The 72,089-nt window shown below is 50.3% G+C and overlaps 2 protein-coding genes across 2 annotated transcripts in view; one reads left to right on the top strand and one right to left on the bottom strand.

Annotated features, from left to right (window-relative positions):
• The window catches only part of LOC140389264 (extracellular calcium-sensing receptor-like), a 16,411-nt gene extending 16,170 nt beyond the window's left edge, over positions 1-241 (top strand). Inside the window, exon 5 of the mRNA XM_072473447.1 lies at positions 1-241. This exon is cut by the window's left edge and continues 670 nt beyond it. Within this exon, the coding sequence (XP_072329548.1) occupies positions 1-241 (241 nt within the window).
• Positions 242-9,860: 9,619 nt separating this feature from the next.
• LOC140389562 (extracellular calcium-sensing receptor-like) lies at positions 9,861-36,590 on the bottom strand. The gene is made up of 6 exons (XM_072473791.1): positions 36,373-36,590; positions 35,121-35,412; positions 22,071-22,904; positions 18,417-18,644; positions 14,573-14,696; positions 9,861-10,916 (listed from the first exon to the last, which is right to left on the bottom strand). The coding sequence occupies exons 1-6, from the start codon at positions 36,579-36,581 to the stop codon at positions 10,006-10,008; spliced, it is 2,598 nt and encodes an 865-aa protein (XP_072329892.1). The 5' UTR covers positions 36,582-36,590; the 3' UTR covers positions 9,861-10,005.
• Positions 36,591-72,089: the final 35,499 nt, after the last annotated feature.

Here is a 72,089-nt window from a genome sequence, read left to right on the forward strand (position 1 = left end):
CAACGAAGCAAAGTTTATCACCTTCAGCATGCTGATTTTCTGTGCCGTTTGGATAACTTTCATTCCAGTTTACATCAACTCTGGAAAGCACACAGTAGCTGTGGAGATATTTGCAATATTGTCTTCCAGTTTTGGTTTGCTGAGCTGTATATTTGCTCCAAAGGTTTATATCATTCTATTGAAACCGGAACTGAACACCAAGAAAAATCTAATGGGCAGGCCACCCGCTAACGCACTGTGAATGCTGGAAGGTTAATAATCTTTGGCCAGTCCAAAAACAAAGCATGCAAAGGTCATGGCTTTTATTGCAATGTTAAAGTTGGTATTTGTCACTTTTGTATGTTATAATCTTTATACCGTGGAGAAGATTCCTTGGAAAATGTATGAGTGAAAATAAACAATACTGTACATGTGTGAGTGCTTGCTGAGCCACCCCTTTATCAATTCTATTTAAACTGTGTCCTGAACAATAGTCATCCTTCAACTAACATCACAAAAACAGTTTATCTAATCGTTATCATGTTGCTGTTAGTGGGAGCTTGAAGTGTGAAACGTGGCAGATGTGTTTCCAACATTACAACAGTGTCCGAATTTTAAAAGATTTAGAGTGGGATTCTCCGAGCCCGCGCCCGGCGGGTCGGGGGCCGCGGTCGGGGGCCGCTGAAAGAAGCCCCCGCGGTGATTCTCTGCGGTGACCAGCCGAACTCCCGCCGAGTCCAACGGCATGGTTCCAACCTGGTACCACCCAGCGGGAGGTCGGACCTGCGGCCGCAGTGGACGACCTGGTGTGGGGGGGGGCGGGGGGATCTGACACTGGAGGGGACGGCCTCCATGGGGTCCAGGTCCGCGATCGGGGGCTTCCGATCAGCGGGCGGCCGTGATCTGGAGAGGACCTACCTCTTACTGCGCGGCCCGCTGAAAGGTCCCTGACATGTTGCTCTGCCTGAAGAGCGGTGAATTGCTGGGCCAGGAGGCCCACTGACGCCAGCGTACACCACTCCGGTGTTTACGCTGGCATCAACACTTCGACCGGAATTCCCCGGCCGTTGGATTTTCTGGCGGATCCTCTTAGCCCAGGCTGGGCCGGAGAATCGCCGGGACGGGCGCGAATCGCGGCAAGCTGCCCCAATGCTGGTCCGCCAATTCTCCTGCGGCACCAGTTGGGTGCCGCTCTATGCAGCCTCCCCGGCGATTCTTTGCCCGGAATAGGCTGAGTGGCCACGCAGAAAAAGCCGAATCCCGTCGGCGCCGTTCACACCTGCTCTTACCCGGCGGGACCTCGGCCGGCATGCATCCGGGGGCGGCCTGGTGGGGGGGGGGGGGGGGGGGGGGGGGGGTCAGACCCTGGAGGGGCCTCCGCTGTGGCCTGGTCCGCGATTGGGGCCTACCGATCGGTGGGCTGGCCTCTCGGGCTGGGGGCCTCTTTTGTTCCGCACCGGCTATGTTGCGTCGGGGCCAGCGCGGAGAAGGGAGCCACTGCGCATGCGCAGACCCACGGCGCCCATCTGACGTTGGGGATCGACAGCTGGAGTGGCGTGGGTCACTCCAGTGCCGTGCTGGCACCCTGTCGGGGTGAGAATCGCTGCTCCTGAGGCCATGTTAACGCCGTCAAGAAACGCGACGGCGTTTCGATGGTATCAACACTTAGTCTCAGGCTCAGAGACTCCTGGCCTCTGTTCCTACCGGCAGCGCACACTCGCCCGCGTGTTTCTCAGCGACGTAGGGTGCCTTCAATGCGAATTTGATCTACAGGCGGCAGCAATCCCACTGCCAACGAACAGCGCTCCGCTGAGAAACACGCGACTATGGAACCGGAGAATCCCGCCCATAATTTGTGGAACGAGCTTTGGGACTTCCTCAAATTGTGAAAACTGCAATGCTTTTATATTCAGAAATAACTCTTAATCTTTGTTCAATAGCTCTGCACAATAATTCAATTCTACTGAATTAAAATTAAAAAAATAAAATATGTGGGCACTTCTACGATGTAAGTGAACAATTGACAGTATAATCCATTGTAGTACCTCAATGGGCACAATGCCATCAAATATGTTTTTAGCCTACAAAGCAGTTGAAATGAATCAAAGAGATGGTGTGACAATTCAAGAGATTTTGTCGAGGGCGTGTAATGTCCCGAATTGAAAGTAATTCTTTAATATTAACAGAATAGTTAAAATATTGTTTACCGGGCAGCACAGTGGCACAGTGGTTAGCACTGCAGCCTCACTGCGCCGAGGTCCCAGGTTCGAATCCCGGCTCTGGGTCACTGTCTATGTGGAGTTTGCACATTCTCCCCGTGTTTGCGTGGGTCTCGCCCCCACAACCCAAAGATGTGCAGGGTATGTGGATTGGCCGCGCTAAATTGCCCCTTAATTGGAAAAAACGAATTAGGTACTCTAAATTTGTATTAAAAAAACTATTGTTTACCAGAGAAGTTAATCCTCTCATATCACATAGAAACACATGCACAAAAGATTTTAAATGTGCACTGAAACCGGTTAAACGTTAATTTAAAAAAGAAAAGCCGGAAAAAATTACTCTCATCGTGCTCTCAATTCTGAGTCAGAAACACACAAGGGGCGGGATTTTCCCAACCACTCGCCGTGTGATTTTCGACGGCGTAGACGGCCCACCCACAGGATCTACTGGTTCCCACCACTGTCAATGGGATTTTACCCCCCTGTGGTGAACCACTGTAATAGGAGATGTAAGGTAGGACCTGCACTACAGATTCGCCGGTAGCTCCTGCCCAGGGAGAACTGTATAAATATGCATGACCTCCAGTGCCCTGCCATTTCGCCAGCTGCAGCGGGAGGCCACACATCTGACTGTAATAAAGCCACAGTTTTACCCAACTTTAGTCTTTGTGCAATTGATCGTGCATCAATTTATTACAGTCAGATTTTCCACAGAATGGATATCCGAATTAAGCCCGATCGCCTGCAGTTGGATCCGCACTCGCCCGACGCCAGGAAAGACTTTACTCACTGCCTCGCTCCAGCGTGTTCCCGTTGATCCAAGACGCCACGAATTACACAAAAGCAATGGAACTCCTCAAATAACACTACGCGCAGAAGACGAACACACTCTTCGCCAGGCATGTACTTGCCACCCACTCGCAACTACCTGGTGAGTCCATCGAAGACTTCTGGCGGGCCCTAATTCCACTCATCCGGGACTGTGACTGTCAGGCCGTCATGGTCGCCGAACACTCGAATCTCCTCATGCGTGATGCCTTCGTGATGGGGATTGTGTCGGACCGCATCTGAGAACGATTGCTGGAAGGGGCCACGCTCGAACTGGTGGAGACGAAAACCTTGGCGCTCTCCATGTCGGTCGCATCCCGTAATGTACAATCTTACCCCACCCGCCGCGCTGCCCACCCTTCTACTTCTTCCGACCCCTCCTGGACCCCGCCGACGACCTCCTCAGCCGGGGACCTGCCTTCGCAATACACCTGCGCGCATGCCAATCCGCGCACCCCGGGGGTCCCCGCTGCTACATCTGCGGTCAGCAGTAGCACACCCGCCAACACTGCCCGGCCTGCACTACCGTTTGTAAAGCCTGCAGTAAAAAGGACCACTTCGCGGCTGTGTGCCAGGCCCGCGCAGTCGCTGCGATCACGCCCGCTATCGCCCCCTCCCCCATGGCAGGCGCACAATGGGAGCCGCCATCTTCTCCTCCCGGGTCCATGTGCGACCAATGGGCACCGCCATCTTGTCCCGACACCGCAATGTGTGCACCCTGGGCGCCGCCACCTTGTCCCCCACAGGGTCTCCGGACATCCCGACATCGGAACCGCACACGCTCGCCACCCGAAGCATCCAATGGCTGCCCGCAGCTCGCTTCGATGACGCTGGACCAATCTCGCCCGCACAACCTGGCCACCGCGTCGACAACGGTTAAAATCAACGGCCACGCGACCTTGTGTCTGCTGGACTCCGGGAGCACCGAAAGCTTCGTTCACCCAGATACGGTCAGGCGCTGCTCCCTTGCGGTCCACTCTGCCAATCAAAGGATATCCCTAGCCTCCAGATCCCACTCCGTTCCGATCCGAGGCTTTTGTACAGTCACCCTCATGGTCCAGGGCGTCGAATTTAGTAACTTCCGCCTCTATGTTCTTCCTAATCTCTGCGCTGCACTCCTGTTTGGCCTGGACTTCCAGTGCAACCTCCAGAGCCTCACCCTCAAATTCGGCGGGCCCTTACCCCCCCTTTACCGTTTGCGGCTCGCGACCCTCAAGGTCGATCCCCCCTCCCTTTTTGCCAATCTAACTGTGGATTGCAAGCCCGTTGCCACTAGGAGCAGACGGTACAGCACCCAGGACAAGACCTTCATCAGGTCCGAAGTCCAGCGGCTGCTTAAGGAAGGTATGATCGAGGCCAGCAACAGCCCCTGGAGAGCCCAAGTGGTAGTGGTTAAAACTGGGGAGAAACACAGGATGGTCGTGGACTACAGCCAGACCCTCAATCGGTACACGCAGCTCGACGCGTACCCCCTCCCACGCATATCTGATATGGTCAATCAGATTTGGCAGTACCGGGTCTTCTCAACAATTGACCTGAAATCCGCCTACCACCAGCTCCCCATCCGGAAGTCGGACCGGCCATACACTGCCTTCGAGGCAGACGATCGCCTCTACCACTTCCTTAGGGTCCCTTTCGGTGTCACAAATGGGGTCTCGGTCTTCCAAAGAGAGATGGACCGAATGGTCGATCAGTATGGTTTGCAGGCCACCTTTCTGTACTTAGATAATGTCACCATCTGCGGCCATGACCAGCAGGACCACGATGCCAACCTCGATAAATTCCTCCGCACTGCTACTCTTCTCAATCTGACCAACAACAAAGAGAAGTGTGTGTTCAGCACGACCCGGTTAGCCATTCTCGGCTATGTAGTCCAAAACGGACTTCTCGGGCCCGACCCCAAGCGCATGCGTCCCCTCATGGAACTCCCCCTCCCCCACTGCCCCAAGGCCCTCAAACGCTGCCTGGGGTTCGTTTCCTACTACGCTCAGTGGGTCCCAAACTATGCGGACAAGGCCCGCCCACTCATTCAGTCCACCCAATTCCCCCTCGCGGCCGAGGCACAACAGGCTTTCGCCTGCTTCAGAGCAGACATCGCCATGGCCGGGATGCTCGCCACCTATAATTACGAGATCTTGTATCGCCCCGGTAAACTCAATGAGCCCCCAGACGCCCTCTCCCGAGGTACATGTGCCAGCGCACAAGTGGACCAACTCCGGGCCCTACACGACAGCCTTTGTCACCCGGGGGTCACTCGATTGTACCATCTGGTCAAAGCTCGCAATCTGCCCTACTCTGTCGAGGAAGTAAGGACAGTCACCAGGGACTGCCAGGTCTGTGCGGAGTGCAAGCCGCACTTCTACCGGCCGGACCGTGCGCGCCTGGTGAAGGCTTCCCGCCCCTTTGAACGCCTCAGTGTGGATTTCAAAGGGCCCCTTCCCTCCACCGACCGTAACACACACATTCTCAGTGTGGTCGATGAGTACTCCAGTTTCCCCTTCGCCATCCCATGCCCTGATATGACGTCTGCCACCGTCATCAAGGCCCTCAGCACCATCTTTGCTCTCTTCGGTTTCCCCGCCTATATCCACAGTGACAGGGATCCTCATTCATGAGCAATGAGCTGCGTCAGTTCCTGCTCAGCAGGGGTATCGCCTCCAGCAGGACGACCAGCTACAACCCTTGGGGAAACGGGCAAGTAGAACGGGAGAATGGGACAGTTTGGAGGGCCGTCCAGCTGGCTGTATGGTCCAGGGACCTCCCAGCCTCTCGCTGGCAGGAGGTCCTCCCTGACGCTCTGCACTCCACCCGGTCACTGTTGTGCACCGCCACTAATAACACACCCCATGAATGTGTTTTTACCTTCCCCAGGGAGTCCACATCCGGGGTGTCGCTCCCGACTTGGCTCGCTGCTCCAGGACCGGTCCTTCTCCGTAGGCACGTCCGACTCCACAAAGCGGACCCCTTGGTGGACAGGGTTCACCTGCTCCACGCCAACCCTCAATATGCCTACGTTCAGTTCCCTGACGGCCACCAAGATACTGTCTCACTCAGGGACCTGGCACCGCCAGGTTCCACCCCAACACCCCCCCTCATCAATGCACCCCCCTCACCTCACACCGCGCCGCCAATATTGACCCTACCAGACCACCCCCACTCCCCTTTTCTGCACAAGAGGACGAAGAGGACTTCGGCACGCTCCCTGAGTTCCCCGATGACTGGCCAGCATCAGCACCGCCACCACCGCCAGCACCGACTTTGCCGCCACCGTTACGCCGATCCCAACGAAGCACCAAAGCACTGGACCGGCTGAACCTTTGGTGGACTCCGGACCGTCAACATGGACTTTTCTTTCCCTACCACTGTACATAATTGCACTAATTGTATCTAGATTCACGTCACCCCCGCCGGACTCATTTTTAACAGGGGGTGAATGTGGTGAACCACTGTAATAGATGTAAGGTAGGACCTGCACTACAGGTTCGCCGGTAGCTCCTGCCGGCTGGCTCCGCCCATGGAGAACTGTATAAATATGTATGACCTCCAGTGCCCAGCCATTTCGCCAGCTGCAGCTGGAGGCCACACATCTGACTGTAATAAAGCCACAGTTGTACCCAACTTTAGTCTTTGTGCAATTGATCATGCATCATCCACCACCCCCCCCCCCCCCACACCCACCCCTGCAACATGTTTTGCGGCACTGGAGTCAGCCCGCCATTGGCCGGCACTGGGACCTTTACATCCCGCCACTTTCAACGGAGTTTCCCAGTTGTTCACACCCTCCGCCGTCGGGGAACCTGTGGCAGCGACTCGCCATCGACGGGACCGATAATCCCGGCAGCGAGAATGGCCGGAAAATCCTGCACAAAGGCTAGTCTGACACCAAGGTACTGAAAAAGTGTTATTTTATTGACCACGCCATTGATTATAAGAGACTGTGGCCACAAACTGTGACTCTCACATAGAGTGTTTTTGGTGCTACAAGTGTTGTTTTGGCTCCAATGTGGTACCCCTGGTGCGTGTTCAATTTTCTTGTGCTAGTCGCACCTGGGAATATTTGATGAGGGCATTAGCAGGAAGCATGTACCAGAGGTATGGAGAGTGGGCAGCTCACAGTGACAATCTGCTTATGATACCTGTGTGACATCAATGTTGCGTTGTGGAGTTCAGTGCTTCAGGTAACAAGAGCTGAATATGTGTTCAGCAACCCGACCACCCCCTCGGCCACTGCTACTGCAAGGGAATCATCAACTTCTATCAGGTTGCTGGTTGACTTCTATTGATGGTTGCTGCGATTGGGGGCGTGTTTAGTGGCTCCTACAAACATCCACAGGCTGCGGTGTGGAACGTGCAGTCGGACTGCATCCTGATTTCAAAGATGTTACATAACCCATATGCTCCCAGATATGGATGGGGTTTTATGCATTCCCCATGTGGGGATGACAGGGAAAATATACAGAGATCATATTGGGTCGGAGAAGCTGCTGGAAGAGGGAGAAGGATAGAAGGGAGGAGGATTCTCAACAGAGGACGCATCGGCTCAGATTGTCCAGGTACCTGAACGTCAGTGAGGAAGAGTGTATCAGATGACGCTACTTCACTAAGGGCTACAAAAGGGGCTGTTTAGCACAGGGCTAAATCACTGGCTTTGAAAGCAGACCAAGGCAGGCCAGCAGCACGGTTCAATTCCCATAACAGCCTCCCCGAACAGGCGCTGGAATGTGGCGTCTAGGGGCTTTTCACAGTAACTTCATTTGAAGCCTACTTGTGACAATAAGCGATTTTCATTTTTCATTTACATTTTACGTGGGCCGTACACTCCTGCCTGACTGCCCACAACAGCCGTTTTAATTATTTAACCATCCTTAAAGTTACAAAGACAATGCACACAGTGGTCAGGACAAACCTTAATCCATCTCATTGCTTGCTCCAAAAACAATTCAATTCAAATTCAATTTGAAGGTCATGGTCCCCACAAGAGAAATTTACAAGATCCAAGCTGACAATAAAGATATTGCACCTCATCTTGGGCTTGATCTGAGCTTGATCTTAGCAGGGACATCATATTATGAGAGTGAATGGTAATGATCCTTATTGACCCTTGAATACCTAATTAAATATGACAAGTGGGCTGCCAATTGTGGCACCCACCCTCCCACCCCCCATATTATGGGGGTGAGCTCGGGGTGGATAGGAAGATGGTGGTGGGGGCACCTGCCCTATTTTACATGCCGTGCTCCAGAAACACGTGCCAGCATGCAAAACGTAGCCCTTGGTGAAGTAGAATCATCTGATACACTCTTCCTCATTGACGTTCAGGTACTTGGACAATCTGAGCCGATACGTCCTCTGTTGAGACCCTCCTCCCTTTTATCCTTCTTCCTCTTCCAGCAGCTTCTCCGACCCTATATTATCCTTGTATATTTTCCCTGTCATCCCCACATGGGTAATGCATAAAACCCCATCCATATCTGGGAGCATGTGATTTATGTAAAATTCTTGAGATCGGGGTGCAGTCCGACTGTAGATGTTAGTGGGATTCACTAAACACGCCCCCAATCGCAGCAACCATCAGTAGAAATCACTCAGCACCCTGAAAGAAGTCAATGATTCCCTTTCAGTAGCAGTGGCGGAGGGGGTGGTCTGTTACCTGAAGCACTGAACTCCACAACGCAACATTGATGTCACTTCAGTATCATCAGCAGATTGGCACTGTGAGCTGCCCACTCTCCATACCTCTGGTACATGCTTCCTGCTAATGTCCGGTGGAAAATTCTGGTCCCTCGCCGGCACAGAGGTTTCCCGGTGACGAGTGGCAGTCTCAACAGGAAATCCTGTCGACAGTGGCGGGACCGGTAGATCCCTCTGGCGGGACGCCTACGACGCCGAAAAACACACGCTGAGCGGGTGGGAAAATCCCGCCCGCGGGTGTATGTTTCTGACTCAGAGTTGAGAGCATGACGAGAATAATTTTTTCCGGCTTTTCTTTTTTAAATTAAATTTAACTGGTTTCTGTGCACATTTAAAATCTTTTGTGCGTGTGTTTCGATGTGATTTGAGAGGATTAACTTCTCTGGTAAACAATATTTTAACTGTTCTGTTAATATTAAAGAATTACTTTAAATTCGGGACATTACGCGCCCTCGACAGAATCTCTTGATTTGTTACACCTTCTCTTCGATTCTTCTCAACTGCTTTGTAGGCTAAATGCATTGTTGTTGGCATTTTGCCCATTGAGGGACTGCATTGGATTATTCCTTCATTTGTACACTTATTTCATAGAAGTTTTTATTTTCAAAATTTAAATTCAGTGGAATTGCATTATTGTGTAGAGCTATTGAACAAAAATTAAGAGTTATTTCTGAATTTCAAAACATTGCAGTTTTCACAACTTCAGGGTATCTCAAAGCACGTTCCACAAATTATGGGCGAGATTCTCTGGGCCCACAGCGTTTTTCAGAGGCGCGCTGTTCCTTGGCAGTGGAATTCACGCTGCCTGCCGATGGGATTTTCCATTAAAGCCACCCCACGTCGCTGAGAAGCCCGTGGGCAAGGGTACGCTACCGGTGGTGACACAGAATCCCAACGGGCGTAGAATTCCGGACTGTCTTTTAAAATTCGGACACTGTTGTAATGTCGGAAACACAGCTGCCAATTTTCACACTTCAAGCTCCCACTAGCAGCAACATGATAATGATTAGATAAACTGTTTTAGTGATGTTAGTTGAAGGGTGACTATTGTTCAGGACACAATAGAATTAAAATTTAAATAGAATTGATAAAAAGGATGTCTTAACAAGCACTCACATGTGCATATTATTGTTTATTTGCACTCATACATTTTCTAAGGAATCTTTTCTGTGGTATAACAATTACAATATACAAAAGCGACAAATACTAACTTTAGCATTGCAATAAAAGCCATCTACCATGCATGCTTTGTTTTTAGACTGGCCAAAGATAATTAACCTTCCAGCATTCACAATGTGTTAGCGGGTGGCCTGCCCATTAAATGTTTCTTGGTGTTCAGTTCCGGTTTCAATAGAATGATATAAACCTTTGGAGCAAATATACAGCTCAGCAAACCAAAACTGGAAGACAATATTGCAAATATCTCCACAGCTACTGTGTGCTTTCCAGAGTTGATGTAAACTGGAATGAAAGTTATCCAGACGGCACAGAAAATCAGCATGCTGAAGGTGATAAACTTTGCTTCGTTGAAGCTATCTGGCAACGCACGCGCTAGAAATGCAAGAACAAAGCACATGACAGATAGGAAGCCTATGTAGCCCAACACGGAATAAAAGGCTGTTGCTGACCCCACATCACATTCTAATATAATGGTTGCACTTTGATGTTGAAAATTTTTGGCAGGATATGGGGGTGATAAGGTCAACCAAAGAATACATATCACAACTTGAATTGAGGGCAGGGAAAATATGAAAAGTCTTTGCTGTAGTGGGCCAAACCATTTTCCCACATCATTGTTTGGAAGCCTTGCATTGAATGCCATTAACACCATGATTGTTTTCCCAAGGATACAAGAAATGCAAAGGACAAATATAATAGCGAATGCTGTATGTCGCAACATGCAGGACCAGATTGTTGGTTGACCGATGAAGAGAAGAGAGCAGAGAAAGCAGAGTACCAATGAAAATAAAAGAAGGAAGCTTAATTCAGAATTGTTTGCTTTGACAATAGGAGTATTCTTGTAATGGTAGAAAACAGCAATAACAGCCATTGATATACAAGCACCGGATATGGACAATGCTGTTAATATGATCCCCATGGTGTCTCCAAATGACAAAAATTCAATTTCCTTAAGGATGCATTTGTCTCTTTCTAGGTTTGGCCAGTAATCTAAGTGGCACGCCAGGCAGTCCACTGAATCTGCAGGAAACAACACAGAATATCATTCCAACAAATTTCCAAGACAAATCTATCTGTAATTATCAAACTGGATCATAAATAGGAGACACACAACCTGCCCAAAAGCACTTATTTCCTTTCACACCTTTTGGGAATGCTTTCTAAGAACATTTGCCGTTGTAAAATTCAGCTCTGTGTTTCCCATTCAACAATCAGGGTGTGAAGTATAGAATCTTATGACACAGAAAGAGGCCATTCAGTCCACCATACCTATATTGAGTAGGATTTGAAACCAATTTCCTCAATTTTTATCTGTCTGTTTAACACCACAGTGCTCACTTGAAAGTTTATGGACAACCCACAAATTGTCAGTTTCGAGTTGGTTTGTTCCTCCATTGATCAATTGTGCTCAAAAATAATCGGATGGGATTGCTGAACCTATTTGTGGGTTTGGGATACTCGGCTTGTACCCATATGTCATCAACGCAAAGTACAGGCTTGTCTGCTAAAATATTTTAGTTACACGGAGAAATTAGCGAAACTTGGATTGTCCTCCTTTAGGAGGAGATTCAATGGAGGTGTTCAAAATCAAGAAAAGTTTTGGTAGAGTTATGAAGGAGAACCTGTTCCCACGGGGAGTAAGAACTACTCAAGATATGCAAGTTTAAGGGATTGACAATAAGCAGATGCAAAATGAATTTTTTAAATATGGCAGTATATTATGATTTGGAATGTACTGTTTGAAATGATGAGCGATTTAGATTCAAAAGTAACTTCCAAAGGGAATTGGGTAAATACTTGACGGGGGAAAATTACAGCACTTTGGCAATAGTGCAGGAATGTGTAACCAGTTAGATAACTCTTCAAACTTCTAGCAGAGGCACAATATGTTTAATGCCCTCATTGTTTGCTGGAAACTTCCATGATCTGGAAATATCTATAAACTGTAGTATTCAAAAGATTATTTTTATCTACATTCTGCAGTATAAAATGCAAATATTTCCTGCTGGAGTTAAGTGTATTGGAGTTTTTTGCTGAAGTTCTCTGCCCCAGGAAGTTGTGGATGTTGTTGATGAGTATATTGAAGGCTGAGAGTAAGGGATTTTTTGACACTATGGAATAGAGGGATATGGAAATTGGATGGCGAAGTGAAGCTAATATTTAATCTTGTCAAAAAGAAAAAAGATGCATACGTGAGGTACAGATGAAGCACTTGAGGAATAGAAGGAAGGTAGAAAAGAGCTCAAGCAGGGAGTTAGGAGGGCAAAGAGGGGTCACGAAATGTCCTTGGCAGCCAGGATTAAGGAGAATCCTCAGGCATTTTATTTGTATATTAGAAACAGAAGGGTAGCTAGAGAAAGAGTTGGTCCACTCAAGGACAAAGGAAGGAAATTATGTGAAGAACCAGAGAAGTAGGTGAGTATCTTGATGAGTATTTTGCATCAGTATTCACAAAGGAGAGGGACACGTTGATTGTTGGTGTCTGAGAGGGATGTGTAAACACTTTAGAGCAGGTCATTATTACGAGGAAGGCAGTGTTAGGTATGTTAAAAACCATTAAAATAGACAAATCCCCATGGCCAGATGGCATCTATCCCAGATTATTGAGGGAGACCAGATTAAATCGCTGGGCCTCTAACCAAAATCGTTGTGCCCTCGTTGACCACAGATGAGATCCCAGAGGATTGGGGGATAGCCAATGTTGTACCGTTATTTAAGAAGGGTTGCAAGGATAATCCGGGTAATTATAGGCTAGTGAGCTTGACGTCAGTGATGGTGAAATTGTTGGAAAAGATTCTCAGAGCTAGGATCAATGCACATTTGGAAGTGAATGGTCTTATTTGCGACAGACAACATGGTTTTGCACGAGAGAGGTCATGCCTCACTAATTTAATTGAATTTTTTGAGGCGGTGCCAAAAATGATTGACGAGGGAAGGGCTGTGGATCTTGTCTACATCGACTTTAGTAATGGATTTTATAAGGTCCCTCATGGCAGGCTGGTGCAAAAGATTAAATCACATGTGGTCAGGGGGGAACTAGCTGGATGGATTCAGATTTGGCTTGGCCATAGAAGACAGAGGGTAGCAGTGGAAGGGTGTTTTTCCGAATGGAGGTCTGAAACTAGTGGTGTCCTGGATCAGTACTGGGACCTCTGCTCTTTGTAATATATATAAATGACTTTGAAGTAAATGTAGAGGGTCTGATTAGCAAGTTTGAGGATGATACTAAGATTGCAGGAGTTGCGGACAGCGATGAAGATTGTCAGAGAATACAACAGGATACAGATGGGCTGCAAATTTGGGCAGATAAATGGCAGATGGAATTTAACCTAGACAAATGTGGGGTGATGCATTTTGGTAGATCCAATTCAGGTGGGAGCTATAAAATAAATGGCAGAACCATCAGGAGCATAGACACACAGAGATATCTGGGCATGCAGGTCCACAGATCCTTAAAAGTGGCAGCACAGGTGGAAATGGTGGTAAAGAAAGCATATGGCATGCTTGCCTTCATAAGTCGGGGTATTGCGTATAAAAGCTCAACAATTATATTGCAGTTACATGGAATGTTGGTGAGGCCACATTTGGAATACTGTGTCCAGTTCTGGTCACCACACTACCAGAAGGACGTGGAAGCTTTGGAGAGAGTTCAGAAAAGGTTTACCAGGATGTTGCCTTGTATGGAGGATATTAACTATGAGGAGAGATTGAATAAACTGGGATTGTTCTCCCGAGAGAGACTGAGGCTGAGGGGCGACCTGGTAGAAGTTTATAAAATTATTAGTGGCATAGATAGAGTGAACAGTTGGAGGCTTTTGACCAGGGCAGAAGTGAAAATCACAAGGTGGCACAACTTCAAGGTGAGGGGGGAAAGGTTCAGTGGAGTTGTGCGGAGAAAGGTTTTTACACAGAGGGTGGCCTGGAATGCACTGCCAAGTGAGGTGGTTGAGGCAGATACGTTAGCGACCTTTAAGACTTATCTGGATAGGCCATGAACAGACGGGGTCTAGAAGGACACAGGTGGTTGGTCTAGATGGGACTCGTGATCAGCGCAGGCCTGGAGGGCCGAAGGGCCCGTTCCTGTGCTGTATTGTTCTTGGTTCTTGAAGATCAACCATGATCTTATTGAATGGTGGCGTAGGCTCAAGGGGTCGTATGGCCAACACCTGCTCCTGTTTCTTTTTCTTATGTTCTTATGGAGCATTGCACATGGCAATTAAGGAGGCATGGGAAAGAAATTTAGGTGGTATGGAAAACAGATTGCCAATGCGCACTAGACCATTTTCTATATTTTCCCAAGATCAATTTAATCCTCATACTTATTTGTAAAGGTTTGAAATTTAGTGCCATGTGATGTATTATGATGCTGCTAAAGAGCAGCCTTTTCAGTCTACAAGGTCACCGATCTAAATAGATACATCACAAAACCAATTAACATATAGCTTGTCCATAGTTTGTGGACAGACAGATCAGGATAGATAGATAACTAGAGATAGATCGATGAATAGGTATAGATGGGTGGATAGACAAGTGGATAGACAGATGGAAAAAAAGGTGGACAGGCAGACAGATAGATAGGTAGACACATAAATAGATAGATAGATGAAAGATAGAGAGACAGATAGATAGGCAGATAGATAGATAGATAGAATAGATAGATAGATAGATATACGCACCAGTTTGATTACTAATTTCACCTTCAGCACAAGGTAAACAATCATAACAACAAATTGGCTCCCCTGTTCTGGCTCCTTTTCTTGTTCCAGGCAGACAAGATTCACTACACTTTGCCTCAATGACCTGGATGGGAAATGAACAATTAATTTCCATTTTATTACAAGTCTATTTTGTGCAGGATTACAGATATTGTTTATTTGACCTTGAGAAAATTATGAAATTTGTTTCATTATCTGCCACATGTAAAAAATTAATCTGATGACTGGTACATTGATACAGAATAGCTTTTACTGTTCAATGATGCAGATTTCAGTCATTTTAACATTACAAATGAATCACAGTATTTGTAGTGATATCATTGTGTTGTAATTCACCGACTGACAGCAAAAACAACACATCTACCTGATCTCCTGCACAAGACAACGGATTTCACTTGGACTGAGCAACATGAGCAAGAGTGGAAGAAGTTCAAGACTTCACTGACCACCACGACAGGTCTCACATTTTTGACCCATCAATAGATTAAAGTGTCATCAGACGTGTCCAAAGATGGTCTGGGAGCAGTTCTTCTGCAACTTGAGCATGATGATTGGTAACCAGTCGTGTATGCATCACGATCCATGATGACAAAAGAGCAGAGTTGTGCTTAAATCGAAAAAGAATGCCTGGATTTAGGCGTAGGCTTGGAGACATTCCACGACTACGTCTGTGGGCTTCCAACTTTCACAATTGAGACAGATCATCGTCCCTTGGTTAACATCATCAAAAGGAAATCTCAACGCTATGACTTCAATCTCATCTACATGCCAGGCAAATATTTGTTCTTAGCAGATGCGTTATCAAGAACACCGATGTAAAGTATTGGTGGTGAGATTACTGAGGATGTAGATCTGCACGTCAATTTTATTTCCACACTCCTACCAGTATCAGATGCGAAATTACGTGAGATCCAAGAAGAGACCAGGAAGGATCAAATTCTTCAAGAGGTTATGAGGAACATCAAATCACATTGGCCCTGAGGTCAATGTATGGAGTTCAAGAATATAAGATCTGAACTCAGTATCATTAATGGAGTAGTACTTTGTTTGAACAGAATAATCATACCTCAATCACTTTGCAAGGATGTACGAAAGAGGATACACAAAGGATATCTTGGGATTGAAAAATGTAGACGGAGAGCTCGTGGCTCTGTTTACTGGCCAGTTATGAATCAGGATATTGAAAGGATGGTCAGCTGTCGTGACACATGCCTGACACATTGTTGCAAGCAAACAAGAGAACCTGTGCAAATGCCTGATTTACCTACGGCACCATGGCAACAATGATAAAATCATAGAATTTACAGTGCAGAAGGAGGCCATTTGGCCCATCAATTCTGAACTGGTCCTTGGGAAGAGCACCCGACTTAAGCCCATGCCTCCACCCTGTCCCTGTAACCCAATAACACCACCTAAACCTTTGGACACTAAGGGGCAATTTAGCATGGCCAATCCACCTAACCTGCACGTCTTTGGACAGTGGGAAGAAACAGGAACACCCGGAGGAAACCCATGCAGACATGGGGAGGAAGTGCAAACTCCACACCGACAATCATTCGAGGCCGGAATTGATTCTGTGACCCTCGCGCTCTGAGGCAACAGTGCTAACCACTGCACCACCATGTTGCCCTTGAAAGTAGCTATTGATCTCTTTCACCTACAAGGGAAAGATTATTTAATGATCATAGACTAATTTTCAAAATATCCCAAAGTGGCTCTCCTGTCAAGCATAACGGCAAGCAGTGTAATACAGCATACAAAGTAAATTTTTGCTTGACACGGAATTCCGCAAGTCGTCGTCAGTGACAACGGTCCTTGTTTTAACTGTAAAGAGTGGCAACACTTCGCAGTCACGTATGATTTCAATCAGGTCACGTTGAGTCCGTTGTATCCTCAAACCAATAGAAAAGCCGAAAAAGGTGGACATATTGTTCAGCAATTGTTGATGAAAGCAATGGACAGCAAATCTTATCCATATCTCCCACTATTGAGTTACAGAGCGTCACCATTGTCACATGGTAGATCGCCAGCAGAGTTACTCATGAATAGAAAGTTGCGTACCACACTTCCAAACTTGGCAAAGGAGGAGAATGCAGTGATACTGCAGTAAATGCAAAACATTAAAGAGAAACAAAAGCAGTTATATGATAATGTCAAAAGCTTTACCACCTTTGAGTAATGATTTAAAAAAAAAATTTCGAGTACCAATTCATTTTGTCCAATTAAGGGGCAATTTAGTGTGATCAATCCACCTAGCCTGCACATCTTTGGGTTGTGGGGGTGAAACCCACGCAAGCTCGGGGAGAATGTGCAAACTCCACACGGACAGTGACCCACAGCCGGGATCGAACCTGGGACTTCATTGCCGTGAGGCAGCTGTGCTGACCACTGTGCCACCGTGCTGCCCTCCTCTGAGTAGTGATGACAATGTGAGAGTAGAAGATTAGGCAATTGGTCGAAAAAAACCATTTTACTTGAAGAAGTGGCACCTCGGTCCTACAATGTACAGACAGAGGATGGGTTGGTTTTAAGAAGAAATCGTTGCGCGCTCTTGAAAACCAGAGAAGACTTTGACAACAACGTGATGGGAGACGAATCTACATCTGAATCAACGCAATCTGCAGTGTCAGATCGTTCAGCAGTTCCTGAGCATGAGAATGTCAGGGAGAACATTGAATCTAGAAGTTCTGAGCAGAATGGTCAAACTTTGAGAAGATCAACCAGAATCAGAAGAAAACCTGATCGACTCAATTTGACCACTAGGAGACTCACTTGTATATAAGTGAATGTTAAAGTCAGCTGACCTCAGACTGGCTAGAGGAAGTTGAAGAGAGAGGTCGCTTCACATGATTTTACTGTTTTTCATCTGTTGTCTTGTACGTAGTTTACCCACAGTTAAAGCTAATAACTTGTTCATAACTTTAGCTAATAATAATAATCTTTATTAGTGCTACACGTCGGCTTACGTTAACACTGCAATGAAGTTACTGTGAGAATCCCCTAGTCGCCACACTCCGGCACCTGTTCGGGTATACTGAGGGAGAATTCAGAATGTCCAAATTACTAACAGCATGTCTTTCAGGATTTGTGGGAGGAAACCATAGCACCCGGAGGAAACCCACGGAGACAGAGGGAGAATGTGCAGACTCCGCACAGACACCGACCCAAACGGGAATCAAACCTGGAACAATGGCGCTGTGAAGCAACAGTGCTAACCACTATGCTACCGAGCTACATGTGTTCTTGTAATAAATCAGGCCATCTGACGAGAACATTACAGTATTAGAAACACCAGAACTGATTAATTAAAATCTCTCCTGCCATCATCACTCTATCTGCATGAATCTTTTGTTAGATTAATTATGTTTCTGGTTCTCATTGGGGTAGATCTCAACATTGTGCGATTCAAAATGGAGGTAGTGAGTTGGCAGACCACATATTGCTCGTTCCAACAAAATAGGGAGAGTTGTTAAATGGGCTGTCAACTCACTTTCACCTGATTCACAATATTGAACAAAGGCAAGATCCAAATCCACTCTGTACTACCTCCAAATCTTTTTCTTTTGTCTTTATATCTGCTTGTTCTCATCTTTTCTAAACTGGGCACCTCTCATAAGATGAGATTCCACAATCACTATCTCTCACTCTATGTGAACATCTTTTGCTTGTCTATCTCTTGATCTTTATCATTGTTGTAGTGACGAACACTAGTTTGTTGCTGAACATAATCCTTACATCTATGGTGGCTTTTGCCACCCAAAGCTTTGGATGCATTGAATAAAGTATTTCCAGAATTGTGCCTTACCATTTTTTGTCCTCCACTCCACACTATACCTTCCTTCTCTATAACAAGTTGGTTGTCTGTACCGACAGATGCATCATACTGGCCAACTTTAATGTACTTCATATTCCCATTTGGGACCCGCTGCCAGTTCAGGAGATCATAGGTTGCTCGAGGATCACCATTGACATCGAATCTTACTTCATCTCCAAATGCAGTTGTAAATTTCACCTTCTTTAAGTAATGCAGGACCTTTATAAAGAAGTCACAGAATATTATTTCATATTTTGAAACCTGCAATGTTTAAAACCAATGTTGTGTAATTTAAATTCTCTATGAAGCTGAGGTTATGCTGTTACTTACACTTGAGTTTGGAGTGGCTTTATGTGTCTTTTAGATATTAGCCTCTTTGTTACAAGTTCATTGGTTCAAGTCCCACTCCAGAACTTGACCATATATCCGCAACTGACACTTCAGTGAAGTGTTGAGGGAGTGCGGCACCCTTGGTGGTGTCACCTTTCAGATGAGCATCTGACCTCCCAAGTGGAAGTAAATGACCAGATGACACGATTTGAATAAGAACAGGTGAATTCTCCTGATACCGTGGAATATTTATTCCTCAACCAAAAGCTGAAAGAGATGCTCAGGTCATTTATTCCATTACTCTTTCTGGGAGGTTGCTGTGCATGATGGCTCCTGTGTTCCCTACATTACAAAAGCAACTTTATTCAATAGTGCTTCATTGGCAAGTGTTCCATTGATGCAAGTTCTTTCTTTCTTTTGTTATGGGCCAGGGTTTAGAGAACCCCAAAGTGCATCATGGAATTCACCTGACCCACAACTTTTAATAGATTGTGGTTGGAGAGCACACGGCCACTCTACAGGTGTGCTACAGCAGAAATGGAAAAGTATTTTTTAAAGCAAAACAATGTTTATTCTATGAACTCAAGTTAACCTTTTTAAAACATACAGTGAACATCTTAGCAACCATCAATTCAAATACAACCCCCAAAGAATACAACACTAAGTAATCCTTAATAACTTCCCAAACTACACCCAGAAGACAAAAGAAACACCTTTTAACAGAAGCACATTAGGTTTACATTCACTACTGAGAACATTTATAATTCTGAATTCACCAAATGATCAAGAGATAGTCTTTTCATGGCAGAGAGATCAGCAGTACACCTGCTCTGTCTGGCTTCAGCTCCAACACTGAAAACGAAACTAAAACACACCCTGCAGCAAACAGCCTAAAACAAAAGTAAAAAGCTGACAGACAGCCCAGCTCCACCAACTCTCTGACATCACTGCAGTAGTAAACACCCATTTCTTAAAGGTACTCTCACTACAGATATTTATATACACACCCATTTATAAGCACCCATTTCTTCAAGGTACTCTCTACTTTGAAATTCAAAGATGGCAGCATAATTCTGAAGTCCGGCCTGTTTTTTATTCTGGACTAAAGCTTGTGCTACCGTGCTGCCCGTCCTCAAGGTACTATATTTGGACATACTTAAGGTACTATATTTGTGCATACATTTTAAACTTTTAAGGAAAGTATGCAGAGAAAGAAAATATGCTAATTTCAGAGAAACTGAAATATTTGATGGTAATTAGCTTCTAATTGGTAAAGAAGGCGGCACGGTAGTACAGTGGTTAGTGCTGTTGCTTCACAGCGCCATGGTCCCAGGTTCGATTCCTGCTTGGGTCACTGTGTGTGGAGAGTCTGCACGTTTTCCCTGTATTTAGGGCAGTACGGTAGCATTGTAGATAGCACAATTGCTTCACAGCTCCAGGGTCCCAGGTTCGATTCCAGCTTGGGTCACTGTCTGTGCGGAGTCTGCACATCCTTCCCGTGTGTGCGTGGGTTTCCTCCGTGTGCTCCGGTTTCCTCCCACAGTCCAAAGATGTGCAGGTTAGGTGGATTGGCCATGATAAATTGCCCTTAGTGTCCAAAATTGCCCTTAGTGTTGGGTGGGGTTACTGAGTTATGGGGATAGGGTGGAGGTGTTGACCTTGGGTAGGGTTCTCTTTCCAACAGCCGGTGCAGACTCGATAGGCCGAATGGCCTCCTTCTGCACTGTAAATTCTATGATTCTATGTATCTGCATGGGTTTCCTCCGGGTGCTCCGGTTTCCTCCCACAAGTCCCGAAAGACGCGCTTGTTAGGTAAATTGGACATTCTGAATTCTCTCTCCGTGTACCTGTTCAGGCGCCGGAGTGTGGCGACTAGGGGCTTTTCACAGTAACTTCAGTGCAGTGTTAATGTAAGCCTAAACTTGTGACACTAATAAAGATTATTATTATTGTTCCCGTTTCTATAGTGCCTACCACAAGGTCAGGTGACTCAACAGGCTTTGTAATCAATACGTACTTTTGAAGCATAATTAGATTTGTAATGTAATAAACAAGGTGGCCAATTTGAGCACAGTGGACTCCCGCTATTAACGAGGGAAATGACCAGATGATTTTCTTTAGATAATACACTAATGTAAAAGCAATATGTGGATCTGGGAAATCTGAAACACAAGACATAGGATAGACGGTAATGTCACTGGACTTGTGCTCCAGGTTAATACCCGATGGGTATGTGTTCAATTCCCATCATGGAAACTGTGAAATGTAAATTCAATTGAAACATTTTAATGATGGCTATGAAACTATCATTTTTTAAAAACTTATCTGGTTCACCTCTGTCTCTTTACGGAAGAAAATTTACTATTCTGCCCTGTATGTGTCTCCCTACTTAAAGCAATGTGATTGACTCTTAACTGCCCTCTGAAATGGTCCAGTAAACCAGCTCAGTTTAAGGGGAATTATGAATGGGCAACAAATGCTGGCTATACAAGTGAATCCCATAAGCTGTGAGAGAATGAAAAAAAAACCTTGAAAAACTCAGAAGGTCAGGCAGCACCTGTGGAGAGAGACAGAGTAAACATTTCTGGTCGATGACCCTCCCGATGAAAGGTCATAAGATGCTGGCCAACCTGCTGAGTTTTTGTTCTTTTGTTTTAGATGTTTGTCAAGGATTATATGTTGCCCAGGATATCGAGAATAATAATGACATGGGATCTTTATCTCAATTGCTTTTCTGTAAAGCAAAACTTGAATTGCATTTAGTAGTGACACTCGCCAATTGCACGCCTGATTATATATTCATTGCGATCAATAAAAGGTCATCACCAAAAATCCAGGGTGGAATTGGGAAGAAACCTCTTCACCCAAAGAGTGGTAAACTGGACAGGCATATGCAGGTGACAGGAATGGATGGTTACACTGATAGATTTAGATGAGGAAGATGGTGTGGAGCAAATACACCAACATAGACTTGTTGGGCCGAATGGCCTGTTTCTGTGATCTATATCCTATGTAATTTTCTGTGTAATCTGACAGGGCATTGTAGGTACATTGAATGGAATTTCGATTTCATATGGGCCGGAATACTCCGCCCATTAGGATATTCTATTCTCACTGGCAGTGCACCTCCCTGCCTGGTGGCGTGGGATGGCCTTCAATGGGAAATCCCATGGAGAAGCGGCAGGAAAAGAGAATCCCGCTGCCAGCGAACAACGTGCTGCCAAGAAACACACGGCTGGGAAATTGGAGAATCCCTCCCATGATTTGTACAGGGGTTGAATTTATACTGTAATTTTTAATAAAAATACAACTTACCTGCCAAGGTTTGAGTTTTGAAATGTCTGGGCATGTTTCATTGACAAATGGCCCTTGGCCGTTTTGACACTGTAACATATTATGAATGGAATGAGCCACAGCATAAACAGCTCGATAAGTATTATACGAAACTCTCAATTGTGTTTCATCAGTGAATGCATTTTGGGCAACTTTTAAATCTTCTTGCCCAGTGCACACATGCTTTAACGGCCCAAGCCTGGCATTCTCTGTGTCGTTGTGTGATGTCCATGTGCAGTGAAACACAGCTTCCCAAAGCTGCTTAATATATTCATTCCCTGGATAGTTAGATGGATGGAGCCTGACCAGGAACTGTTTAATTCCTGGAATATCGGCCCTACGAATTGCCAAGCCCAATGTCCCACCCATAATCTCAGAATTGGCTGCCGTTGAGAGCAGTGCTGCTGTGCTCCAGGCTTCACTCGCTAACCATTGCAGTCCAGTGACATTCTGGCGCACAAGTTCTTCCACCAAGAAGTTCAGCTCTATCTCTGGAGCAAAGACAAGAATAACTTTGACTTTTGTTTTTTTAATCAGCTCCACTTGATGCAAGATTTTCCCCTTGTCATTAAATTTGGGAAGATATTCAGCGAAAGCCACACAGGCTCCAATTTTAGTTACTTCTTCCACGAAGGCTGAAATTCCCAAGTGGCCATAATCATCGTCAGATCCAAACGCCGCCAGCCAGGTCCAACCAAAATGTTTCACCAGCTGCACAAACGCTGCGACCTGAAAATAATCGCTGGGTATAGTTCGGAAAAAGGTTGGAAATTCCTTTTTATTGCTCAGGCATATGCAGGATGAAAAGTAACTAATCTGTGAAAACATCAAAAAGAGATTTCTTTTTTAGTTCAATACCTTCATCATTCAGGAAGACCAGCCTTCAAAATGTCCCTTCAAGAAGAAGCAGATTTTCAGTTTGCTGCCACAATGTGAAACTGGCATTACGGATTGGCCGAGTGTTAAAGCATCCCACCCGGTTCAATCTCCATTGAATTCAATTGAAAGTCAAATTGAGCAGGGCTCTGTCATGAGTTCCACAACATCAGTTTCATGCCCAGGTGGGAAGCTGCAAGTCTGACCTTGGTATCCCTTACAGATTAGCTCATGTACACATTCAGAATAGTTATGAGCCGCAGATTTGGCCGAAGTTGCTAACTAAGAATAATGTCACAGAATCACAGAATTGTTACGGGGCAGCATGGTGGCGCAGTGGTTAGTACTACTGCCTTATGGCGCCGAGCTCCCAGGTTCGATGCCGGCCCTGGGCCATTGTCCGTGTAGAATTTCCACATTCTCCCCGTGTTTGCGTGGGTTTCACTCCCACAACCCAAAGATGGGAACCGATGCAGGAAGTCGGAAGGTAATAAAACAGGGACAGAAACAAAAGGCAGTAAGGGGGAAAGTGTAATGCAGAGAAGCCATAGTCAAAAATCAAAAAGGGCGACAGTACAAGATACAGTGACTGAGGGGAGCTCAATGAATGGCCCAATAATACTAAAAGGAATAAAACAGGAAGTAAAAACATGAATGGAAAGCGACGCGGCAGGTTGTTACATGAAGATATGGGTTCAACGACAAGGAAAATTACGAGAAAAGTTAAAAGGAAAAATAACTTAGGAGAGGTTACTGATCAAGGTGTCAAGATTCAAAAAAGAGAGGGCAGCACGGTGGCGCATTGGGTTAGCACTGCGGCCTCACGGCACCGAGGTCCCAGGTTCGATCCTGGCTCTGTGTCACTGTCCGTGTGGAGTTTGCACATTCTCCCCGTGTTTGCATGGGTTTCGCCCCCACAACCCAAAAATGTGCAAGCTAAAATTGCCCCTTAATTGGAAAAAATGAATTGGTATTCTAAATTTTTAAAAAAAGATTCAAAACAGAGGTATAAAAGCCAACATAAGTGTACTTTACCTGAATGCTCGTAGTATTCGGAATAAGGTAAATGAGTTGATGGTGCAAATCATCGTGAATGACTATGTCCATTACTGAAACATGGTTAAAGGATGGTCATGACTGGGAGTTAAATATCCAAGGGTATTAAACTATTCATAAGGACAGAGTGGATGGTAAGGGAGGTGGTGTAGCTCTGTTATTTAAGGATGACATCTAGGCAACAGTAAGGGATGACATCGGTGCTATGGAGGATAAGGTTGAATCCATTTGGGTGGAAATCAGGAATAGTAACGCAAAAAGGTCACTGATAGGTGTAGTCTATAGGCCACCAAATAGTAACATTGTGGTGGGGCAGGCAATAAACAAAGAAATAGCTGATGCATGTAGAAGTGGTACAGCAGCTATCATGGGGGATTTTAATCTACATGTCGATTGGTTTAACCAGGTCGGTCAAGGCAGCCTTGAGGAGGAGTTTATAGAATGTATCCGCAATAGGTTCCTAGAACAGTATGCAATGGAACCTACGAGGGAACAAGCGGTCCTAGATCTAGTCCTGTGTAATGAGACAGGATTGATTCATGATCTCATAGTTACGGATCCTCTCGGAAGGAGCGATCACAATATGGTGGAATTAAAATACAGATGGAGGGCGAGAAGGTAAAATCAAACACTAGTGTTTTGTGCTTAAACAAAGGAGATTACAATGGGATGAGAGAAGAGCTAGCTAAGGTAGACTGGGAGCAAAGACTTTATGGTGAAACACTTGAGGACCAGTGGAGAACCTTCCAAGTGATTTTTCACAGTGCTCAGCAAAGGTTTATACCAACAAAAAGGAAGGACAGTAAAAAGAGGGGAAATCGACCGTGGATATCTAAGGAAATAAGGGAGAGTATCAAATTGAAGGAAAAAACATACAAAGTAGCAAAGATCAGTGGGAGACTAGAGGACTGGGAAATCTTTAGGGGGCAACAGAAAGCTACTAAAAAAGCTATAAAGAAGAGTAAGATAGATTATGAGAGTAAACTTGCTCAGAATATAAAAACAGATAGTAAAAGTTTCTACAAATATATGAAACAAAAAAGAGTGGCTAAGGTAAATATTGGTCCTTTAGAGGATGAGAAGGGAGATTTAATAATGGGAGATGAGGAAATGGCTGAGGAACTGAACAGGTTTTTTGGGTCGGTCTTCACAGTGGAAGACACAAATAACATGCCAGTGACTGATGGAAATGAGGCTATGACAGGTGAGGACCTTGAGATGATTGTTATCACTAAGGAGGTAGTGATGGGCAAGCTAATGGGGCTAAAGGTAGACAAGTCTCCTGGCTCTGATGGAATGCATCCTAGAGTGCTAAAAGAGATGGTTAGGGAAATTGCAAATGCACTAGTGATAATTTACCAAAATTCACTAGACTCTGGGGTGGTCCTGGCGGATTGGAAATTAGCAAATGTGACACCACTGTTTAAAAAAGGAGGTAGGCAGAAAGCGGGTAATTATAGGCCAGTGAGCTGAACTTCGGTAGTAGGGAATATGCTGGAATCTATCATCAAGGAAGAAATAGCAAGGCATTTGGATGGAAATTATCCCATTGGGCAGACGCAGCATGGGTTCATAAAGGGCAGGTCGTGCCTAATTAATTTAGTGGAATTGTTTGAGGACATTACCAGTGCAGTAGATAACGGGGAGCCAATCGATGTGGTACATCTGGATTTCCAGAAAGCTTTTGACAAGGTGCCACACAAAAGGTGAGGCCACACCTGGAGTATTGTGTTCAGTTTTGGTCTCCTTACTTGAGAAAGGACGTGCTGGCACTGGAGGGTGTGCAGAGTAAATTCACTAGGTTAATCCCAGAGCTGAAGAGGTTGGATTATGAGGAGAGGATGAGTAGGCTGGGACTGTACTCGTTGGGATTTAGAAGGATGTGAGGGGATCTTATAGAAACATATAAAATTATGAAAGGAATAGATAGGATAGATGCGGGCAGGTTGTTTCCACTGGCGGGTGAAAGCAGAACTAGGGGGCATAGCCTCAAAATAAGGGGAAGTAGATTTAGGATTGAGTTTAGGAGGAACTTCTTTACCCAAAGGGTTGTGAATCTATGGAATTCCTTGCCCTGTGAAGCAGTTGAGGCTCCTTCATTAAATGTTTTTACGATAAAGATAGATAGTTTTTTGAAGAATAAAGGGATTAAGGGTTATGGTGTTCGGGCCGGAAAGTGGAGCTGATTCCACAAAAGATCGACCATGATCTCTTTGAATGGCGGAGCAGGCTCGAGGGGCCAAATGGCCTCATCCTGCTCCTAGTTCTTATGTTCTTATGTGCAAGGGAGGTGGATTGGGCATACTAAATTGCCGCTTAATTAGAAAAATTTAATTGGGTACTCAAAAGTAATTTTTAAAAAATCACAGAATTGTTACAGCCCATCGTGTCTGCACCGGCTCTCCAGATGAGCATCAGAACGTAAAGCCGTTCCCCTGCCTTTTCCTTGTATCCATACACAATGTTTCTATTCAAATAACCATCTATGCCTCAACTGAACCTGCCTCCGCCACTTTACCAGGCAGTGTATTCCAGACCGGAACCACCCTTACGTGAAAATACTTGTTCTCACATTGGGGCTGGATTCTTCGGTTGCTGACGGCGAAATTGCGTTCGCCGACGGGCCGGACAATCCAAATTCCTGACAGAATCGGATTCCTAAATATGAAGATCCCAAGTTTGATGCAGACTAATGTTCTCTATTTTGATTTAACACTGTACGTTAGCGCAAACGTTAAAGAGCACCAAACCAGTCTGACCCTTTTTGTCCGGTCCCAGGTAACGAGTGAGGTCAGCAATAAGTGCCAGTTTGGACTATGGGTTGAATCACACCAAGAATGTGAGGTGATGCATCACACCGCGTCAAAACAATTTCACATTGAACCCTGACAATCTGCAAGGAGGGAAGATATGTGCTCCGTTTCTCGGTATTGCTTTGGATACAAACTCCACTGGTATTGTTTCACATGTCACTGAATCCACGTATACAAAGGCACAAATGTATTAAGCAGGATTGGGACTTATACAGTCATAGAGTCATAGATGTCTACAGCATGGGAACAGGCACTTTGGCCTAGCTTGCCCATTCCACCCAGTTTCTATCGCTAAGCTAGTCCCACATTTGGCCCATATCCCTCTATACCCACCCTGCCCATGTAACTGTGTAAATGCTTTTTAAAGTCAAAATTGTACCCGCCTCTACCACTGCCCATTCCAGATGCTCACCACCCTCTGTGTGAAGAAATGTCCTTTCTGGTCTCTATTGTATCTCTCCCATTAAACTTTATTCCTTCTAGTTCTAGACTCCTCTACCTTTGGGAAAAGGTGTCGATTATCTACCTAGTCTATGCTCCTCATTATTTCATAGACCTCAATAAAGTTAACCCCTAAGCCTCCTACGCTCCTGGGAAAAAAGTTCCAGTCTATCCAGCCTCTCCTTACAACTCAGACCATCAAGTCCTGGTAGCATCCTCGTCTTCATCCATCTTCTGCACTCTTTCTAGTTTAACGATATCCTCCCTATAATAGGGTGACCAGAACTGAACACAGTATTCCATGTGTGGTCTTACCAATGTCTTGCACAACTTCAACAAGATGTCCTAACTCCTGGATTCAATATTCTTTTTTTAAAAAAAAATATTTTTATTCTCCTCCTTTTTCACATTTTCTCCCGCATTTACACCCTTCAACAATAAACAATAATCAGCAAGATATGTCAATCCCCATAACAATAACAACGATCCCATCCGCCCACCAACCACCAAACATCAGCCCGCATTTTTACATAAACAAATGACAAAAAGGAATCAGGGATTACCCATAGTCACCCTTAGTCTACACAACCCCCCCCCCCAACCCTCCCACCCCCCCCCCCCCAACTAATGTTTGATGTTATCCAGTTCTTGAAAGTGCATAATAAATAGTGCCCATGACTTGTAGAACCCCTCCGAGCTTCCCCTCAGTTCGAACTTAACCTTCTCAAGGGTCAAGTATTTCAACAGGTCCCCCCGCCACGCCAGGGCACAGGGTGGAGAGGCTGCTCTCCATCCCAGCAGGATCTGCCTTCGGGCGATCAACGAGGCGAAGGCTATGATATCTGCCTCCCCTCCCGTTTCCAACCCTGGCTGGTCCGACACCCCGAATATGGCCTCCCGGGGACCTGGGTCCAGTTTCACACGCACCATCTTGGAAATGACCCTAAACACCTCCTTCCAGTACTCTCCTAGCTTTGGACAGGACCAAAACATATGAACGTGATTCGCGGCCCCCCCCTCCCCCCGCAACGCTCACTCACATCCGCTACCCCTTCAAAAAATTGGCTCATTCTCGCCCTCGTGAGGTGCGCTCTATATACCACCTTCAGCTATATCAGCCCCAACCTTGCACATGAGGTGGAGGCATTCACTCTCAAGAGCATCTCACACCAGACCCCCTCCTCTATAACCTCTCACAGCTCTTTCTCCCACTTTGCTTTGATCCCTTCCAGTGGTGCCTTATCCTCTTCCAAAATAGCTCCGTACACCGCTGACACTGGCCCCTTCTCCAGTCCCCTTGTCGTCAACACCTCCTCCAGCAATGTGGAGGCCAGTTCCTCTGGGAAGCTCTGTATCTCCTTCCTGGCAAAATCCTGAACCTGCATGTACCTAAACATTTCTCCCTTCTCTAGCCCATACTTCGCTTCCAGCTCCCTCAATCCTGCAAACCGACCCCGAAGAAACAAATCTTTTAGCGTCTTAACCCCCCTCTCTTCCCATTTCCGAAAACTTCCATCCCACCTCCCTGGCTCAAATCTGTGGTTCCCCCGAATTGGCATTTCCCTTGACCCGACCCCCAACCTGAAGTGTTGTCAAAACTGCCGCCAGATTTTCAATGAAGCTATTATTACCGGACTCCCTGAGTATTTCCCCGGAGCTATCGGGAGCGGCGCTGTTGCTAGTGCCTTCAGCCCCGATCCCTACACAAACTCTCCTCCATTCTGACCCACTGAGAATCAACCCCTCCGACCCAGCTCCGTACCTTCTCCACATTCGCCGCCCAGTAGTAGTACAACAGGTTCGGGAGACCCAAACCCCCTGCCTGCCTTCCCCTCTGTAGCAGCACCTTTCTCACTCTGGCCACCTTCCTTCCCCATATGAATGAGGTAATCCTTCCCGCAATCTCCCTGAAAAAAGACTTTGGCAGGAAAATCGTTAGGCATTGAAAAATAAACAGGAATCGGGTCAACACATTCATTTTAACCGCCTGTACCCGACCCGCCAGTGACAGAGGAAGGCCATCCCACCTTGCCAGATCGGCTTTCACTCTCCCCACCAAACTAGTGATGTCGTACCTGCGAAGTCTCCCCCACTCCTGGGCAACCTGCACCCCCAGGTACCTAAAATGAGTCCCTGCCCTACGGAATGGCAGCCCCCCCACCCCTGCCCCCACCCCCGGCCGAGACACCACAAAATACTCACTCTTGTCCAGGTTCAGCTTGTACTCCGAGAAAGACTCAAATACCCGCAGTAGCCCCAATATTCCTCCTATCGACGCACTCGGTTCCAACACATACAGCAGCAAGTCGTCGGCATATAAGGACACCCTATGCTCTATCTCCCCCGCATTATTCCTTTCCATGCTCCCGAACTTCTCAATGCGATGGCCATTGGCTCAATCGCAAGTGCAAACAGCAGGGGGGACATAGGAGATCCCTGTCTCGTCCCACGGTGGAGAGAAAAGTATCTCGAACTGATATTATTTGTGTGGACACTCGCCTTCAGCTCCTTATATAATAGCTTTACCCAGTTCCCAAATCTTGGTCCAATCCCAAACCGCTTCAGCACTGCCATCAGGTACCCCCATTCTACTCGATCAAACGCCTTCTCGGCGTCCAATGCCACAACTACCTCTGTTTCCTTCCCATATCGACGTTCAAAACCCTCCTAATGTTTGAAAACAGCTTCCTCCCTTTCACGAACCCCGTCTGATCCTCCCCTATCACCTTCGGGAGACACTCCTCCAGCCTACCCGCCAGTACCTTCGCCAACACTTTTGCGTCCACATTCAGAAGTGATATGGACCGATACGACCCACACTCCGTCGGATCCTTATCTTATTTTAGCAACAGTGAAATCGATGCCTGCCCCAAGGTTTGCGGCAACGCCCCCTTCCCTATCGCCTCCTCAAACTTCCCCACCATCAGGGGTGCCACCCTATCCTTGAATTTTTTATAACATTCCACCGGAAACCCATCCGGCCCTGCCACCTTCCCCGACTGCATTCTCCCAATCGCATCCTTTATCTCCTGCTCCACTATTGCTCCTTCTAATGTAGCCCTGTCCCCCTCCCCTAGCCTCGGGTACTGCAACCCATCTCAAAATTCCTGCACCTCACGGTCTTCCCCGGGTGGCTCTGACTTGCACAACCTCTCATAAAACTCCTCAGAAACCTTGTTAATCAGCACTGGAGCCACCACCAACTTCCCTGCCCCATCCTTCACCTGAAGAATTTTCCTTGCCGCTGCCTCCCTCCGGAGCTGACGTGCTAACATATGCCCCGCCTTATCTCCATGTTCATAAACTGCACCCCTTGCTCGTCTCAGTTGGCGCACCGCCTTCCTGGTGGACAGTCGGTCGAAGCTCGCCTGTAGTTCCTTCCACTTTTTCAGCTTCGCCGGGTCCCCATCCTCTGCATACCTCCTATCTACCTACAACATCTCATCTATTACCCTCTGCCGCTCCAAACTCTCCCCCTTGTCCACCCTGGCAATAAACAGAATTACCTCACCCCTCACCCCTGCCTTTAGAGCCTCCCAGCCGACTGCGTTCGACACCTCATCCGTACAATTGAAACCTACAGATTCCTTAATTACCTTTTCAATTTTCTCACAGAACACTTGGTTCCCCAAAAGCCCCACATCCAGTTTCCACCCTGGTCTCTGCGCTACCCCCTTCTCCAGCACCATATCCACCCAATGTGGAGCGTGATCTGACACTGCAATTGCAGAGTATTCCGACCCCTTGACTCCAGCCAGCAAAGCCTTCCCCACCACAAAAAAGTCAATCCGTGAGTTCACCTTATGGACCGCTGAGAAAAACGAGTACTCCCGTTCCCTTATGTGCAGGAACCTCCAAGGGTCCACCCCTCCCATTTCCACCATTAGCCCAGCCAGCGTCTTCGCCCCCCCCTGATGGGACCAGCAAGCACGGCCGTGATCTGTCCAACCTTGGCTCCTGCACCAAGTTCCAGTCCCCCACCACAATCAGCTCATACGTGTTCAAGTCGGGAATGGCCCCAAACACCTTCCTCGCAAATCCCACATCGTCCCAATTGGGACCGTATACACTTAACAGCGCCACTAATCTCCCCTCCAGCGCCCCTGCCACAGTCACATATCTACCCCCCTGATCTGCCACCACCTTCTCCATCTGGAAGCGTACCCTTTTGCTGACCAACACCGCTACTCCTCGAGCCCTTCCATCAAATCCGGAGTGAAACACTTGGCTAACCCAGCCCTTTTTAAGTCTCACCTGGTCCTTCACCCTCAAGTGAGTCTCCTGCAGCATTTTTACATCGGCTTTCAAACTTTTAAGATGTGCAAGCACCCTTGACCTCTTGACCGGACCTCCTAGACCTATCACGTTCCACGTGACTATTCTTACTGGGGGTCTCTCACCTTTCTTATCCATCATCACCATACCACCGGGCCCTGCCCCATAAGCCTGACCCGCCCCTGTCCATTGTTAACATCGAACCCCTTCCCCCCTCCCAAGAACCCCCCCTACAAAAACACCCCCCAACATCCATCACTTCCCCCACCTCTCGCTTGCCTCGTAGGCCCAGTGAAGCCTGCTATCCAGGCTCCAACGTCCGCAGCCCTCCTCTCACCTCACCCCCGTTCACTAACTGACTTTAGTTAGCTAGCGCGGGTGGCTCCCCCGCCAAGACCTCTCGCCTCCTTCCGCCCAGTCCCAGAGAAAGAAACACCAAAACAAACCCAACAATCCAACCCCTACAATTCACTAACATGACATTTAACCGTCGCAACACAGAACACCATTAATTTGAACTCTATAGCAATGCAAAGAGAGGTAAATTGCAATACAAATCAGTAAAAAGAAAGTTGTAGCATCTATACATTTTCCAGCTGCTCAAACACAGTCCACAGTCTCTCTTCCAGTTCCGCTCTTCACGTCTGTCCCAAGCCTTCTACCCTCACGAACGCCTCAGCCGCCTCCGCTGTCTCAAAATAAAAGTCTTTGGCGTTATATGTTACTCTCAACTTCGCCGGGTATATCATACCAAATCGCACCCCCTTCTTGTACAAAACTGCCTTCACTCGCCCAAACGCCGCTCGTCTTTTTGCCAACTCCACCGTCAAGTCCTGGTAGATCCGAACCGCAGTACCATCCCACAGCACCTCACGCTCCTGCTTCGCCCAGCTTAATATCTTCTCCTTCATGCAAAACTTATGGAAGCAGATAATCACTGCCCTTGGCTCGTTCACTTTGGGCTTCGGCCTTAATGACCGATGAGCTCGGTCTAGCTCGTACAGGGTGGGGCTCTCACCCTCTCCCATCAGCTCCGCCAACTTCTTAGCGAAGTATTGCGTTGGCCTTGGGCCCTCTATCCCTTCGGGCAAGCTCACAATTCTCAAATTGTGCCGCCTTGAGTGGTTTTCCAAGTCTTCCAGCTTTCCTCGGAGTCCTCTGTTAACCTCCACCACCGTCCATGACTCGTCCCCCATCAAGGTGACCTGGTCGCTGTGTCGTGACACGGCCTCCTCCACCTCCTTCATCTTCTCGCCCTGCTCACTCACCTCGGCCGATGCCTTTGCCACCTCCACCCTCACCGGGCCGATTGCCTCCTCCACCAATGACTTCAACACGACTGCCGTCTCCTCCCTCAAGGCCTCCATGTGCCTCACAAACTGTTTTTCCAGCTCCACCGCCATCACCTCGGTCATCTTCTCCACCGTACGTAGTGCGGCCCCGCCTTGCAGTTCGGCTTCCTCCAACCAGTCAACACTTTTGCTCGTCTTCTCCTTCAGCGGCGAACCCGCGTTTCCTCCTTTCTTCGACGCTGCTCTTCGCATCTTTTAGCGGATTATTGTTTTTTATCTTCTTTCTTTTCGCCTCTCTCCCCCTTCACCCTCCTGCCCTTCATCAATCTGACTTATTCTTTTTGGAAAAAAAAAAGGGGGAGAGAAAATAAAACTTTTCCCAAACTTCCTTAAACCTTCTTTCTTTCTCCTCTGCATTCACCCAGAGCTCCCCTGGGACCAGGCTTCAGCCTTCTTTCTTCCTCCGAGGTGGGAGCCATCCGACGTGGAGCACCCTCCCTACATGGTGCCCTGACCTTGGGCCTGCCGCCTCGACCTCCTCGTAGCTCCGCCCCCGCTGCTCTGACCTCGACGCCGCGCCGGGCCCAGCGCCTCAGCCCCCGCCGCCCGACACCCGCGCGGGATTCTTCGCCGGGTTTTAAACCGGCTGTATTCAATATTCTGACCAATACAACCGAGCATGCTGAATGCCTTCTTCACCACGCTGTCCATCTGCGACTCTATCTTCAAGGGGCTATGAACCTGTATCCCTAGATCTCTTTGTTCTTTAACTCTCCCCAACTCCTTACCATTAACTGAGTAGGTCCTGCCCTGATTTGATCTACCAAAATGCATCACCTCACATTTTCGAAATTAAACTCCATCTGCCATTCATCGGCCCACTGGCCCAATTGGTCAAGATCCTGTTGCAATCTGAGATAACCTTCTTCACTATCCACTATGCCAGCAATCTTGGTGTCATCTGCAAACTTACTAACCATGCCTCCTACATTCTCACCCAAATCATTTACATATATTTACATATATAGCAAATAACAGTGAACCCAGCAGCGATCCCTGAGGCACACCGCTGGTCACTGGACTCCAGTTTGAAAAACAACCCTCCACAAAAACACTTTTGCTTCGGTTGCCAAGCCAATTTTGTATCCAATTGGCTACGTCAGCCTGGATTCTGTGAGATTTAACCTTTTGCAACAGGTTCATCTCTCTTTTTTAAGAATTCCTTTGAGTGCTGATACCAAGCAACAATATTGTGAGAGGAATTTAGAATGGAGAATTGGTTTAGATTGAATGCTACCAGCATCTCGTTTCATAACTTCTATTGCTTTCTCCCTTTGTCTCAAATTCTCCTAAACACCCTTCTGAAAATACAATTCCAAATCAGAAAGGTTCCCTCCAACATCTCAGCTTGTGTGAGCTTTGATATGGTTTAGGTGCAGGCTATGAGACTCTGAAGAGCGCCAAAGCTGAATATATTCCGAGCATCAGCTCATACACCCTTCTGACAGGGCTCAGTGAAGCAACTCTGGCCAATATTTATTTTCCTAACGCAGCGCCAGTATGATGATTGCTGCACCCATAGAACTGCCCAAGCCTAGGTTAAGTAACTCAGAACTTTGGGCAGCACGGTAGCATAGTGGTTTACACAGTTGCTTCACAGCTCCGGGGTCCCAGGCTCGATTCCCGGCCTGGATCACTGTCTGTGCGGAGTCTGCATGTCCTCCCCGTGTGTGCGTGGGTTTCCTCCGGGTGCTCCGGTTTCCTCCCACAGTCCAAAGATGTGCAGTTTAGTTGGATTGGCCATTCTAGATTGCCCTGAGTGTCCAAAAAGGTTAGGTTGGGTTACGGGTTACGGGGATAAAGGGGATACGGTGGAGGAGTGGACCTTGGGTGGGGGGCTCTTTCCAAGAGCCGGTGCAGACTCGATGGGCTGAATGGCCTCCTTCTGCACTGTAAATTCTATGATTCTATGAACAAAGTGCTCAAAACTGGATGTTGATATGACTCAGAGTGACTGAGGAACATTGGATTCAGGAGGAGGCCATTCAAAGTTTTTGGGCCGAGCTGCTCTGCATTCAATTTATCTGTACCTCAAGTGCATTTTGCTGTCTTTGCTCCATAGCTTTAACAAACAACTACCAATCTCAGTCTTCAAGCATCAGTGGTCCTCGCCTGCATAGACTTTTGGTTGGCGATGAGTTTTAAATTTCAGCTACACTTGACCTCCATGCTCCCGACAAAGTTGCTAACACTGACATGTTAAATGTTTTATTGCTTACCATTGGTATTCCAAAAAGCCCCGCTGTCCTGGCAATTGTTATGGATTGTGTTGAGCCAGCATCGGCAATAAGTGCATGAACCGGAGAGCCTCCATTACATCTCGAGAGTGTAACATTTTCTTCTTGGCCATTAAGAATTGTCAGGGCTGCTCTTAGAGCCAATGCTGGAGTGGCACAGGAATCATAAATCTTGTAGCCCAGCGTGATATTGGGAAGAAGCGACGGGTCATTATTAATTTCTTCAATGGCAAAGATCATCAGTTGAACCCAGCGGAAAGCTCTCAGGTTAAATCTGTTGGAAACAAAGACATTTTGACTCTGAAAAGTCACGTAATCGTAAGAATTTATATAGCTGGGTCTGTCACACCATGACACCAGAAAGACATACTGAGTACGTGCATTTATATAATCACATTTCCAACTCTCAAGAAATAATGGCATAAGGTTTTGGAGTGATTAGAGTCTATTTGTGGAATGATACATAAATAGTGCAGCTCATTATTTTACTGCGCCAGATGTGAATTTCTATCTATTTCAAGAAATTTTTTGAGAGACAACTGAAATGTACACTCAGTGTAAATGACTCTCCTTTATAACAACATCTCCTTTGGCCCGAGATCTGTCTCACACCCCTCTAGGTTCTGACTCCTACCTTAATGACCTCTCTTCCTTTCTCTGCCTTCACCTAGCTTGGACCTACTCTCTGGAATTTCTTCCTGAAATATCTTCGAATCTCGACTTCTTCCTCCACTTTTACTCAATGACATCGTCAAGAAGACGGCGATCTTGCAGACTGACCATCCTACCTGTCGGAATTTCTCCAAAAGGAGAAAATCAAATTCGGCATCCGTGGGTCGGAAGACGGTTTCCACGGAATGTGGGAGCCATTCACTTGGTTGTTCCAAGACCTGTTTGCAGCCAACAACTAAGTAGCCAAAGGTCAAGAAAGAGTTGCCATGACACAGAAGGGATGAAAGGGGAGGGTAGGAGTGCAACAATGGGAACCGGGGGGAGAAACGAGAGGGGAAATCTGGCGGGGAGCGATACACAGGGGTCCACAACTGCCACAGCAAACACTGTCAGGAAAGAACAAAAGAACGGAAAGGGGAAACTGTGACATATCCATGCAAATAGTTAAAACTGATCTCGATGCAAATAACGTAACTCTGAATGTTCTGTTCGTATTTATATTTGTCATGTAAACCAAAAAACTCAATAAAAACATTTAAACAAAAAAGAAGTCTCTACTCACTCTAAGCACTGTGGAGTCTCTGGTTGGGTTTGGTAAGAAGTCCTTGGAAGCTCTCCTCGGTAGTGAATGGGAAAAATCCCACCAATGATGATGTCTCCACCTTGAGTGAGTTCAGGCAAATTAAACTTTCCTTGAAGGCTGCAGATTCGATCGTCTTTGGCAAACATACAGGTCAGCAAAACAAACAGCACCCACCCCAGCAAATACATTGCAATTGTTGCTGGTAAGGTCTGCTGCTGGTAATTGGAAACAGAGCAGGTTTCATTCCTTATATTAAGTTATTATTGACAACTGAACAAGCAACCAAAAACATAATTAAAACAACAGAAATCCCACATGAACTTCAGGTTTAGCAACACCTGTGGCATTTCCTGATTATTGTGTTCCATTGTCGGCACCTAAGTTAGTTTAACTTTGCTCAAGTTACTCCGAGTCACTGGAAGACTATTTGGGGGAATTATTGTACTGAGAGTAGTAATAAAATGATTATTTTCCCTGTATTTTTACCACGTACGATGAAAACCGTAGACATGGAAGAACAAATTAGATGGTAAATAATTAATGCTTGTTATAATTTTTATTGTCACAAGTTGGCTTACATTAACACTGCAATGAAGTGACTGTGAAAATCCCTGAGTCATCTGTTCGGGTACACGGAAGGAAAATTCAGAATGGCCAATTCACCTAACAGCACGTCTTTGGGGACTTGTGGGAGGAACCCGCAGCACCCGGAGGAAACCCACATAGACACAGGAAGAACGTGCAGACTCCGCACAGACAGTGACCCAAGCCGGGAATCGAACCTGGGACCCTGGAGCTGTGAAGCAACAGTGCTAACCATTGTGCTACTGTGCTTCCAGATATGTACTTTGTGAAGTATGTTTACTTTGAGAGCCTTCTTTCCTTGTTTTCTTCTTTGGTTTCTGTGTGACTGAATCAAGGAATAGGAATTTAAGGTCTAGTTCATTGGACATGAGAAGCAAATCTCTAATTGAGTGGAAAATGCCCTGAATTATCTGAACAAGCTCTTCCAGCAGGTCTGTTTTTTCCTGCTCAAAAGTAGCCTAACACAGTGAAAGCACTGCATCAGAATAGTAATAAATCTCTGTGGCCACTGATGATGGGCGGGATTCAACATTCCCCAACGCTGATTTTGTAATCGGCGATCGGGCAGAGAATCCCTTCTCATGCCGAAATCGGGGGCGGCGCCTGCTTGTCACAGGTCTTGTATCTGCATCCCCTCTGAAATAGCGTCCAGCACCACATGCCATTGGGATGACATTAACACATCGCCTGATGACATTAACACTCCCCTGAAGTTTTATGTGGCGGCTGCTAGCTGCCCAGCGGTCGCAGGATCGGTAGGGGTCGCCGTCGATTTTTTGGACGTAAATCGCCACACGTTCTCCGCACTTAGACTCAAAAATGGTGAATCCAGCCCCATATCTATGAATTCTGCACACACAATACATTTGTACCTTGTCTGTTCTCTCACAACTATAATGTATTTCCTATTCTTATTAAAGATTTCCTGCATTTGCAGTTTTCCTTTTTGTTTTCTGTTAAAATGTACTATTTTACTGAAGTATATTGCAAAATATCCAAAATGGAGTAAATAATTGGAGGCACTGAATTGGACGCGATTGAGCAGACTTCAAACTAAGTCCGCCGTCGGGCCCGTTTAGCGTTGTGTTTCTTGGTGACTGCAGCGCTGATAAACACCCGGCAATTCAACGGCACTTTGCCGTTTTTTTGGTCGCGGGGAGCTTCTCTCCGCTGAGGCTGCACTTAGAGGGATTTCCTGCTGGAAAGTGAAGCATGCCAGCTTGAAAGGCTCTCGCAGATCGGGGTGCCACTTTGACCGGTACCCCTGATCTCCAACCCCACTTCTTTATTGACCCGCCTCTCAATCCTCCCCTCAACCTACAGGAGGCCCCTGGCAACCCCCCCATACCTCCTCTCCAAGTGGAAAGCCCGCCCCCCCGGCACAAACCCTGGCAGTGCCAACCGGTCACGCTGGCACTGCCAGAGAGGCTCTGTCAGGGTGACCAGGTGGCAGTGCCCAGGTGCCAGGAGAGTGTTAGGGTACCACTTTGCCCTGTTCCCCACCACCTGTGAGTCTCCAGTGGCGTAAGAGACCCCCCTAGGTGTCGTTACGCTTGGTCCACGTTTGTCTGGACCAGGACTAAACGGCATCCTGGCGAGATCTCACAGATGCGGTTGTCAAGTCCCGGGCTTCGGGGAAATAGATACATAGATACATAGAACATACAGTGCAGAAGGAGGCCATTCGGCCCATCGAGTCTGCACCGACCCACATTAATCCCTCACTTCCACCTTATCCCCGCAACCCAATAACCCCTCCCAACCCTTATGGACACTAAGGGTAATTTAGCATGGCCAATCCACCTAACCTGCACGTCTTTGGACTGTGGGAGGAAACCGGAGCACCCGGAGGAAACCCACGCAGACACGGGGAGAACGTGCAAACTCCGCACAGACAGTGACCCAGCGGGGAATCGAACCTGGGACCCTGGCGCTGTGAAGCCACAGTGCTAATCACTTGTGCTACCGTGCTGCCCAAATCATTGGAATGAGGATCAGCTGTGTAGCCTTAAAAGACCACAGAAGTAGAGGACTGAGCCCTGTTAGGTGCAGAACCCAACTTGGCAAAAGTGCCTTGAGGAGTGATGAATTTGCTTTACGCATGCTGGTTTGTGGCTGACCTTGGACTCTATGAAACTCCGGATTTGGATTGAACTTTGGCCTGTATGGGAACCCGCTTTGGTAATCTAATTTTGCGTGCTTTGACCTTGCCTCTGCCCTATCCTCTTGAAGGACTGACGCTGTTGTGTACTGTGTTGAATTTTCCCTGGAAATGGATTAGCCATCCAGCTTTAAATCGGGATATATGGGCTGGGATTCCACAGCCTCCCAGCCGTGAGTGTCCGAGCGGGAGGAAGTGACGTGCCATTCCTAGAGATGGGGGGCAGGATTCTCCACTCCCGCGCCGAAGTGCCCACGCCGTCGTGAACGCCGTCGAGGTTCACGACAGCGCGAAACGGCCCCGATCCTGACCGATTCAGGCCCCGACAATGGGCTAGGATCGGGGCCGCGTCATCTACACGCGCCAGGCCTTGTCGCCGTGTAAAGACGGCGCCGCATAGATGACGCGGCCGGCGCCGCATAGCTATCATCACCCGCGCATGCGTGGTTGCTGTCCTCTCTGAGTCCGCCCTGCAAGAAGATGGCGGGGCCACGGAAGAAAGGAGGTCCTCCTTCAGAGAGGACGGCCCGATGATCGGTGGGCACCGATCGCGGGCCATGCCACATTTGAGGTACCCCCCGGTGCAAGATCCCCCCCCACCCCCGCAGGCCGCCCCCCCAGCGTTCCCGCGCTGTTCCCGACGGCAGCGACCAGGTGTGGACGGCGCCGGGGGGAACCCGCCGTTTTGGCCTGGCCGCCCGGCCCATTCGGGCCTGAGACTAGCGAGGGTGCCGGAGAATCGCCATTTTGGGTGTCTCTGGCGATTCTCCGGCCTGCGGCCCGTGGAACTCGACGGGGCAGTTCCCGCTGCTTGGGAGAATCGAGGGAGGGCGTCGGACCGGACCGGGAAATTTTGGCAGCCCAGGCGATTCTCCCAACCGGCGCGGGAGTGGAAAATCTCGCCCCAGATTCTCTGCTTTCGCTGCTATCAACAAGAATTCCCATTGAAGTCACCCCAGACCGCTTGGAAACCCATGAGGAGGGGTGCACTGCTGATGGGATTAGAGAATCCTGCTCACAGTTAACGGCTGGAGAATTCTGGCCGTATAAAACTAGGCTCAAAGAGCTAGTTATTTATTTCCATTTCTATTTTTCTGGGTATCGGAAGACCATTTAAATAAATGTTCCTTTTTTTAATTGGACCAACAGTGGGTGCTATTGAACAGAGTGAACTCAGCCTGACCTGTCACAATACCCAGCCCATTGCGATATCACCATCGGTATAAACTGTAATATTTGTTTGGTATTCAGAACTTGAGTGATAGCTGAAAAAAGAGGTATTCCGTTAAAGTTGTACGTCTTTAACTTATCAGCACGTTTATGCACAATAAATCAACTGTGAAAACAACAAACAGTTCATTGTTCTCTGCTGCAATTTTAATGGTAACACATCTACCAATCAGTGTCCACTAAGCAAGGAAACAGCACACTGTTCTCATGCAGTAAAATAAATGTTTCCTTTACTGTTGATTTAACTTGTGTGGCTGAGCTGATGAGTGCAAGATGAAAAGCTTTGATAGCTTGTGTCTCTTTTTTTTCAGTAATATTCAAGATCTCAATGTTGGACAAACCAAATGGAGTTTCAAAGGATTTATATTTGGATTGGTGAACATTAAAAATAAGGTATAGTTTTAGGTGTCTTTCATTTAATGTTTCGGTGCCTGGAAGGTATCTATTGTTCGATTCATGCTGGACAAAGGGTGCAGCATGTGATTGGGTTGGTTAACTTCTAACTGTGATAGAGAGCTATGGGCCGGTATTCCCCGACCCCCCCGCTGGGTCGGAGAATCCCCGGGGGGAGGCGCAAATTCCGCCCCGCCGCCCCAACGGCGGCTGTCCTATTCTCCGGCGCAGTTTTTCGGGCGGCGACGGGATTCCCGTCACACCGGTCGGGGGCCGTTCTTAGCGGCCCTCCCCGGCGACTCTCCGGGCTCTGATGGACCGAGTGGCCGTCCAATATTGGCCAGTCCCGCTGGCGTGAATTATCCACCTCATGCACGGCGGGACTTGGCAGATGAGTGTGCGGGGGCGGTCCTCGGGGGGTCGTGGGGGGATCTGACCCGGGGGGGGGGCCCACGGTGGCCTGGCCCGCGAACAGGGCCTACTGATCTGCGGGCGGGCTGGTTCCATGGGGGGACCTCTTTCCTCTGCGCCGGGCCCCTGTAGGGCTCTGCCATATTGCACAGGGGCCGGCGCAGAGAAGAGAACCCCCACGCATGTGCGGAAATACGCCGGCCAGTCCACACATGCGCGAGATCACGCCGGCCCTTCACCACCTGCTGGAGCGGCGCTTTGCTATAATAAAAGCCAACCCCTCCGGCATCCAACTAACCCCTGAAAATTCATAGAATTCCTCATCTTTTGGGAGCTGTTGACACCGCAGTGTTTGGCGCCAGTTTTCCCACCAGCGTGGGGACTTAGTCCCCAGAAGGGAGAATCCCGCCCCTGGTGTGGAGAGTAAATCGAGTTGCTTAGCAGTTAGGGGCCCGTGTAATGGAAAACATTCCTTTGTTCTTTAGTTTTAGCCGCAAGCTAGATTAGTTTGGAGATAGACAGCGGGATTGGGAACAGTTTCTACAGCTCTGCTAAAAGCAATGCTTTTACAAAGCTAAAGAGGGAACAGCACTTCCAGCTTTGAGATAAGAAAAGCCATACATTGGAGTAATGGTTATCTAAAGAGCAGCTCGTTACAGAAACTAGATTAATGAAAATAAGTTTCCAGGTAGTCTGAGGTTAAAGGTACAAGAACAAAGAATTATTCAGTGAAGACAGACAGAGCTCAGAAGAAGACTGAGACAAAAAGACAAATGAAGTGATTTTCAAGTTTGTGAAATTTTAGTACAGCCTGTGGAACATGAATTGGAATATCTGTGGAATTGGTGGCAGGATCTCAAGTGTTTAAAAGCAGTCGAAACAAAATAATCCTGTAAAATCCTGGACTGGGTTCACTGGTAAAAGTGGAGCGGAAGCTCTAATCACAAGTCATTTGGAAAATGTGGACAGGATTTTGGGATGCAAACCATTACTCGAAAGCATGATTATGAGAAGAACCTAAGTAAAGAAGTATTGTATTATAATCCTTTCTTTTTTGTGTTTAATTTTTATTTTCCCCTATTAAAACTAATTTGTGTTCCTTCATTTGTTAAAAAAGAAAGTAAAAATTACAGTGTATTGAGCCAAGGTTCCATTCTGTGATCTTCGCATCTATTTACGGTATTAACTGGGAACGTAACAAATGTGGGTGCTCTTGTGGAACTTTCAATGTGGAGAAAGGGTTACTTGTTGCTGAATAGTAAAACTTGTTCCGGGATTTGGTTCCCCCCCACAGTCTAAAGATGTGCAGGTGAGTTGGATTGGCCATGCTAAATTGCTCCTTACGGGTCAGGTGGGGTTACTGGGTTACGGAGATGGGGTAGAGACATGAGCTTAAGACGGGTGCTCTTTCTGGGGAGTCACGGTAGCATAGTGGTTGGCACAGTTGCTTCACAGCTCCAAGTTCCCAGGTTCGATTCCCAGCTTGGGTCACCCTCTATGTGGAGTCTGCACGTTCTCCTCATGTCTGCGTGGTGCTCCGGTTTCCTCCCACAGTCCAAAGATGTGCAAGTTAGGTGGATTGGCCACTCTAAATTTCCCTTAGTGTCCAAAAAGGTTAGGTGGGATTACTGGGTTACAGGGATAAGGTGGAAGTGTGGGCTTAGGTAGGGTGCTCTTTCCAAGGGCTGGTGCAGACTCGATGGACCAAATGGCCTCCTTCTGCATTGTAAATTATATGTCTATGCCGATGTCTAAGGACTGGTGCAGACCCGATGGGCCGAATGGCCTCCTTCTGCACAGCACTGTAGGATTTATGGTTAAATGGTGGGATCTGTGAATCCGTAATGAAGAGTAAATGTGGTTCTCACATACTAGACAAAAGAACTGGAGTCCCAGTGAGATGTATTGTACAAGTTAGAATCAAAAATGGAATTAGAAACTCCTTAGATTTTTTTTTAAATTGAAGATATAACTGTGACTGTTTTACAGAAAGTTACCAAGAGTCCGTTAACAGAATTGGCAGATAAACTGAAATTAGGATTACCTGTAAGCAAACTGATTATTGAAAGCATAGCAAAAACATAAATTGCAAGGGTTGCCTGATAGGCCAAGTTCTCAAAGTGTGGCAATTGAATTGGCCAAAGTTTCAATTGCAAAAATAGACTTGAACCAAAGATGGAGATGCAGGAGAAGCAAAGAAAGAGAAAGAGAGCGGGAAGAGCTGAAAGAGTCAAGAGCAAGTTGGGGAAGGAAGCAATAATAATCTTTATTATTAGTCATGATGTGGAGATGCTGGCGTTGGACTGGGGTGAGCACAGTAAGAAGTCTTACAACACCAGGTTAAAGTCCAACAGGTTTGTTTCGATGTCACTAGCTTTCGGAGCGCTGCTCCTTCCTCAGGTGAATGAAGAGGTATGTTCCAGAAACACATATATAGACAAATTCAAAGATGCCAGACAATGCTTGGAATGCGACCATTAGCAGGTGATTAAATCTTTACAGATCCAGAGATGGGGTAACCCCAGGTTAAAGAGGTGTGAATTGTATCAAGCCAGGACAGTTGGTAGGATTTCGCAGGCCAGATGGTGGGGGATGAATGTAATGCGACATGAATCCCAGGTCCCGGTTGAGGCCGCACTCATGTGTGCGGAACTTGGCTATAAGTTTCTGCTCGGCGATTCTGCGTTGTCGCGCGTCCTGAAGGCCGCCTTGGAGAACACTTACCCGGAGATCAGAGGCTGAATGCCCTTGACTGCTGAAGTGTTCCCCGACTGGAAGGGAACATTCCTGCCTGGTGATTGTTGCGCGATGTCCGTTCATTCGTTGTCGCAGCGTCTGCATGGTCTCGCCAATGTACCACGCTTCGGGACATCCTTTCCTGCAGCGTATGAGGTAGACAACGTTGGCCGAGTCGCACGAGTATGTACCACGTACCTGGTGGGTGGTGTTCTCACGTGTAATAGTGGTATCCATGTCGATGATCTGGCACGTCTTGCAGAGATTGCCATGGCAGGGCTGTGTGGTGTCGTGGTCACTGTTCTGAAGACTGGGTAGTTTGCTGCAAACAATGGTTCGTTTGAGGTTGCGCGGTTGTTTGAAGGCAAGTAGTGGGGGTGTGGGGATGACCTTGGCAAGATGTTCATCGTCATCAATGACGTGTTGAAGGCTGTGAAGAAGATGACGTAGTTTCTCCGCTCCGGGGAAGTACTGGACGACGAAGGGTATTCTGTCGGTTGTGCCCATGTTTGTCTTCTGAGGAGGTCGGTGCGGTTTTTCGCTGTGGCGCGTTGGAACTGTCGATCGATGAGTCGAGTGCCATATCCCGTTCATACGAGGGCATCTTTCAACATCTGTAGATGGCTGTTACGCTCCTCCTCGTCTGAGCAGATCCTGTGTATACGGAGCGCTTGTCCATAGGGGATGGCTTGATGCAATTCACACCTCTTTAACCTGGGGTCACCCCATCTCTGGATCTGTAAAGATTTAATCACCTGCTAATGGTCGCATTCCAAGCATTGTTTGGCATCTTGGAATTTGTCTATATATGTGTTTCTGGAACAGACCTCTTCATTCACCTGAGGAAGGAGCAGCGCTCAGAAAGCTAGTGACATCGAAACAAACCTGTTGGACTTTAACCTGGTGTTGTAAGACTTTTTATTATTAGTGTCACAAGTAGGCTTACATTGACACTGCAATGAAGTTACTGTGAAAATCCCCTAGTCGCCACATTCTGGTGCCTGTTCGGGTACACTGAGGGAGAATTCAGAATGTCCGATTCACCTAACAAGTACTTCTTCGTGGGAGGAAACCGGAACACCTGGAGGAAACCCTCGCAGACACGGGGATAACGTGCAGACTCCGCACAGACAGTGACCCAAGCTGGGAATCAAACCCAGGACCCTGGCGCTGTGAAGAAACAGTGCTAACCACTGTGCTAGGCGTTCTAGAAGTAGTTCTCAACATGAACCTAGTGTGGAAATGTTGCATCTTCTGAACATGTTCGGAAAATAATGTTACTTTTCAGCGATTTCTGTTTGTATTGATAGAAATAAGGGGCGCAATTCTCCGGAAATGGCGCGATGTCCGCTGACTGGCGCCCAAAACGGCGCAAATCAGTCAGGCATCGTGCCGCCCCAAAGGTGCGGAATGCTCCGCATCTTTGGGGGCCGAGCCCCAACCTTAAGGGGCTAGGTCGGCGCCGGACGAATTTCCGCCCCGCCAGCTGGCGGAAAAGGCCTTTGGTGCCCCGCCAGCTGGCGCGGAAATGACATCTCCGGGCGCGCATGCGCGGGAGCGTTAGCAGCCGCTGGCGGCATTCCCGTACATGCGCATTGGAGGGAGTCTCTTCTGCCTCCGCCATGGTGGAGAACGTGGCGGACGCGGAAGGGAAAGAGTGCCCCCACGGCACAGGGCCGCCTGCGGATCGGTGGGCCCCGATCGCGGGCCAGGCCACCGTGGGGGCACTCCCTGGGGCCAGATCGCCCCGCGCCGCCCCCCAGCACCCCGGAGCCCGCCCGCGCTGCCTTGTCCCGCCGGTAATGTAGGTGGTTTAACCTACGCCGGCGGGACAGGCATTTTAGCGGCGGGACTTCGGCCCATCCTGGCCGGAGAATCGCGGGGGGGGGGAGGGGGGGGGTGGCCGCCAACCGCGGCGCGATTCCCGCCCCCGCCGAATATCCGGTGCCGGAGAATTCGGCAACCAGCGGGGGCGGGATTCATGCCAGACCCCGGCGATTCTCCGACCCGGCGGGGGGGTCGGAGAGTCTCTCCCAAGGTTTGTGGTTAATATCTGAAGATATTTATATCTGAAGATATTTATATCTTCTGCATGGGTACACCGTGCAAGGGTCGTTCAATCCGCTCAGAGACCACAAAAGGCCGGACGACCCCATTTTCTAACCGCATCGATTCATCCTGCCGTCATTTATTCCAATGCTCAGAATAACTCAGACCTTGTACTTTCTCGGTGTCCTCGTTCTGTCTTATTCTGTCTCTGTGGTTTTAGGTGTTGATTTGTGCAGCTAGGCTATTTCCTGTACGTCTTTATTTTGCAATCTTTGCATGTTTCTCCGAATATGCCATTTGAAAGGCATGCAAGAGTAGCCAATTTCCCATCATGCTTTTAAAGATTCTTGCTGTTAGCCATTTTGCATGAGTGGAGCCTTGCGGCTACACTTACACCCCTCTGAAACCGAGCCAGTTCAATCTCGTACAGAACACAACAGCTCCCCTCCCACTCAGATCACCCAAAGCTACCGGCCAATGTCCTAGCAGGAGGAGGGAGAAAAGAAACCTCATTGGGAAGGACCACCGCACTAGATACACCCCCTACCACCAGATGAAGGATATTCAGACAGGCCTCACTCACAAGAGCTCTGACAACAGTTAGAACAGTCAGAGCAGGCAACCCACATCAGGAGAAACGACTGAATCCCCCGCAAAGGGGAGTTGAACAAACGCTTAGCAGGATAAAACACAGGCTGACTGGGGCTAAGGGGCAAAAGCCGCAGCCCCCCAAAAACACACCAACTATGGGAGACCTTCCTTGAATATTCTGGGGGGGGGGGTGGGGGGGGGGGGGGGGGAGCTGGAGCCCAGGGGGATGGGGAAGATGGGGTCTGGGGGGGGGGGGGAGGTGGTGAGCCGTGATGGGCCACGTACCGGGTAGGCCCTACCACCTGGGGACCCTGGCCCATGCTGCCCTCCAACACCCGCACACCAATCTGCCAGCCTCCCAAACGCATCGCCCCACCCACCCCGCACCGGTACACTCCCTGCACCCAGGCCAGCCCATCCCTCACACCCTGTGGACAGAGGTTTGAGGTAGTGCGGAACGTCGGTAAACATGTTTATTGGTGACAGTGCTATGCACAACATCTGTGCCCTAGCCCTTAACGCTATTATGTACTGCACCCGTGCCAACTTAACTGTTGTCTAACTTTTTAACCTTCCGTGCCCTAACGCTCCTTTTAGGTGGTCCCCCAGGCAGTAGATCAGAAGTGTAGGCGGCCTACTGCGTGCCCTGCCCTGTGACCTCAGTCCCCTTTGGCGGCTGACCTCTGGAGCGACCAGGTGGGGATGGGCAGTCTTACGGCTTTCACAGGTGGCGTGTTCTGCTGGATGCCCATCTGATGCACCAGGGACAGGTGGGGGAGGAGGGATTCAGAGGTGCTGCAGTGTGCCTGCGCATCCCCTTCTCCCCGAGGGTGTCACCTGCATGGGCCCCGTCACCTCTTCCCTCGGGGTGCCTGAGGCCCAATGGGCTACTCCTTGGGACGGGGACTGGGCGATCAGATCAGGCTCCGGGGCACCACCATCACCTGGCACCGCCAGTCTTGGAAGCCCGCTCTCGTCTCGACCAGGGTCCCCATGCTCACGGCCATGGAGCACAGGGACTTTACCAGATCCCTCTGGGACTGGACAAGTCCCTCTGGGAATGGCCCACATCACTCAGTGATTATGCTAGGTCCCTCTGTGACAGGCTCAGGTCAGATAGTGCCAGGCAATGCTCTTGACGCTCGCAGCCATGGTCCGTTGTGATTGGACCATGCTCTGGAGCATTGCAGCAATGTCCATGTGACCCTGGTACATGACTGCCCTGTCCTATGCCCCAGCACTGCCGGCACAGAGTGCCCAGGCCTTAGACATTCTGGCCCTTGGCCGATACCTTCGCACCAGAAGCTGCACCTTGGACACCACCTGTGTGCCTGGCTAGCACGCATGGTCGGCACCGCCGCCAATTCCCCTAACTGAACCTGCAGGCACTACACTCTCTCATGTAGTCCCCGTCTCTGCATCTCCGACCTCTTGGGGGATGCTACCTGTGGTATCATAGGTATTACGGTACCTGATAGGCTGAAGCACCATTGGTGGAAACTGTATGCTTTCTATTGGTTAGGAGGTATGTTAGCTCCACCCTGCTAGGTGGGGTATAAGAACCTGTGCTGCCCCAGCAGCCTTCATTCTGTACCTGAGCTGCTGGGGGAAACATCTAGCTTATTAAAGTCTTCAGTTGGACTACAACCTCGCTTTAGTGGTCATTGATCGTGCATCAATTTAATAAGCTATTTTTTTTAAGGAGAAAGGATGGAGCTCCGAATCAAGCCGGAGTGTCTGCAACGTAGCCCCCACGCGGTGAACTCAGCGGCAATCTTCAAGCACTGGCTGGCGTGCTTTAAAGGGTATCTCGGGACGGCCGAAAACACACCCACGGGAGAGCAGAAACTGCAAGTCCTGCACTCAAGGGTGAGCCTGGAGATTTACACCCTCATCGAGGAAGTGGAAGACTTCGGTGCAGCAATAGAGCTGCTAAAAGGACATTATATTTGCCCGGTAAACCAGGTCTACGCCCGGCACCTGTTGCAACAAGACGACAAACTCCTGGGAATCGCTGGAAGAATTCTACCGTGCACTCCTGGTGCTGGGAAGAAGCTGCGGCTGCCCGCAAGTTTCTGCGAGCGAACACACGGAACTCTTAGTCCGGGACGCTTTCGTGGCAGGTATGCTATCCTCACAAATCCGCCAGCGACTGTTAGAAAAAGACACTCTGGGTCTCAGGGAGGCACGGGCCCTTGCAGGCTCCCTGGACGTGGCCTCCAGGAACGCCCGCGCTTACGTTCCCGACCGCGTGGCAGCCCCCTGGGCAGCGTGGAACCCCTCTGCGGCCGACCCCGAGACTTCCCTCATCCCCCCACAGGCCTGCGCCACAAGGCGGCCTGGTAACCCCGGGGTGCCCCGCTGCTACTTTTGCGGGCAGGCCAAGCACCCCCGCCAGCGCTGCCTGGCCCGCGCATCCACCTGCAAGGGATGCGGCAAAAAGGGCGATTTCGTGGGGGTATGTCAGGCCCGTGCGGTTGCCGCGGTCTCCGCCGGCGAATGCGGATCGCAACCACAAACTTCTCCATGGTCCCTGTGCGGCCAGCAGTTGCCGCTATCTTCATATTCCAGGGCCATGTGCGGACCCCGGGCGCCGCCATCTTGTCCCGCAGACGCCACGTTGGAGGGACGGGTGCAGCCATTTTGTGCACCCCCAGCCATGTGCGACCAATGGGAGCCGCCATCTTGGATGAACCCCCAGGACCCCAGCTTGGCTGACCACGCTCTGCCCGAAGAGAACTCTCAACTGCTGCGATTAGCCTCGGTGACCCTGGATCAGTCCCGGCCTCGAACACTCTCAACTGCTACAACGACCGTATTCATCAACGGGCACGAGACGTCCTGTCTAATTGACTCTGGGAGCACGGAGAGCTTCACACACCCTGACACGGAAAGGCACTGTTCTCTCCTCATCCACCCCGTTAATCAAAAAATCTCCCTGGCCTCCGGTTCACACTCAGTGGAGATAAAGGGGTTTTGTGTAGCAAAACTCACAGTCCAGTGATGGGAGTTCAAAAATTTCCGTCTCTATGGCCTTCCCCACCTCTGCGAGGCTACACTCCTGGGTTTAGACTTCTGGGGCGAAATTCTCCCCCAACAGCGCGATGTCCGCCGACTGGCGCCAAAAACGGCGCCAATCAGACGGGCATCGCGCCGGCCCAAAGGTGCGGAATGGTCCGCATTTTTGGGGGCCGAACCCCAACATTGAGGGGCTAGGCCGGCGCCGGAGGGATTTCCGCCCCGCCAGCTGGCGGAAATGGCGTTTGTTGCCCCGCCAGCTGGTGGAAATGGCGTTTGTTGCCCCGCCAGCTGGCGCGGAAATGTGGCGCATGCGCGGGAGTGTCAGCGGCCGCCGACAGTTTCCCGCGCATGCTCAGTGGGGAGAGTCTCTTCCGCCTCCGCCATGGTGGAGGCCGTGGCGGAGGCGGAAGGGAAAGAGTGCCCCCACGGCACAGGCTCGCCCGCGGATCGGTGGGCCCCGATCGCGGGCCAGGCCACCGTGGGGGCACCCCCCGGGGTCAGATCGCCCCGCGCCCCCCACAGGACCCCGGAGCCCGCCCACACCGCCTGGTCCCGCCGGTAAATACCAGCTTTGATTTACGTCGGCGGGACAGGCAATTTCTGGGCGGGACTTCGGCCCATCCGGGCTGGAGAATTGAGCGGGGGGTCCCGCCAACCGGCGCGGTCCAATTCCCGCCCCCGCCCAATCTCCGGTACCGGAGACTTCAGCGGGGGCGGGGGCGGGATTCACGGCGGCCAACGGCCATTCTCCGACCCGGCGGGGGGTCGGAGAATGACGCCCCCAGTGTAACTTCCAAAGTCTAACCTTCAAATTTGGTGGCCCTATACCACCCCTTACTGTCTGCGGCCTCGCGACCCTTAAGGTCGACCCGCCTTCCCTCTTTGTGAACCTCACCCCGGATTGCAAACCCGTCGCCACCAGGAGCAGATGCTACAGTGCCCAAGACCGGATCTTTATTAGGTCAGAGGTCCAAAGGCTACTGAGGGAAGGGGTAATTGAAGCCAGTAACAGCCTCTGGAGAGCTCAAGTAGTGGTGGTGAAGACCGGGGAGAAGCATAGGATGGTCATCGACTACAATCAGACCATCAACAGATTTACGCAGCTGGACGCGTACCCTCTCCCCCGCATATCCGACCTGGTAAACAGGATCGCGCATTATAAGGTCTTCTCCACGGTGGATCTCAAGTCCGCCTACTACCAGCTCCCCATCCGCACTAGTGACCGCAAATACACTGCCTTCGAGGCAGATGGGCGGCTCTATCACTTCTTAAGGGTTCCCTTTGGTGTCACTAATGGGGTCTCGGTCTTCCAGCGCGAGATGGACCGAATGGTTGACCGGTACGGTTTACGGGCAACATTCCCGTATCTCGATAATGTCACCATCTGCGGCCATGACCAGCAGGACCACGACACCAACCTCCGAAAATTTCTCCAGACCGCAAAAATCCTTAACCTTACATACAACAAGGATAAATGCGTGTTTAGCACCGACCGTCTAGCCATTCTCGGCTATGTAGTGCGAAATGGAGTTATAGGCCCCGACCCTGAACGCATGCGCCCCCTTATGGAGTTCCCCCTCCCTCACTGCTCCAAGGCCCTGAAGCGTCGCCTCGGGTTTTTTAGCTACTACGCCCAGTGCGTCGCCAACTATGCGGACAAGGCCCGTCCCCTGATCCAATCCACAGCTTTTCCCCTGTCGATAGAGGCCCGCCAGGCCTTCAGCCGCATCAAAACAGACATTGCAAAGGCCACGATGCACGCCATCAACGAGTCCCTCCCCTTCCAGGTCAGGAGCGATGCGTCCGACGTAGCTCTGGCGGCCACCCTCAACCAAGCGGGCAGACCCGTGGCCTTCTTCTCCCGTACCCTCCATGCTTCCGAAATCCGCCACTCCTCAGTCGAAAAGGAGGCCCAGGCCATAGTAGAAGCTGTGCGACATTGGAGGCATTACCTGGCCGGCAGGAGATTCACTCTCCTCATAGACCAACGGTTGGTTGCTTTCATGTTTGATAATGCACAGCGGGACAAGATAAAAAAAACAAGATCTTGCGGTGGAGGATCGAACTCTCCACCTACAGCTATGAGATCTTGTATCGTTCCGGGAAGCTAAATGAGCCTTCTGACGCCCTGTCCCGCGGCACTTGTGCCACCGCACAAGTGGACCGCCTCCGAACACTCCACGAGGACCTCTGCCACCCGGGGGTCACTCACTTTTTCCATTTTGTCAAGACCCGCAACCTGCCCTACTCCATCGAGGAGGTCAGGACAGCCACCAGGGACTGCCAAATCTGCGAGGAGTGCAAACCGCACTTCTACCGATCAGAGAAAGCACACCTGATAAAGGCTTCCCGTCCCTTTGAACACCTCAGCATGGACTTCAAAGGCCCCCTCCCCGCCACCGACCGCAACACGTACTTCCTGAACGTGATTGACGAGTACTCCCGGTTCCCATTCGCCGTCCCCTGCACCGCCATGACCGCAACCACCGTCATCAAGGCCCTCCATAGCACCTTTGCACTGTTCGGGTTCCCCGCTTACATACATAGTGATAGGGGGTCCTCCTTTATGAGCGATGAACTGCGTCAATTCCTGCTCAGCAAGGGCATCGCCTCGAGCAGGACGACCAGTTACAACCCCCGGGGTAACGGACAGGTAGAGAGGGAGAACGGAACGGCCTGGAAGACCGTCCTACTGGCCCTAGGGGTCCAGGAACCTCCCAGTCTCCCGCTGGCAGGAAGTCCTCCCGGAAGCCCTCTACTCCATCCGGTCACTGCTTTGTACGACAACCAACCAGACACCTCACAAACGTCTCCTTGTCTTCCCCAGGAAGTCCTCCTCTGGGACACTGCTCCTGACCTGGCTGGCAGCACCTGGACCCATCCTGCTCCGAAAACACGTGCGGGCGCACAAGTCGGACCCGTTGGTCGAGAGGGTCCATCTGCTCCATGCTAACCCCCAGTACGCCAACGTGGCATAACCCGACGGCTGACAAGATACGGTCTCCCTCCGGGACATGGCGCCTGCCGGAACCCCACGCACATCCCAGCCACCAGTCCCACACTCCCCTCCACCGCAGCACCTTACAGGAGGATTGGTCCTTCCGCCGGCCCCGTCTAGGCCCCCCCACCCACCGACGCTCCCCGCAGGCACTCCCTTCGTAGGTCAACCGTTTTCCCCACCCGCGCCGTCTAGGGGTGCCGAAGCTGCCATGGAGATCGAAGCCACGCTCCCGGAGTCACAGACGCCCGCGCCTCCACCGGAGTACCGCCGAAGCTCCGATGATCACAGAGGCCGACCAGGGCCCCCGATCGACTGATTGCTCCATTGTAAACTGCGAACTGTAAATGTAAACCATCAAATGTACATAGCTATCAGTAAATAGTTACTAAACACTGTATGGAGGTATTACGGTACCTCCATAACTGCCTCTACCACGTTGCCATGTTTTGTAGTTTGCAGGCCACCAACCCCGCCGGACGCTTTTTTAACAGGAGGTGAATGTGGTATTATAGGTATTACGGTACCTGGTAGGCTGAAGCACCATTGGTGGAAACTGTATGCTTCTATTGGTTAGGATGTATGGTAGCTCCGCCCTGCTAGGCAGGGTATAAGAACCCGTGCTGCCCCAGCAGCCTTCTTTCTGTATCTGAGCTGCTGGGGGAAATATCTAGCTTATTAAAGCCTTCAGTTGGATTACAATCTCGCTTTAGTGGTCATTGATCGTGCATCACTACCTCCACCTGATATAGCATAATATATGTGTGGTGCGCACCAAAGAGTGCCCTAGGAGCTTCTTCACTACAATGAGTGCATGTCTCTGGGATTGTGGATGGTTCCGGGACAGTAGTAACGAGAAGTTGGTGTTGTTCTCGGCCATGTGCTCCGGGGTGTTGCAAGGTTGCATCGGGGGTGGGGTGGGACCCCGGGCAATCCAAGGAACTGGCTGCCAGGGAATTGCGAGGTTGCGGCTGAGGGCGGAGGACACCAGCCGATTCCTCATCGTCAGGTGGTGACCCTGCAAGACACAAGACAAGACATTTGGTTAGATAGTGGGTAGGCGTGCTGTGGGTGCAGGGGTGGCTCACGTGCCATAGGGACATCACAATGCATTGGGGGCTCACTTGGTTGTCCCATTTCGACCTCCACCCCTGCGACTGCCCGCTCTCCCACCTTTCCGGCCAGGTTCTCTGCTCTGCGACGGTGAGGGGCCGCATGTCCGGAGGGCCGCTTCTGGTCTTCTCCTGTTCCCGCCGGTTGTGGGCTGCCTTCTCCTGGGGGACAGATAATGCACAGTATGAGACACCCAGATGCGGGTGGTGGCCTGTGTGTGCGGCGCACTCGGCACTGGGGTACGGATGTTGGCATGTGGTTCAGGGGGTGGTGCTGGGGAACAGAGGTGGACCCGCCATGTCTGCCTGGGGAGGTTGCCCATCCTAACCCAGCTCTGCCTACCAATAAACCTGTTGGGGGCTGCAGTGGGGTGAAGGGGAAGGAGGTAGTGTGAAGGATGTGGGGTGGGGTGGGGGGGTAATGCCAGGGCCACAGAAGTTGTGACTTACCCGGGCGGCCCCGAGGAGATTTTGCAGCTTTTTCCAGCACCAGCACCCAGGCCCGGTTGACATTGGCAGGAGGCAGCTGTTTTGCCACCCCGAGGAACAGGGTGCCCTGCCTCGCCTCCATGGCATCCAGCAGTACCTCCAGATCTGCAACTGCAAATATTGGCACCACCCCCCGGGGTGGCATCTTCTTGGCCGGAATGAAAGTTTGTGGGGCGAGGAATGGTGATAGACAGCTCCAGCTTGTCAGGCTCTCGAGAGCCAATCCCGACCCCAGCGAATCCGGCGGCGGTGTGAGTTGGAATTGCAGTAGTTGCAGCTGGCGTGAGTGCTGGCCCATTCAGGACTGCTTGTCCTGAATTATTCTGGGACCAGCACCACCATCGGGACCATGGAACACCCGCCATTGGCCTTTTTAAAACACTGCGCCACTTCCCAATATAGCACAAAATTTCTCAAAAGCTGTTTGGTATTCTGCAGAACATAACATTTTTGGCTGACAGTAGTCAAAGGTGCTGCTATGGTACTTAAGTTAGCTACAAGTTTTCATAGAATCCCTATTGTGGGGAAGGAGGCCTTTCAGCCCATTGAGTCTGCACTGACCCTTCGAAAGAGCACGCTACATATGCTGACAGCCCCGCCCCATCCGTGCAACCCCACCTAAACTTTTGGATACTCTGGGGAAATTTAGCATGGCCAATCCATAGATGCTTTATATAGAACCCGCACAAGCCTCGGAACCTCATAATCTTCCATTTCACTTTTGGAACGGGGAAATCTAATAAAGACCTTACTTTGGTTGTTCTGGGTACCACTCGTCCCTGTCCCGTAATTGTTCAAATTGTTCAGGGAGTAGTAAGGGTGTTGAATGCCCTGCCTGCAACAGTAGTGGACTCGCCAACATTAAGGGCATTTAAATGTTCATTGAATAAACATATGGATGATAAGGGAATACTGTAGATGGGCGTTAGAGTGGTTTCACAGGTCGGCGCAACATTGAGGATCGAAGGGCCTGTACTGCGCTGTAATGTTCTATGTTCTAGACCACGCAGTGAGGCACCCTAGCTACTACTGGATGTAGGAGTCATTGAAATATGGCTGGTGTGTTTTTAAATCAGAACTGTAACACTTTACACTGATACAATCCCTTTGAAGTAACAAAGGCAGCTATCTCTTTAGCCCTGGGTGTGAAAGGAACTTGCCAATACCCCCATAACAAATCGATTTCGAGAGGCATGAAACACTGTCTGTCCTGTCTATACAGCCCTCCAAACCAGAAATCAGATACAAATCTGTTTTGCTGGTGGCATTGACCTTCTGGTGGTTTATACAGAACCGGGTTGTCCCATCCGGTTTAGATATTAACATGACCAGCGAACTCCAGCTACTCTTACTCAATTAACGGATTCTCCAACATGTATTGGATTTCCACTTCTATCTGAGCTAGTCTCTGTGGGTTCCGTCGATATGGATGCTGGTTTTTTTGGATTAGAGTCACCTACATAATGTTCAGTTAATGTGGTGCACCCCAATGTGTCCCGACAAATCCTCTTACGCTTTTTCAATCTCCTTATGAGGTCTTTTCATTGCTCTTCCTCAAGCTCAGCAGCAAACTGTCCGACTATTAGCGGGTGCGATTCAGCCACTGCACCGTGCCTGGCCTGGAGCCAGTCCGTGACGGGTGAATAGCGGGAGAGGCCCAAACCAGCCTTCGCGCCGGGCGCAAAACCTTGCGTGGGTTATCCTACCCACTATGCCTGGCGTGCGATCTGGGTCTCGTCCTGGCCTCACCCGGGCGCCCCACCCAGCCCAGCGCACTGGCCCTCAGTGAATATGTCCCGTTATGTCATTTCTGTTTTATTGAAATGTAGCCACGTCTCCTCCTTGCTGCCACACAGTTGATGAGTGCACCAGAGGCAATAACAAAGCCTCAGGTGTTGTTGCCGAAGGAAAGTGTGATTATTGCAGAGTCATTTAGCATCTGAATCGCTCTTGGAACAAAAGGGAATGTCGGAAGCTGGTTTCCATTTTGTTAATTGTCGAGGCCTTTCCACTTGATAAAGCATGTGATTTAAATTAATGAAATCTGTCCAACAATCCACAGGACTTGTCAGCAAGGTTTTACATTTCCCAAATTCTCGATTACCATGAGAATAAAAACAATACAGAGTTAACGATTGTGTATTACTTTTGCAACGGTAGAACACAGTTAACCAGAAAAGCTCAACATCTGTGACTTTTGTGATATTCCTCCCAGTATTAATCCGACATGAATTTTATTTTGACATAGGACCCATACATTAAATAACTTTTAAAGTGAATCTCCTTGGTCTCAACGAGCAACTGCTTCAAAGAGACAAGTTGGAACTTCTTGTCTTCAAATTACCAGTTTATTTAAAATGAATTTGTGACTCAGTGAAAGGTTTCTGTACAAACACCGTAAAAATATTCAACATCAGTGTATAAAGATTTATTTTTAAAATTGGCAGCCTCTTAAATATTGTAGTGATGGCTTCAAATAAAATCATGGCACATTTAAGCATATACAGTTAAGCAATAACAGACAAGGATATATCAACTAGTTAAAATAAGGGGCGAAATCCTCCGGAAATGGCGCGATGTCCGCCGACTGGCGCCCAAAACGGCGCAAATCAGTCAGGCATCGCGCCGCCCCAAAGGTGCGGAATGCTCCGCATCTTTGGGGGCCGAGCCCCAACCTTAAGGGGCTAGGCCCGCGCCGGACTAATTTCCGCCCCGCCAGCTGGCGGAAAAGGCCTTTGGTGCCCCGCCAGCTGGCGCGGAAATGACATCTCCGGGCGGCGCATGCGTGGGAGCGTCAGCGGCCGCTGACGGCATTCCCGCGCATGCGCAGTGGAGGGAGTCTCTTCCGCCTCCGCCATGGTGGAGACCGTGGCGAAGGTGGAAGGGAAAGAGTGCCCCCACGGCACAGGCCCGCCCGCGGATCGGTGGGCCCCAATCGCGGGCCAGGCCACCGTGGGGGCACCCCCCGGGGCCAGATCGCCCGCGTCCCCCCTCAGGACCCCAGAGTCCGCCCACGCTGCCTTGTCCCGCCGGTAAGAGAGGTGGTTTAATCTACGCCGGCGGGGCAGGCATTTTAGCGGCGGGACTTCGGCCCATCCGGGCCGGAGAATCGCGGGGGGGGGGCTGGAGGGCCCGCCAACCGGCGCGGCGCGATTCCCGCCCCCGCCGAATATCCGAATACCCGGCGGCGGGTCGGAGAATCTCGCCCCTGATTACCTCCATAGGTGAGCTCAATTAAATCGAGACCTATGAGCATACAAAAGAAACTAGTAGGACAGAGACTCTTGCCAATTTTTACAGGTGCACCATAGAAAGCATCCTATCTGGCTGCATCACAGCCTGGTATGCTGGGCCCAAGACTGTAAGAAACTACAGAGAGTCGTGAACACCGCCCAGTCCATCACAAACCCGCCTCTCATCCACTGACTCTGTCTACACCTCCCGCTATCTTGAGAAAGTGGGCAGCATAATCAAAGACCCCTCTCACCTGGGTTATTCTCACTTCCAATCTCTTCCATCAGGCAGGAGATAGAAAAGTGTGAGAACACGCACTAACAGAGTCAAAAACAGCTTCTTCCCTGTTGTTACCAGACTCCTGAATGGCCCTCTTATAGACTGAACTGATCTCTCTACGGATCTTCTCTACTGTTGTAGCATTATACTCCATAGTCTTCACCCAATATCTGTATCTATGTATATACATTGTGTATTTATCGTATGTCCCATGTTTTCCATGCACGGAACGATCTGCCTGGACTGTATGCAGAACAATACTTTTCACTGTACCTCGGTACATTTGACAATAAATCGAAATCAAATCAAATCAAAATGCAATTCTATCAAAGTACAGTCATAGAATCCGTACAGTGCCGAAAGATGCCATTCAGCCCATCTAGCCTGCACCTGACCGAGGCCCATTCTCCCACACTATCCACGTAACCCTATAACACCACCGAACCTGCACATCTTTTGGACACTAAGGCCAATCCAGCTAACCTTCACATCTTTTGGACTGTGGGAGAAACCGGAACACCCGGAGGAAACCCACGCAGACACGGGGAGAACGTGCAGACTCCACCCAGAGAGTCACCTGAGGCCGGAATTGAATCCGGGTCCCTGGAGCTGTGAGGCAGCAGTGTCGCCCAATTACTCATGTATTGAGTCAATTCCTCAGCGTCAGGCAGTTTGACTTTGATGATATGTGAGGAGGAAAGTCCATATGTTTTCAGATCTGTCAGTGGTACAGCTAGTGAGAATACAGAATGCTGTTTGACTGACTCATCCTCCAAAGTGAGCAGGTATCAGGAGCATTGCCTTCTGTCATCTTACAAGAACAGCGTGATGCGTGACCACTTAAATGCCATGTCTACCAGAGCAGGACACAAGCTGGGTATTCAATCGGTTAGACCTGGGTGGGGGGGGGGGGGGGGGGGGGGGGGGGGTGGGGAGTTGGGGCGGGGGGTGGTGATGAAACCCATCCACAACTTATTTTTCCATATATAACCTACAAACCTCATCTTGAGTAGCAAAGTGGTTAGCACTGTTGCTTCACAGCGCTAGAGTCCCAGGTTTGTTTCCCGGCTTGGGTCACTGCCTGTGTGGAGCCTGCACTTGGGTTTCCTCCGGGTGCTCCAGTTTCCTCTCAGATGTCCCGAAAGACGTGCTGTTAGGTAATTTGGACATTCTGAATTCTCCCTTTCTCCCTCTGTGTATCCGAACAGGCGCCCGAGTGCGAACGACTAGGGGCTTTTCACAGTAACTTCATTGCAGTGTTAATGTAAGCCTACTTGTGACAATAATTAAAGATTATTATTATTGACATCACTCCTTAATTTGCCTTTCATCAGCTTGAATGAGTGTTGCTGGATTGTCCTCCTCCTGTCTTTGCATTGCAATCGCTCGGCAGATTTACCGTCTCTATGATGAAAGCAGAAAATACTGGAAATACTCAGAAGGTCAGGCAGCACCTGTGGAAAGAGGAACAGAGTTAATGGGCGGAATGTTCCGGAAAAATGGCAAAGTGTCATTTTCGGCGCGTCGTTTCAGGCCAATCACCGTTCAGCTGAACAGGAAACAATTAGAAATTAATAGGTTTTGAACAAGTGAAAGTTGCAGGCGAAGAGAAGAGAGGAAAATATAACAGACGGAAGGTCTGCGATAAGCGGGGGAGACAGAAACAATTAAACGACAAAAGAAATAGTGGCACAGGGCCTAAGGCATTGGTAGACGAGAATTGCAGTCTGCTGAGCTGAAGGCGATCCAAAATATAAATAAGGGAAACGTCTTACTAGCAAAAGGATAATTTTAAAATGCTGCCTCTGAATGAGGCCTGATTAAGCCTGATTGAACACAAATGGAGGGAAAGCGTTTTGTTTTACCGTTTTGATGCTTATTCCTATCCAATACACGTCTCTCAGGATATTTTTTGGTTGTCCCCTTTCAACTTAACTCGAGTTTGCTTCATGACTCTGTTCTCTGAACAGTTTTACTCTTTAGACCACCTCAAGGGCTTGCAACCTTCTGTTGCAGTGATTAGATCCAGAGTAAAGTAGTCATGGGATTATTGGATAAGAATAATCATAATTATAATAATAATCTTTATTGTCACAAGTAGGTTTACATCAACACTGCAATGAAGTTACTGTGAAAAGCCCCTAGTCGCCACATTCCAGGGCCTGTTCGGATACACTGAGGGAGAATTCAGAATGTCCAATTCACCTGACAGCACGTCTTTCGGGACATCTGAGAGGAAACTGGAGCACCCGGAGGAAACCCACACAGATACGGGAAGAACGTGCAGACTCCGCACAGACAGTGACCCAAGCCGGGAATCGAACCTGGGACTCTAGCGCTGTGAAGCAACAGTGCGAACCACTGTGCTGTCATGCTGCCCCATCATAACACTAATGGTGGCCTTCCTTGGTTCACTCTTCACCGAGGGCAGGGGAGGGAGGTTTGACAATTGAGGTTCGGACATGAGAAGGACGTGTGGCATATGAAAAGGCGGATTTTCACTGTTGAAGTTGAAGTTGGTAGTTCAAGTTGGGAAATTTTCCGAGGGTGTGGCAGGGTAGGGTCTCACAGAGGAGGAGCAGTAAGGGTGGCTCCTGGTTGCATAACCCCTCCACCAACACTTCCTGATGCCAGGTCTCTAGCCCTTAATCCGGTACTGAATGCCTTTGAATGAGGGACCTGCCAGAAACTCACGCAGACACAGGGTGAACGTGCAGACTCTGCACAGACAGTGTCCCAAGCCGGGAATCGACCCTGGGATCCTGGCGCTGTGATGCAACAGTGCTAACCATTGTGCGACCGTGCCACTGTTTAAAGCATTTGTGTATGTCCCTTTCCTCATGTGCATGATTAGTTGAAATTTTTTTTTTAGTGTATCCAATTAATTTTGTTTTCCAATTAAGGGGCAATTTAGCGTAGCCAATCCACCTACCCTGCACATCTTGTGGGGGCGAAACCCACGCAAACATGGGGAGAATATGCAAACTCCACATGGACAGTGACCCAGAGCCGGGATCGAACCTGGGACCTCGGCGGCGTGAGGCAACAGGGCTAGCCCATTGCGCCACCATGCTGCCCAGGTGCATGATTATTTACATGTTGAAAGTAAAAGAGTTAATATCTGTGAAAAAATATTCCTCAGAAATGTGGCACAAGTGGGAGGTGCTGGCATTTGTCATATGCCCCTATTTTCCCATCCATTGGAACTACAGTGGCTCACGTGGTGAAGAGGCTCTCAAAATGTCAGCTTTGCTAATCAGAATATCTACTCCACTACTTTGGACACAATTGACTTCAATTGAACGGGATGCCTTGTAACAGACAAAAGCTGTGTCTGCCTGCTTGATGTCCCAGCCCATGCCCAATCTCAAAACCAATTACTTCCCCAATTTCTACTGTGCCATTTTATAATCTATTATTCAGCATTTAATTTGTTTAATTGATTCTTGCTTGGCAGTCCTCAATAAATCAGCTGCTGAAATATTTTATCGAACATCTTGACTTATCTGTCTTTAACTCAATATAGTTTAAGGTGGAATTAAAATGAACGCAAGTGCTGTACAGTGCTTTAAATGCCACATGGGGTGATTAATCAGCTCCTACTTGCAACTGCCCCAGGCATCGTGTAATGAATCATTTGTCTTTCCATTAACTGCAGATTGACAATAACACTATTTCATTGCTCATTAAATTGGCAATGTACTGTTCTAATTACAAGTTTAAAACACAGGTCTATCTCTGGTTTTACAAACACATTGGGCGAGATCCTCCACTCCCACGCCAGTTGGGAGAATCGCCTGGGCTGCCAAAATTTCCCGGGACGCCGGTCCGACGCCCTCCCGCGATTCTCCCAAGCGGCGGGAACGGCCCGGTCGAGTTTCGCGGGTCGCAGGCTGTAGAATCGCCGGAGACACACAAGATGGCGATTCTCCGGCACCCCTGCTATTCTCAGGCCCTGACGGAAACCACGCATGCGCGGATGATGCCCGTTATGCGGTGCTGGCCGCGTCATCTATGCGGTGCCGCTTTCACGCGGGCAACAAGGCCTGGCGCATGTAGATGACGCGGCCCCGATCCTAGCCCATTGTCAGGGCCTGAATCGGTCGGGACCGGGGCCGTTTCGCGCAATCGTGAACCTCGACGGCGTTCGCGGCGGCACAGCCACTTCGGCGTGGGAGTGGGGAATCCCGCCCATTAACTTCAACCAAGGCTGGGAATTGCTCAATATACTGCTCAGACCCAGAACGCAAGTGTTTGGAAATAGATTTAAACGGCTTTGATGAGCCATTCCAATTGGTGAGGAATAAGGGGCGGGATTCTCCCGTACCCTGCGGGGCGGGGGGTCCCGGCGGGAAGGAAAAATGAAAAATGAAAATCGCTTATTGTCACAAGTAGGCTTCAAATGAAGTTACTGTGAAAAGCCCCTAGTCGCCACATTCCGGCGCCTGTTCGGGGAGGCTGTTACGGGATGTGGCGTGAGCCACTCCGGAGTGGCGTGAACCACTCCGGCGTTGGGCCGCCCCAAAGGTGCGGAATCCTCTGCACCTTCAGGGGCTAGGCCTGCCCTGGACTGGTTGGTGCCCCGCCGGCCGGCTTGGCTTGGCGCTACGCCAACCGGCGCCGAAGAGTCTCCGCCGGCCGGCGTGAGCCGGCGCATGCGCGAGAGCGCCAGTGCCTGCTGCATCATCCCCGTGCATGTGCGGGAGGGTTCGTCTCCGCATCGGCCATCGCGGAGGACCACAGCGGCCGATGCGGAGAAATAGAGTGCCCCCACGGCACAGGCCCGCCCGCGGATCGTTAGGCCCCGACCGCGGGCCAGGCCACCGTGGGGGCACCTCCCGGGGCCAGGTCCCCCACGACCCCACAGGAACATCGGAGCCCGCCCGTGCCGATAGGTCCCGCCGGTAAGGGACCTACTGTGATTTATGCCGGCAGGACCGGCTACAGATGGGCGGGACTTCGGCCCATCGCGAGCCGGAAAATGCGGGGGCCCCGGCGCCCATTGAGTCGCGCTGGACCCCGCCATTGTCCGAGGCGGGCGGCGGGACTCACGCCGGGCCGGTTTTTGGCGGGTGGAGGACGGTGAGGGCAGGATTCACGCTGACCCCCGGCGATTCTCCCACCCGGCGGGGGGTCAGAGAATCCCGCACAAGATACTCTTTTCAGGACCAAAGACCATTTATAATTCATATAAAAGCAAAATACTGCAGATGTTGGTAACCTGAAATAAATACAGAAGGTGCTGGGTAAACTCAGCAGGTCTGACAACATCTGTGGAGAGAGAAACAGAGTTAATCTTTCGAGTCCATATGACCCTTCTACTTACCTCCAATAACATTCTGCCTCCTTTGTTGTCTGTTTTGCTGCTTAACCAAGGAGATTTGTATCAGTGGCTCAAGCTTCTTAAAGCTATCACTAGCTCAGTGTTTTCTCTGGGAGTATTTCACCCCCTGTCGTTTATATGGAGGGTAGAAGGGTCATCTGGACTTGAAACGTTAACTTTGTTCTCTGTCCACAGATGCTACCAGACCTACTGAGCTTATCCATCATTTATAATTCACCTGTCAATCCACCTAGCTCCGTCAGTAACAAATAATTCTACAGGCAGGATAAATCACTTTAATCCTTGTTTTACACATGCATTCCAGTGCAATTTGAGATAGAAATTGAAGTTCAGCCATTTTCATATTCACACCTTCAGATTCTTAAGTGACCAACTTAATATTCAATAAACACACACCATCCAGCAACTAGAAGAATATAGTACAACCCAATCTTCACATTCTCTTCTGTGTTGCACATCATCCTGAAGTGGCGGCATGGTGGCACAGTGGTGAGCACTGCTGCCTCACGGCACCTGGGACCCGGGTTCAATTCCGGCCTTGGGTGACTGTCTGTGTGGCGCCTGCACTTTCTTCCCGTGCCTGCGTGGATTTCCCCCCAGTGCTCCGGTTTCTTCCCACAGTCCAAAGATGTGCAGGGTCGGTGGATTGTCCATGCTAGGAATTGCCCCTTAGTGTCCAAAGATGTGCAGGTTAGGTGGAGGTGTTGGGCATAGGTCAGAGGGTCGGTGTAGACTTGATGGGCCAAATGGCCTCCTTCTGCACTGGAGAGATTCTATGATTCCATGAAGTGAAGATATATTTACAACCTTTATGGTGACTGGGTCAAAATCCTGAAACTCCCTGGGCGAATTTCTCTCCCAACGGCACGCTGTCCGCCGACTGGCGCTAAAGACGGCGCCAATCAGACGGGCATCGCGCCGGCCCAAAGGTGCGGAATGCTCCGCATCTTTGGCGGCCTAACCCCAACATTGAGGGGCTAGGCCGACGCCGGAGGGATTTCCGCCCTGCCAGCTGGCGGAAATGGCGTTTGTTTCCCCGCCAGCTGGCGTGGAAATGCGGCGCATGCGCGGGAGCGTCAGCGGCCGCTGACAGTTTCCCGGCGCATGCGCGGGAGCGTCAGCGGCCGCTGAAAGTTTCCCGCGCATGCGCAGTGGGGTGAGTCTCTTCCGCCTCCGCCATGGTGGAGGCCGTAGCGGAGGCGGAAGGGAAAGAGTGCCCCCACGGCACAGGCCCGCCCGCGGATCGGTGGGCCCCGATCGCGGGCCAGGCCACCGTGGGGGCACCCCCCGGGGTCAGATCGCCCCGCGCCCCCCCCAGGACCCCGGAGCCCGCCCACGCCGCCTGGTCCCGCCGGTAAATACCAGGTTTGATTTACGCCGGCGGGACAGGCAATTTCTGGGCGGGACTTCAGCCCATCCGGGCCGGAGAATTGAACGGGGGGTCCCGCCAACCGGCGCGGCCCGATTCCCGCCCCCGCCCAATCTCCGGTACCGGAGACTTCGGCGGGGGCGGGATTCACGGCGGCCAACGGCCATTCTCCGACCCGGCGGGGGTTCGGAGAATGACGCCCCAGATTGAACAGAAGTGCAGAGATGCTTCATCACATGGACTGCAATAGTTCAATAAGGCAGCTCACCACCTTCTGAAGGGCAATTAGGGATGGGCAATGAATGCTGGTATTGTCAGTGTCACCCACATCCCTTGATTAGAGAACACAAAAATAATGGGCGGGATTCTCCGATCTCCCGCCGGGTCGGAGAATCGCCGGAGGTCGGCATGAATCCCGTCCCGCCGTCCTCCGAATTCTCCGGCCCCCCAAAAATCGTCCGGCCGTGAATCGCGCCGCCCGCATTGGAGAATGACGGGGACTGGTGCGACTCAATGGGCCCCGGGGCTGCCCGAATTCTCCGGGCCGCGATGGGCCGAAGTCTCGCCCGTTTTCTGCCAGTCCCGACGGCATAAATTGGAGTAGGTCCTTACCAGCAGGACCTGGTGCGCGGTCGGCCTCCAGGGTTCTCGGGGGGGGGGGGGGGGGATCTGGCCCCGGGAGGTGCTCCCACGGTGGCCTGGCCCGCGATCGGGGCCCACCGATCCGCGGGCGGGCCTGTGCCGTGGGGGCACTCTATTCTTCCACACCGGTGGCTGTAGCGGTCCACCAGTGTGGAAACGAAGCCCTAAGCGCATGCGCGGGGATGACGCCAGCACACACTGGCGCTCACGCGCATGCGCCAACTCACGCCAGCCGGAGGAGGCCCTTCGACACCGGTTGGCGTAGAGCCAAGCCCCTTTCCCGCCGACCGGCGGGGCGCAAACCACACCGGGGCAGGCCTAGCCTCTGAAGGTGCGGAGGATTTAGGGTTGCCCGACGCCGGAGTGGTTCACGCCGCTCCTCGGTGCCGGGACCCCCCGCCCCGCCGGGTAGGTGAGAATCCCGCCCAATGTACATGTCGCATATTTCTTCAATTTGCCTGGTCACGTTATTTAATGTTGTGATTTTAGTCGATGACTGACCAGAGACTGGTAGGCACACAATGGTGAGGGGGGCTCTTGCCTGCCAGTTAGACAACCCGCAGGAGTCCAATATATCATAGTGTTATGACCCCCGGGCTAGTGCGCAGTCAATTCCACCCCCACTTGACCCAGAGTCACAACGCAATTGAAATTAACTATTAATTCTTAGAAAATACGCAAAGTCTTCGACTGCCCAGTAACTACAGTCACCAAGGTTTTCAAAGTTAAATATAACTTTTATTAATAACAATAACCATAATTAAATAGGCAAATACAACTGGTTAACTATTAACTAATTCCTAATGCCACTTCTTTATCTCGCCCCACCCTCTACAAACACAGACACAACACACACGACAGTGAAACACAGAGGTGAATGAGGGGTATAAAGGAAAATAATATGAAGAGTTAAAAGGATAACAGTCTCTGTTTCAGCTGGGCATCTTCCAAGTTAATTATTTTAGTGAGGCCTTCAGTTGGGTTCTTGCTTTCAGTCTGCAATGGTTTTCACTGTAGATTTCACTGTAGGGGGCGGCACGGTGGCACAGTGTTTAGCACTGCTGCCTCACAGCGCCAGGTACAGGGGTTCAATTCTGGCCTTGAATGTATGGAGTTTCCACTTTCTCCCTGTGTCTGCGCGTGGGTTATGTCTGGGTGGTCTGGTCCAAAGGTACGCAGGTTAGGTGAATTGGCCATGATAAATTGCCCCTTAGTGTCCAGGGATGTGCAGGTTAGGTTAGGAGATTATGGGGATAGGGCAGTGTGGCTGGCGGAGTGCACCCAGGTAGGGTGCTCTTTCAGAGGGTCGGTGACTGAATGACCTCCTTCAGCACTGCAGGGATTCTATAATTCTATTCATCAAGATCTCAAGACTTCTCTGCAGATTCAGAAATCAGCAAGATCCTCTGTCTGAGAGACTAAGTGCTGTCACCGGGATTAAATTGTGAGAATTCTATGTTGACGAAAGCGGTGTCGGTCCCGGAGCGATTCAGGACACATTAATGGGCTAGCACCGCTGCCACGTGGAACTCATGCAACTCCAACCAACACTGGCATCTGATTCCTTTCAGCCAAGGTGATGCTACCATGAAGAGCGGCCCTGAGATTCTCAGATGTGAAGCTGGAGACATTGTTGAATGGCGTGGAGATGAGGCAGGACACCTGTTCCCCAGCTGGAGGTTGTCAACCACGGGCGGAAGCCGGGCCTGGGCGCAGGTGGCACAGGTCGGAAGCGCCATGGGCCCAATTTCTAGGACTGGACTTTCTAGCAATGCACCATTGGCCCTGTTGATGCCTGGCACCAGGGGTCTTTTGATCCGGGCATCTATTCCTGTCGGCAGGGGAACCGGTGGCTGGCGCTACCGAGGCCAGCGGTATGCTCTGTGGCTTATTTCCTGCGCCCTCCCATGCAATATACTGTGGGCGATCCCCTTGGGTGGACCGTGTGTTGCTCCGCCAACAGGTGGTGACTGATTGTGGGGGGTGGGCGGCCTTGGAGAAGCACGCATACGGCTGGTGGCACTTTGCGCAACTATGGGCTATGGTCAACAGTGGGGTGCACTACAAGATGGCTGCCTTGCAGGCCACGTGAATGGCGGTCCGTGCCTGGACACCCCAGTCCCAGGTGTCGTGTTAAGCACACTGAGATAACACGGGCTGCAACTGGATGCAGCTTTAACTGAAAGATACTCCAGACCTTGAAGTTAGTTCAATCTGATTTATTGAACCTGTCACACAGTTAGCACAGTTCTCTGTGAGTTCGACTCTCTGCTAACCTAAGTGTGGTTGCTCTGTCTGACTGAACCAGACTAGCTCTTAGCCATGTGCTGGAGGTGTTAGGTGATATATACACCCTGACTCACTCTGTAGATTTCCCCAGTGGAAAGAGACGGAGTGTGAGTGCCTCGTGCCTTTTATAGAAGGGAAACACCCCCAAGTGTTCTGCCTGCTGATTGGTTATATCCTGTTCTCTGTGTTCATTAGCTGCCTGTCTGTATCTCATTATGTGCATGTCTGCATATCATGACACCAGGGGTCACCCCGGCTCCACAGACCATCCCCTGCTCGAACCCGCTATTCTCCCCGGTGCTGGCGGATGTCCCCCTTGCCACCAGAACTGCGCCATGTCTTACCTCCTCTTTCTCCCTCCGCAGCCATGGCGCCTTTTTCCTGCTGAGAAGGGGGGAACTCCAATTAGCATTGTGTAAAAGGTTGGCCAGTAAGGCACTGACCAGATAGAGACCCTATATAGGGATATACCGGGTATATGTATATATATATAATACCGGGTATATATATACCTATATATATATATATTTTTTTAGGGATATACCAGTAGTGTATATATCATTATTGGAAATAAGTCAAAGTTCTTTATTTTACTCAGTGTGGACTCCCCTTGTCCTTATTAAAGGCATGTTTGCAGATTCTTCTTCTCCAGGTGTCTAGGTGGTCTTGAGCAAGCATCACAGCAAGTGGGTACCAGGAGGGCAGAGTAAACATTTCAGGGACATCCTCAAAGCCTCCCTGAAAAAATGCAAAATCCCCACCGATTTGTGAAAACTCGCAGAGATGGGACTTTGTCCCGAGTCAGGGGCGTAAAGCTCATCTCCAGCCAATTAATGCCCATTGGAGCACAAAATGGCTGTGGGGCAGTGGATGTGGGCGGGGCTATGTTTGCTGATAACTCCTGGCATGGTGGGACGGAAATGTCCACCAACCTAAACATCCTGGCCAATGACCTTTACAGATCAAAATAACCTCACAAATCGAATGATAAACAGCCTAACTTGACATTTATTGGTTTGACCAGTAATGGATGAAAGTTATCCAGGTGATAGGTATCTATCGAACAATTTTAATGAAGTGACATTTTTAAATGCGTGTTAAAAACAACTGCTATGGGTTTAGGTACATGTATTAATTGTACTGTGGGCGATCCCCTTGGGTGGGCCGCGTGTTGCTCTGCCAACAGGTGGTGACTGATTGTGGGGGGTGGGGGGGTGGGGTGGACTTTCTAGCAATGCACCAGTGGCCCTGTAGGCGCCAGGCACCAGGGGTCCTTTGATCAGGGCATCCGTTCCTGTCGGCAGGGGAACCGGTGAATTGGCCATGCGGCGTTACTGCCTTCACGCGAAAGGATGAATCGGGTTGAATTATTTGGTAATGAACTGGAAACAAACCGGCCAGGATCACGGGCGTCATTCTCCGACCCCCCAGAGTGTCGGAGAATGGCCGTTAGCCGCCGTGAATCCCGCCCCTGCCCCCGCCGAAGTCTCCGAAGGGAGAAAAGTCGGCGGGGCGTTAATGGCGCCGCTGCCGCGGAGAATGTCACGGGTCTGCGCAAGGCAGCCGATTTTCGGCCTGCCGATATTCTCCCTACCGGATGGGCCGAAGTCCCGTCGACGTGATGACCGTTCACGTCGACGTGAATCAAACCTCCTTTTCATCGGCGTGACCCGGTGCTCCAGGCTCACGCCGACCAGCGTGGAGGTGAGTGACGGCCTGGGGGGTTGGCTCTGGGCAGGAAATGGCGTGGCCGCAGACTGATTGCGTGAGGAGAGGTGTGTCTCGGCTTGTGTGTGTGTGTGTGGCGGGGGGGGGGGGGGTGGTTAGAGTAGGCTGGGCTCCGGGGGAGTGCCGGGAGGGGGTCCGTGCCGGAGTGGAGGTTGGGGGGGGGGGGGTCCGTGCTGGGGTGGAGGTTGGGGAGGGGGTCCGTGCCGGGGTGGAGGATGGGGGTGGGGGTCCGTGCCGGGGTGGAGGTTGGGGGTTGGGGGTGGTCCGTGCTGGGGTGGAGGTTGGGGGTTGGGGGGGGTCCGTGCTGGGGTGGAGGTTGGGGAGGGGGTCCGTGCAGGGGTGGAGGATGGGGGTGGGGGTCCGTGCCGGGGTGGAGGTTGGGGGTTGGGGGTGGTCCGTGCTGGGGTGGAGGTTGTGGGTGGGGGGGATCCGTGCCGAGGAGGGGGATGGGAGGGCAAGTGAGTTGGTCCACCTGGCCAGGTGCCAGCCTCCAACAGTTGGACCCATGCGGTCCATGCCACCTGGCTGGGGGGAGGAGGGGATATGGGCAATGATGACATGTCGTCGTTCCCCCCCACCAGGCCGTCATGTTTTCAGATCATCCAGCGATGTTGGCCGCCGTGGTGGCAGCCGCTCATGTCTATGTTGCCCTGGATGAGGAGGAGAAGGAGGAGGAGGAGCGTGCCAGAGAGGCGGCGCAGGCTGCCGCAGAGGGGCAGGCGGCAGCCGCCCAGGCTGGAGGGACACCTGACCGACAGGACGAGGAGGGGGAGGAGGACGTCGCGGCCCCACGGCAACGGAGGCACCCGAGGGCGCCCCGTGTGTACCGGCCCCGGCAGTCATACCAGGACCTCACGGACCGGGAATGCAGGAGGAGACTCCGGATGAGCCGGGAAACCGTGGCACACATCTGCCACCTGCTGGCACACCTGTCACTGCATGGCACTGGCGGGGGACACCCTCTCCCCGTGTCCGTCAAGGTTACGGTGGCCCTGAACTTTTATGCAACGGGGTCATTCCAGGCACCGAGTGGGGACCTGTCCGGCATATCGCAGACATCGGTGCACCGGTGCATCCGGGCAGTGACAGATGCCCTTTATGCCATGGCGCACCACTACATCCGCTTTCCCGTGGACCGGGCCAGCCAAGATGCCCGGGCCGTGGGCTTCTCTGCCGTGGCCGGGTTCCCCATGGTCCAGGGCGCGATCGATGGGATGCACGTCGCCGTGCGGCCACCTGCAGATAACAGGGCCGTGTTCACTAATAGGAAGGGGACCTATTCGATGAACGTACAGGTGGTCTGTGACCACCGCATGGTGATCCTGCACGTCTGCGCCCGTCACCCAGGCAGTGTACACGACTCATTCGTGTTGTCGCAGTCATCCATCCCCGGCATGTACGAGGGACGCCATCCCCAGCTGAGGGGCTGGTTGCTGGGCGACAGGGGCTACCCATTGCGATCGTGGCTGATGACGCCTATACGGAGGCCACGCAATGAGGCGGAGAACCGCTACAATGATGCCCATGTAGCGACAAGGGGAGTGATCGAGAGGTGCTTTGGCGTGCTGAAGATGCGTTTCAGGTGGCTGGACCTCTCTGGGGGCGCCCTCCAGTATCGGTCAGATAGGGTCGGCCGCATCATTGTGGTGTGCTGCGTCCTGCACAACATAGCCCAGCAGAGGGGTGATGTGCCGCAGGCAGAGGAGGGCGGAGTGGAGGAGCAGCAGGAAGAGGCACAGTCCTCCCCAGATGAGGGGGATGGGGGCAATGGTCAGGGCAGACGGGGTAGACACAGGCGGGTGGCTGTCCACCGTTACCGGCTGGCCCAGCGTGCACGGGACAGACTGATAGACGCCCGCTTCACTGACTAGATGGGCGTGGGAATCGGGTAGTATGGCCACAGACCGCACACCATGGCAACAGCCGACCACCCACACCCCCCACCCATCCAGCACCCTCACCCCCCCTCCCCAATCCCACCCACCCCACCCGCATGCACACCACCCCCCCCCCCATTGCCGATCCACCGGCGGCACAACGGGCCGGGCTCACACAGTTGCGGGTGGACGCGTGTCTATCGCAGGCCATGGAGGATGATGACCACCCGCCCTGCGATGAGCTCCTGGCTCTACATTGTTGAACTATGTCTGACCCATGGCCACAGTACCACCATCCACCCGGACCATCCCTGCATGCGGCTGTGACACTGCAGTGCACGGTCCCGTCCTCTGCCCGGGGGATGTTGATGGCGGCCCAGGGGGAAGGGGGCAGACTCACCTGGGGCTGAGGTAAGACCACCCCTCACACACACACTTGCGCTCAACGTACATGACACGCCCGCACACTTTGGACAGAGCACAAAGGCAGCTTCGGTAGGTGTAACATTGACTTTAATAACCAAAGGAGTTCATGCACGTGCCCTAGCCCCTAAAACTCATCTGTGCCCTGCACCCGTGCCAACTTATTCAGTGTCTAATTGTTTGGCCTTACGGGCCCTTTGACTACGTCTACGTGGTTCCCCAGACGGTACAGCAGAACTGGAGGTGGACTCCAGTGATTCCTGCCCTCTGACACTGGATCCCTTTGGCGGCCGTTTCCTGGGGCGTCCTGGCCTAGATGGGCCAGGCTGCGGCCCGGGCGACTGGGATGGTGAGCTGCCAGCCTGTCCTGCCCGTTGCCCACCCGATGCACCTGGGACGGAAGGGGGGGGGAGTCCGAGGTGTCGCGGTGTACCGGGACCTCCCCTACAGAGGGAGCCGGGACGGACCACACCACCTCCTCCTCCCTCGGGGTGCCCGATGGCCCCCAGGCCTCTCCATGGGTGGGGGATGCGAACGGACTGGCCATCCGACGCCCCCCCGACATCTGGCGCTGCCAGTCCTGGAGGCCCGTGCTGGTATCGACAGGGGTCTGCAGGTTTGCAGCCATGGAGCCCAGGGGGTTGGCAAACCCTGTCTGTGACAGTGCGACGCCGGCTCGCACATGGCCACTGGCGCCGATGCCCTCAGCGATGGCCTGCTGAGACTGGGCCATGG

The sequence above is a fragment of the Scyliorhinus torazame genome, chromosome 14 (genome assembly GCF_047496885.1).
Source record: "Scyliorhinus torazame isolate Kashiwa2021f chromosome 14, sScyTor2.1, whole genome shotgun sequence".
Lineage (NCBI taxonomy): Eukaryota > Metazoa > Chordata > Chondrichthyes > Carcharhiniformes > Scyliorhinidae > Scyliorhinus > Scyliorhinus torazame.

Excerpts from the sequence above, each read along its gene's own strand:
- LOC140389562 (XM_072473791.1), bottom strand. The coding sequence starts at position 36,581 with ATGTATTTGCTGGGGTGGGTGCTGTTTGTTTTGCTGACCTGTATGTTT. Across the intron at positions 35,413-36,372 it reads GAGACTCCACAGTGCTTAGA|ATTTAACCTGAGAGCTTTCC; the intron begins GTGAGTAGAGAC and ends TGTTTCCAACAG. Across the intron at positions 14,697-18,416 it reads GGAGTGGAGGACAAAAAATG|GTCATTGAGGCAAAGTGTAG; the intron begins GTAAGGCACAAT and ends TTTCCCATCCAG.